A 72,089-nucleotide genomic window follows, 5' to 3' on the forward strand; every position below is an offset into this window, starting at 1 on the left:
TATTTAATACAAAGCGATAAACGAGATAGGTCAAAAGTAATCTAAAAGTACTCTGATTAGCTATATTAACTAAAATGTGTAATGTAATGGATGACGTTACTAACTACTTTTCTTTCTTTGAGGGAGAAAACCTGTGATTTTGAAGGGAAAAAATCGAGATATCATTTATATCAGAGAAAAAACTCATCAATGTGAATTTGATCTGGAAATACCTGTTTTGCACATGCAAGACCATCAAAACTGTTGAAATATTAATAATAATAATAATAATAAAGAAAAACACTTTTATTTTCTCCTTGGTTGTGTGCTATCATAGTGTTCTTTCTCGGATTTTTTAATCGGTGTTAATGATTCTCCAGAACACAAATCTTCATCTAAGCAGTTATGAGCATCGACTGGCTTCCAGTTTATGAATACATTCCGCCTCAGCCCTCCCCAGAAATAATGCATGAATATGGATGGGCTGTTGTGCCTGAGTCTATTCAGTGCATTGGACTACCTCCAACGTTGGCATAAAACCACCAACGGCAGAGGAGACCACACCGTCCAGTCCAGAAGGATAATGATGGAGAGCAGTGACTCAAAAGGGCTTCTGATCGCCGAGAAGGGTCTGTCTGGCACGTCTGCAGTGAGTGACATGTTGCGCTCGTCCTAAACGCTTGTGCGTCTCTACTGACTGGCCAATATGTTGAGCCGACTGATGAGTGGCAGCGACCGGAGTCTTGACAGGGAATTCAACTGCACGGTGCGACTGCTGGACGACTCGGAATACACTTGTACGGTTCAGGTCAGTATTAACATGTTTTTATCAGCACAAGCGGGTGATCCCCGTCAGCGACACACGTGTCTTAAGGCTCGGGCTGCTGATGCTGCGCATTCAAGCGGGAATATCCGCGAGCATCTGTACGATTCTGGACACTGCACAAGGGCTGCAATGCGTAATGGCTAATTAACGTGTTACGAAATTTCCTTTGGCTTACGTGATGAGTGAATCAGCGCTAGTTTTGGTGACCCGTCTGATGCCTTTAGAGAGCAGCGGGTCACCTGTCACGTAGTGCCTGCCGCCAGCCCGAGAGACCTGAGTCACATTCAGTGGGGACAGACACTGGAGTGTGAAGGTTTCATACATTAAATTGCCTCTCGGGGCGAACCGTTCACGATCACAACTGCTGAAAGATTGTAGTAGCCTACGTGTAATACTGTAATAGTGATACAGTAGCTGTTGTGCTTCATATTTGTCCACACATACAGTAGATACTACTACAAAGCACATCACTGTGCAATTCAAAAGCTACGTTCCATCTTTATGCATTCAGTGACGATTTGTTTCTACTATTTGCCTAGTGCAGCCCAAAAGCATGGGGGAAAAATGAATTAATTTGTTGAATTGTTCATTTGAAAGTCATAAATGACTTGTATTGAGTTTATTATGCCTCATTATATTAGATGAACAATTAAAAGGAAGGTTTGGGACATACCCAAGAAGAACAGTGGTTCTGTTTTTTGTCCACACAGTGGAGCTTGAACAGCAAGAGCAATGAAAATGTCTCAGGTGCTATATCAGTGTTAGGCATGTTTTTATTAATGAGTTCCCTCTTGGGCCAAATATTCACAGATGTTCAGGATCAACAATAGTTGTTGAAATATTGCAGTAGCCTGTGTGCAATATAGTGTGGTGTTGAAGCATTAGCTGCTCTGGCTATAAAAGTCAAAATCTATCAGATCTGCAGTTAATGTGGATATAAAAATGACATGCATTTTGGGCTAAATATTGAAAAAATTAAGTTGCTTATTACTAGTAAATAACAGTATCAGCCTTTCTAGCATTACTGTCTAGTATCTCTACTACATACATACAACACAAGGGTATGCTGTAGCAGTCAATATCTGTGTATTGCAAAAAAAGAAAAAAAAATATGGACAGTTCCTTTAACCCCAAACCGTAACATATTGTGTAATTCGAACTAGTGTTAAAACACCTGTGAATAATCAATAATCAATACAGAAGATTCCATCATATTACCACAGTATATTAGGCCATATATTTATGGACTGAAGAATACACTAAAATGTGACCCTGGACCACAAAATCAGTCATAAGGGTCAATTTTTTAAATTGAAGCATGAATAAATAAGCTTTCAATTGATGTATAGTTTGTTAGGAGAGGACAATATTTGGCCGAGATATAACTATTTGAAAATCTGGAATCTGAGGGTGCAATAAAAAAAAAAAAAATATATATATATTGAGAAAATCACCTTTAAAGTTGTCCAAATGAAGTTCTTAGCAATGCATATTACTAATCAAAAATTAGGTTTTGATATATTTACGGTAGGAAATTTGCAATCATATCTTCATGGAACATGATCTTTACTTAATATCCTAATGAATTTTGGCATAAAAGAAAAATTGGTATTTTTGGCTATTGCGACAAATGTACCTGTGCTACTTATGACTGGTTTAGTTGTCCAGGGTAACATATATATAATATAGGGAAAAATCAGTAGAGTCACTGGTCTGAAACAGCATTTTGATGTGACAGTTTATCATGGTTATATCAGCGAGTGACTGTATTTTGTGAGGATATTCAGAGCTTAGTTCAGACAGAATTCTTGGCAGCTAGAACAAAATATACAATCTTTTTCCAAGACAAGAAGTTCACTGGTTTGAAATTTCGTAAGTGTTCTGTGTAAAAGTTATTTACACATGGAGTTTCACAGCATGAAACATTAACTCTTGGAACAATGCGTTTGCAGATGCTCTTCATTCATGGCACTGGTTGTGTGAGGTCACGTCTGTCTGGGAATATCATCAAGATTGTGACATTCCATTGTCCTTGGAATTCTGTGTGATGCTGTGGTCTCCATGGCAACAGGCTGATTCCATCATCGGTTCCCAGCTGCTCCTGCTCTCGTCAGACAGGATATGAGCACACGTGTGCACACGCACATACCCCTGTCTCTAACACAGGATTCATTCAAACATGGCGGGTGTATATTGCAAATAGAGATAGCGTTCTCCTGTCCTTTCCTTCCTATGTCCCGCTTGGGATCGTCCTCTGTGATTGATTGATCAGGACAGTGGAGTTTGGTTAGTGATGAAATGCTTATTAGTGAAATATGGCCTCTCTGTTTTGAGAGACTGCTGACGGTGTTTGGCTCCTGGCAGTCACACATCTAGAGACCAGATATCTGAGACACTCACACATATACCTTCATTACAGAGCTCACCTTTGTGTAGGTCAGCGATTGCCTCTCAGGTAGATTTCACTGCTTATTGTTTGGCCACATGCCTGTCATGCCAACTATTCAGATAATATAATATATATTCCTCGTCAATTTGTCCACTGTAGCACTGTTGACTTATCCAGTCTGGGCAGCATTGTTCTAATTAGCATTTCAGAATCATAATTAACTTGATATGAAAGTAGCAATTGTTGAGGGCATATCCTCAAGCAAGGCACATCTTCTTCGGTTTGCACTGTCTAATTGCTTTCTTCCCCTTCATATCTTACAGCTGCATGCATGATGATTTGGAGTTGTTCTCAAGGGACTGGCTTTTGTTTTTTCTATCAACACATATTATCGATAACTTATATCAAGTCCTTTGTAGAATGAAAACAATTGTATTATATTTTTCTCTTCTTTTTTTCCCAGATGGTATTGTTTTTCATGGGGGAAAAGAGAAAAGCTGTGATGTAATGAGGCTTGTGGCACAAAGATTGTGCTGTATACAATCTGTGCATTTATGATTGATTGGAGGAAGGGTTATTTATTGCAGAGTGTGTTTAATTTTTATCTCTCACTTTTGATTTGAAAAGAATCCTCAACTCTCGCCTATCAAGGACAAACCAGACATCAACAGACCCTCATTCTTATTCACAACACAAAAGCAGACAGTTATCAGTGAAGTGCACAACTCCTCTTAGAGCCTGGATATGTTTTCCACATGCATATACAAATTTTCGGCAAGGCCAGGTAATTTTACGATGCACTGATAATGAAAAGCTGATCTATTTCAGTCCAATATATATACAGTTGAAGTCAAAAGTTTACATACAAAATGTTAATTGTTTTACCAAAATAAGCTGGATCATACAAAATGCATGTTATTTTTTATTTAGTACTGACCTGAATAAGATATTTAAGATATAAGACATATAGTCCACAAGAGAAAATAATAGTTACATTTATAAACACTTTTTTGATTCTTAATACCGTGTTGTTACCAGAATGACCCACAGCTGTGTTTTTTTGTTTTGTGATAGTTGTTCATGAGTCCCTTGTTTGTCCTGAACAGTTAAACTGTCCACTGTTCTTCAGAAATATCTTTTAGGTCCCACAAATTCTTTGTTTTGTATTCTTTGTTCATTTTTGTGTATTTGAACCCTTTCCATCAATGACTGTATGATTTTGAGATCCATTTTTCACACTGAGGACAACTGAGGGACTCATATGCAACTATTAAAAAAGATTCAAATGTTCACTGATGCTTCAGAAGGAAAAACTATGCAATAAGAGCCAGGGGTGTAAACTTTTGAACAGAATAAAGACGTGTACATTATTCTTATTTTGCTTAAATATAATTTTTTTATTTAGTACTGCCTTTTAGAAGCTACAGAAGATACTTACATGTTTCCCAGAAGACAAAATAAGTTAAATTTACCCTGATCTTCAAATTCAAAAAGCTTTCACCCTCTGGCTCTTCATGCATTGTGTTTCCTTTTGGAGCATCAGTGAGCGTTTGAACCTTTTGTAATAATTGCATATGAGTCCCTCAGTTGTCCTCAGTGTGAAAAGATGGATCTCAAAATCATACAGTCATTGTTGGAAAGGGTTAAAATACACTAAAATGCTTTAAAAAAAGAGTTTTTGTGGGACCTGAAGGATTTTTCTGAAGAACAGTAGGCAGTTTAACTGTTCAGAACAAACAAGGGACTTATGAACAACTATCACTTAAAAAAAACAACACAGCTGTAGTTACTTCGGCTAACAACACAGTATTAAGAATCAAGCGTATGTAAATTTTTGAACAGGGTCAACTATTATTTTCTCTTGTGGACTACATGTAAACAACTTGTATGTGAAATATCTTATTCAGGTCAGTACTAAATAAAAAATAACATGCATTTTGTATGATCCCTCTTATTTTGCTAAAATAAAATAAAATTTTGCAGAATCTGCAAGGTGTATGTAAACTTTTGACTTCAACTGAATGTAATCATGTAATCCATAAAAAAGTAACTGTAATCTGATTGTGAGCATTATATAGTGTAATATACTCTAATTACAAGTACTTGATTTTTGGAATCTGATTATGTAATCCAGATTACATGTAATCAGTTACTACACAGCTCTCTAAATATATTTATATTATTCCACAATACTCCAGCAGTTATTGTGCTGAAGAGTACTAATTTAAATGGAAGGCTATTATAAACTCAACCTACTGTGTAATTTGTAAAATGACCGTGGGGTATGGCTGGTTCCTCTGCCTCACTGAATCAAACTCCTCAGTCAGTCATTCTTAATCAACAAATGACCAAAAACAATAGAGAGAATGAGGGAAAAGGTATGACAAAATTCATTCTGTTCATGATAAATTATCTAAAATAATTGCACGCATGTCATAGAGGCATGATATCATTATGTCCAGAATATATCAAAAGATTAAAAAAGACTCTTCTCCTTCACCTTCTCCTGTTCAATTCCCAGGAAATACTTTGAACTGATAAAATGTATAACTAAATCTATCAAACACATAAATGTGGAATAAATCCAGCTACTTATTATATACATGTCTTGTGTGGTTACAATATAAAGACACGCGTGTATGAAGTCATGCAAATGTAAATCTCTTCGACTGTCAGACATTGTAAAGGTATTGTTCGCGTGCCTGCTTTCATTTTCCAAGTCCTCTTCTCACACTCCCTGCAGCAGTGACAGTGCATGTCTTTCTGACTTTGTTCCTGTCTTGAGCTAATGTTACAAGACAAACAACAAACCAAGAATTAGATAATCTGGGTCTCTTGTCCCCCACAATTTAGTGTGCTTGCTAGTACGTTGAATTGTGAAAGAATGACTTTATAGCTCACTCTTTTTTTGATAAAAGACCTTGCTGGTTTGCTCAGATCCTCAGCTGAATATCAAATTGTTGGCACTGTTTTGCTCCTGCTCAAATGCTGCCTGTAAGATGATCTTCAAGCAATGCAACTAACAGATTAGATAAAATGATTAGATGAACCAGGTCAGGGTGAATTTACACTTTGATGGAAAATTTGATTAAATAAAACAGGATAGAAGTCATTCTTTGAAAACATGCTTTATATAGAAGTTGCTTACAGCCTAATCAAAGAATTTTCATGGGATTTTACTTCAAAGCAATGAAATCTTTGTTTGTATGAATAATTTAATAAGTTCTTGTGGTGCACTGGCCAACATGACAGTCGCATTGGACTGTTACTAGTGCCATTGTAAAAATACTTGGCCCACCTGAGGTGTCCTGCTTCCTGTAACATAAAATATTTTATTCAATCTACTGAATAATAAACTACTGAATGTGTGAATTCAGCTCATATCCACCTTATTTCTCAGTGTGGAAGAAAGCTGTTTTCTGGTAATGTGTTAGACGTCCGGTTCATAATCCGCCATAGGGAAATAACGAGAAGAATATCGAAGTGCAGTAAACGGTAAAACAGTTTGCACTACAAACCAGTGTGTTCATAATTAAGATATTACATTAATAATAATATGGTAACACACACCAGTTTGCAATATCAAGCAGCAAAACAAGCTTTTTGTGCAGTTAAAAATAGCTGGAATTGGATGAGACCGGAAGCCAGACACAACATATTTATAAATGGCTGCACCCACTCTTATGGGAAAAATAAGGTGGATACAGTTGAGGTCAAAAGTTTACATACACCTTGCAGAATTTGCAAAATGTTAATTATTTTACCAAAATAAGAGGGATCATACAAAATGCCTGTTATTTTTTATTTAGTACTGACCTAAATAAGATATTTCACATAAAAGACATTTACATATAGTCCACAAGAGAAAATAATAGTTGAATGTATAAAAATGACCCTGTTCAAAAGTGTTCAAAACATTTTGAAATTAAAGTTCAGGGTAAATTCAACTTATTTTGTCTTCTGGGATATGTAAGTATTTTCTGTAGCTTCTGAAGGGCAGTACTAAATGACAAAAATATGATATTTATGTAAAATAAGAAAAATGTACACATCTTCATTTTGTTTAAAAGTTCTTAAAAGTAGTCTTAATGCATTTTTTTTTCCTTCTGAAGCATCAGTGAGTGTTTGAACCTTCTGTAATAGTTGCATATGAGTCCCTCAGTTGTCCTCAGTGTGAAAAGATGGATCTCAAAATAATACATATCATAATACAATAATTGTTGGAAAGGGTTCAAATATACAAAAATGCTGAAAAACCAAAGAATTTGTGGGTCCTGAAGGACTTTTACGAAGAACAGAAGGCAGTTTAACTGTTCAGGACAAACAAGGGACTCATGAACAACTATCACTAAACAAGAAAAAAAAAACAGCTGTGGATCATTCAGGTAACAACACAGTATTAAAAATCATGTGTGTGCATGTGTGTCATTTTTATAAATTTAACTATTATTTTCTCTTGTGGACTATGTGTAAGCATCTTCTATGTTAAGTATCTTATTCAGGTCAGTACTAAATGGAAAAATAACATGTATTATGTATATTGGCAAAATAATTAACATTTTGCAGATTTTGCATCTTTACCCTCAAGTTGTTACCACTTTATTTTAAGGTGTCCTTGTTACACGTTACATGTACTTACTATTATAATAACAATAAATTATGCATAATTACACGCAAGTAATGCTAAGCCAAACCCTAACCATACAGTACATGTAGTTATTTAATATTACTCAGTACTTAAATGTATAATTACACTGTAACAAGGACACCTTAAAATAAAATGTAACCTGAAAATACACAGCAAGGAATAAGACCTGTAGCAGCACCTACATTTTAGGACTAAACAGACTTCTGTTTAAGGTTACTATGTGAGAGAATTGAAACTGATCTTTCCATGTATACTAACTTGCTGCATCCTGAGAAATTAGGGGAATGTGTTGCTGGGTAAATCTTGGCCATATGGCATAATTGCAAGATTTTGATGCATGCTCCAGTGCAGCTGTCTAAATCATGATGTGGAAGGCTTGGGGTTTTGCGTATAAAGTATTTAACATGCCAAGTGCGTATGAGAGGAAGAGAGAAGGAAAGTTTTCATTAAGAACATAGTCATCTCCTTACACTACTATATTTAGTTGTCATGCAGAGGCAAGCAAGCAATAACCAGACACTGCTTTTTACCAAGGGAACCATATGAACCATTTATATCCCTCTCGTTCTCTCTCACACACGCACACACACACACACACACACACACACACGTAAACAGACACACAAATCACACCTTTACATCTAACTAGACTTCCCTTCTAATGACTTCAAAGGCATAATTTATTAATATTGTTTATGATGCTGATATGGAGCTGATCTGAATATTTAAAAAGAGTGAATAGAGATCTGAGAACAAACTGAGATGACTAGTGTCAGACATTGCTTGTAGTTTCTGACATGAACTCTGCCTCCCTTTCAATGAGCGCACTTATAAAAAATAAACAATACATACTTGTCTGATTTTCCTGTTGCTGTGTATAAAATCTCCAGGTGTTTTTCACACCACGCATGAGTCATACTTGTGTGTGCTGAACTAGGAAAATACTCTATATTAGTGCTTATGAGGTCTGATAAGCCAGTCTGCTAGTTCACATCTATCTGTTTGGAATTGTGAAAGCTGCTGTTGTGACCCTGATCCTTCACTCACCTGAACTGCTTTTTGCAGATAATAATTATTTTAAAATCTGACTTTCCTCTATTACACAGCTCTAACGCTTTCTAAGATGCCTTCAAAGTGCAGTGTGAATGTTAATATTTGATTGAGCTCTGATGTCTCCAGAGAGATTCTGAAATATTAAGCTCTCTCTGGAGCAAGAGACATAATGCAGGAACTTAAACAGACATCAGATCACATGCTCACAATGTCTCTCCTTAATTGTACTCTGACTGTCACTGTAATTATTGCCACCACCTGAGCTTATGTATAAAACTCTTCACCACCACCACTGTACCGATATATCTTATTCAGCAATATTTAGAGAGATGCATGTCACTAACACCAAGATTGCAATCGCAGTGGCGATCCATCAGAGACAAATTAACCTTAATATAAAAAATCTATAAATATATATAAAATCTAAAAAGTATATTTAAATATAAATACAGGTGCATCTCAATAAATTTGAATGTCGTGGAAAAGTTCATTTATTTCAGTAATTCAACTCAAATTGTGAAACTTGTGTATTAAATAAATTCAGTGCATACAGACTGAAGTAGTTTAAGTCTTTGGTTCTTTTAACTGTGACGATGTTGCCTCACATTTAACAAAAACCCACCAATTCACTATCTCAACAAATTAGAATATGGTGACATGCCACTCAGCTAATCAATTCAAAACACCTGCAAAGATTTCCTGAGCCTTCAAAATGGTCTCTCAGTTTGGTTCACTAGGCTACACAATCATGGGGAAGACTGCTGATCTGACAGTTGTCCTGAAGACAATCATTGACACCCTTCACAAGGAGGGTAAGCCACAAACATTCATTGCCAAAGAAGCTGGCTGTTCACAGAGTGCTGTATCCAAGCATGTTAACAGAAAGTTGAGTGGAAGGAAAAAGTGTGGAAGAAAAGATGCACAACCAACCGAGAGAACCGCAGCCTTGAGAGGCTTGTCAAGCAAAATCGATTCAAGAATTAGGGTGAACTTCACAAGGAATGGACTGAGGCTGGGGTCAAGGCATCAAGAGCCACCACACACAGACGTGTCAAGGAATTTGGCTACAGTTGTCATATTCCTCTTGTTAAGCCACTCCTGAACCACAACGTGGAGGCGTGTTACCTGGGCTAAGAAGAAAAAGAACTGGACTGTTGACAAAGTCACTGCACCCATTTACCAAGAAATTTTTAGAGCACTTCATGCTTCCTTCTACTGACCAGCTTTTTAAAGATGCTGATTTCATTTTCCAGCAGGATTTGGCACCTGCCCACACTGCCAAATGCACCAAAAGCGGTTAAATGACCATGGTGTTGGTGTGCTTGACTGGCCAGCAAACTCACCAGACCTGAACCCCATAGAGAATCTTTGAGAAACAAGGGACCAAAAAATGCAGATGAGCTGAAGGCCACTGTCAAAGAAACCTGGGCTTCCATACCACCTCAGCAGCACCACAGACAGATCACCTCCATACCATGCCGAATTGAGGCAGTAATTAAAGCAAAAGGAGCCCCTACCAAGTTTTGAGTACATATACAGTAAATGAACACACTTTCCAGAAGGCCAACAATTCACTAAAAATGTTTTTTTTAAATTGGTCTTATGAAGTATTCTAATTTCTTTTTGTGAGCCAAAATCATCACAATTAAAAGAACCAAAGACTTAAACTACTTCAGTCTGTGTGCATTGAATTTATTTAATACACGAGTTTCACAATTTGAGTTGAATTACTGAAATAAATGAACTTTTCCACAACATTCTAATTTATTGAGATGCACCTGTATATAAATACAAACATAAACAATGCCCAACTGGTACTGAGGTGCCCAAAGTGGGCCAAGAAAAATGTGGCAAACACTGCATAAGTATGCACCTTTTGCACATACCAGCAATTATGATCATAGGTATCTGTTCCATCCAATCAGCTTTCATTATCACAATACTGCATCATCCTGTTTGGGGTTAAGACCAGGGGTTTTCAAACTTTAGGGGAACTAAAGAGGGTGCTAGAGGATCAATGAAAAACATTCTGAAAAAAAAAAGTAAAAAATCTTAATAAATATGAATATAAATAAAAATAGTTAATAAATACAATCAGATACTTAAAGATATAATAAAATTTAAGAATCTGACATTTCTGTTTTATTCTGCGTAGTCTGTAATCATTTGATTCATGAGTAACTTTATTATATTTTATATTTCTCTTTATATACATCTTATGGAAGACAAAAAAAGATACAGCTGTCAATGTACACATTTCTAATATCACTTTTACTGTATAAATTGGTCTTGAATATATAGGGTCATATATGCAATGAATTTGCAATGATGAAGCAGTGGATATATCAAACCAGTATTTTGATTTCCTGAATTTTGATTTACATATATAGCACACTGATAAATTCCTCATGGACTGCCACTAATCCTAGTGACTGGAGAACATTGCTGTGTTGCGTCAAACTCTGTCCCCCTTAGGTTTCTGTTAGGCAGTTAGTGCTGGACAGTTCATAAAAAACAAGGAGGAAACTACTTGACACAACACCAGATTATAATGAATGGATTCATTATAAGCGAGCGAGCGTGTAGTGGACCAAAAAAAAGCAGCTTTCGTTTGAGCACCCTCTAGCATCCTCGTAAAACCAGGCCTGGTTTACTAAGTATGCATAATGTAAATAGGCTTTTATGTAGATAATTTATCTAAATGTTCTAGGTTGAACTATCTTGTATTAGATAGTGATCTGTTTTAATATAGAACTTTGTCTATGTCAGTTATAATACGGTTTGTTATTGTTTCTGTGAATGTCTGTTTCTCAGATTATAAAAAGTGTACCCCTCACGAAAACGAAATGCTCCCCCACACAATTCTATATGTTTGGGAAGGGGCCGGCTTCACGTGTTTGCCTGGGGGTCTTCAGCGCCAGCCTTACACCCAGTCTAAGCGTGCGCTCGCGCTTCACCCCAGGGTGTGCACGAGTTAACCGGGTGCCAGTCCGTGCCGGTAACCGGATGCTGCTTCGCGGCACAACTGAAGCAGCAGACACGTCAAGTCCTTCGCGGAAATTGCGTTTAGCGTACGCAACCCGCGAAGTCCTAAGCACAGACTCGCCGAATGAAGCCTCAAGAAGAAACTTCACTCGACCGTCGGTATTGAACTTACCTTTCCGTCCTGCAGTTTCAGACACACTGAGCTCGAGACAGAATTCCACTAACATATGAGAACGCGAGAATGTTTAGAACGCGTGTCATTGTGATGTCACTGAGACTGGCTGTGTGTTTTTAATGACAAAGGCTATCCACCTATTTCTTCCCATAAGAGTGGGCACAGCCATCTGTAAATCTGATGGGTCCGGCTTCCGGTCTCATACGCATCCAGCTATTTTTTGCTTGACAAAACAGCTCATTTGATTTGCTGCTTGATATTGCAAATTGGTGTTTTACTATATATTTTTTAATGTATTGCCTTAATTATGAGCACAAACTGGTTTGTAGTGCAAATAGGGTGACCACCTGGCTATATATCTGTTGGGGGACAGTAGGTTTTGCGGGACAATACGGGACACATGTAAGACAGATACATTTACTACTGTTATGCTGTAAATACTGATTTACATCCGTTGTCATATGGGATTATTTAAGTTTCTGAGAGCGTGCATGTAAGCGTTAGAAAGCGCATTCATTTTGTATGAGGGTGAAGAGAATCCACCTGCAAGAGAAGAGATTCGTGCTCGTGCATTTTGATAAGTACTGATAATTTTGAATCACTTTGATGCGCTCTGGACATTTGTCATTAACATAACGCCACAGAAAGCGCCTCAAACGACCTATTAAAATAAGAAGAAAGTCGTGCCTGAAAGCTGCATCAATTTTTTAATTGGTTAAAATGAATGGAGAATGTTGTGTTTTTCCATGTGCACTCGACCATTTCTGTCAGTGGTGCTAGATCACTTGATGATGTTAAAAAATTAGGTGGATGCTTTTCCTGTTCCACTCGGAGCGGGTGCACAAAAAGCATCCTGTCAGTAGGGGATTCAGTTTAGATCATGGTTTTTGCACTTCATTCTTTTAATACCAAGCACATCCTGCTTTTTACTTTTTTATTCATCCATGTTTCTTTAGTAATAATTTTCTAACTATCATACATAAATATGACACATTTATATGACATAAAAGGTCTGTGCGGCAAAAGTTTGCACTGAAATGTTTCAAAATGTCTCATGGAACAGCTGAGCACCAGTTTCAATAAAAGGATATGGTTTAGTCCAGTCACTTATACATTTTCGCTGCTGTTCTAAAAATCTTTCTTTTCTTCATTACTGAAAAAAGCTACGTAGCTGCTTTAATCTGAGTGCAAGAGCTTACAATAGAAACGTAAATTGGTTTGCAGTTGATTGTTGTCATGACACTCACAAACAGCACTGAACACAACACTGAACTGCACAGTAAAGGAGTTGTAATTGGCTGTTTTTATGCAGAAAGCTGAACTCTAGTGATGTGTCAGATATTTTATCAATAATTTCTTGGTAAAGGTAAGAGGCCTGGCGAGCCGGATGATTTCTGTCAAAAAGCCAGGTGTGGCTCACCAGTCATAATTACCCAACCACTGCCGTAACCTCTGTGTTGTTGGATTCGGTGACCTTATTATTTATGTAAAGCTGTTCACAACAGACTAAAATGCTTTCTAGGAGTATAGACATCAGCAGAGTGAATTTAAACTTAACAGCCATTGTGTATAAAATAAAGTGGGGGTTACAGAATTCAGTAACTTCTGTTGTGTTATCCGATTTAGTGCTGTCTATCTGTATCCATCTATCTGTAGTTGTTCACATCATATAAAATGCTTTCTAGGATATAATATACAGGGGATTACACATCACCAGAAAGAATCTGGGTAGCATTAAAGCCATTATATGGTCATTGATTTTAGTACCTCTAATACTGTGTTGTCAGACTTGGTGACCCTGCTGTGTATCTTAAGCTTTTCACATGAGACCAAAATGCTTTCTAGGATATGAAATAGAGAAGATTGGACATCACCAGAAAGAATTTTGGTAACATTAAAGCAATTATGTGTCAAATAGAGGGTGCTAACAGATTTTGGTGACATCTAATTTGGCATTGGCAGATTTAGTGACACTGCTGTATATATTTGAAGCTGTTCACATCACGCAAAAATGCTTTCTAGGATAAATACAGGATGTTATACATCATCAGAAAGAATGTAGGTAACATTAAAGCAATTGTGCATGAAATAAAAGGGAGTAAAAGATTTTGGTATCTTATTATGCTGTGTTATCAGATTCAGTGACCCTGCTATATATCTGGAGCTGTTCACATCAGGCAAAAATTCTTTCTAAAACATAAAATACAGGAGGTTAGACATCACTAGAGTGAGTTTGGGTAATATTAAAGCCATTAAGTGTAAAATAAAGAAGGGTAATGGATTTTGGTAACCTCTAATGCTATTTCTTTTCCGTATTTGGTGACCCATATGTGAACATGTTCACTTAAGAGGAAAATGCCTTCTAGGATATAAAACACAGGAGGTTAGACATCACCAGAAAGATTTTTTGTAACATTAAAGCTATTATGTGTGAAATGGAGAGGGGTAACAGGTTTTGGTAACCTCTATCATTTATTGTAAGATTCAGTGACCCTGCTGTATATCTTAAGCTGTTCACATTAAGCAAAAATGCTTTCTAGGGTACAATATACAGTACGTTATACATCAACAGAGTGAATTTGGGCAACATTAAAGCCATTATGTTTGAATTTTGGTAACTCATTATGACTTTTTATGCTGTGTTGTCATATTTGGTGCTGTGAATCCGCTGTATACCCTGCTTTTTGCCTACAATATAAAATATAGAAGATTAGACATCAACCGAATGCATTTGGGTAACATTAAAGCCATCCTGTGTAAAAGAAAGGGTAGTATTGGATTTTTGTTCAAGAGCTAAAATTTTTAAAAGTTTTCCTGTTTCCAAAGCATTACACAGTTTAAAAATAGTACACCGTAGAGCTAAACTTGAATTAAATGGGATGCCAGCAAAGAAAGTTAAGTGATATTAAATACTGTATATTATACTGATGTGAACAGAAATGATCTAATATGATCTCAAGGACTGTGTACAAGCATTGTCACATTGATTCCCATGTCTCTCTGTTTCAGAGGGATGCAAAAGGTCAATGGCTGTTTGAGCAGGTCTGTCAGCATCTAAACCTGCTGGAGAAAGACTACTTTGGCATCAGATTTGTGGATCCAGAGAAGCAACGGGTGAGTTCCTATAGTATACAGCTGAGGTCAAAAGTGTACATCCCCCTTTCAGAATTTGCAAACATTTTACCAAAATTAAAGGGATTATACAAAATGCATGTTATTGTTTATTAGTACTGACCTGAAAAAGATCTCATATATTCTACTACATATATTACATATATTTATATATAAACATATTCTACAAGAGAAAATAATAGTTGAATTTATAAAAATGACCCCGTTCAAAAGTTTACATCCCCTTGACTCTTAATACTGTGTTGTTACCTGAATGATCCACAGCTGTGTTTTTTTTTGTTTAGTGATAGTTGTTCATGAGTCCCTTGTTTGTCCTGAACAGTTATAAAAAAAATCCTTCAGGACTCACAGCATTTTTGTGTATTTGAACCCTTTGCAACAATGACTGTATGATTTTGAGATCCATCTTTTCACACTGAGGACAACTGAGGGACTCATATGCAACTATTACAGAAGGTTTAAACGCTCACCGATGCTCCAGAAGGAAAACAATGCATTAGGAGCCGGGGGTGAAACTTTTGAACAGAACACATTATAAATGTCTTATTAAGGTCAGTACTAAATAAACAACAACATGCATTTTGTATAATCCCTCTTATTTTGGTAAAATAATTAACATTTTGCAGATTCCGCAGAATAAACTTTTGACCTCAACTGTAAATATATTATGAGTTGTTAGTAGTGTACAAAACTTGTGGATTATTCAGCAACATAAAATAATTTTTAGAAAAACAAAAAAATCCTGTCAACAAATCTGCAACTGTGAAAACATAGACCTTCAGACAATACAATCAACTGATCACGTATATTCATGGTACCTATTTACCCTGATACATTTGATGCTAATACATATTCCAACTCTCACCTATAATTAAACATGCCTGATGACTGTATCAATGTTAATATTTGTGTACGAGCTTGAAGCAGGACACGCAATGATCACATGCTTATTCAGATGAAGAGCTGCAAGGTGTGATGCAATAGATGTGTAATGTGGTGAACAGTCATCAGTTGACAATACTGCTCATAACAATGTGTTAAACTGGAATCCCCATCTGCATTATAGACATAATATCTTTTTGACTTTGTTGTTTCAGCATTGGCTGGAGTTCAGCAAGACAATTGCCAAACAAATGAGATGTAAGTCACACTGTATGTGGAAAATCCCACCTACATCCTTCTTATACATGTTGTAAACAGAAAAATCTTTGCATTCATATCCTTCGTAATTCCCAAAAGATTATACTGACTGCTTAATTATACCTACGTGAATGTTTTATGTCCCAGCCCAGCCACCCTACACTATGTGTTTGCGTGTTAAATTCTATCCTCCGGACCCTGCCGCTCTAAAAGAAGAGATCACTAGGTACAGCTCATTACTATGTAGTCCATTTTTCAAATTGATATATTTAGTAAAGCAACATATACAAAGAAAGAACTACATGGAATTATATTACACAAGTTACAGAGAGTTGTACAATTCTCTGATGTATTTGTGAATAGCACAGTTTATTACATTCTCTGTGTTGTTTTCAGATACCTGGTCTTCCTACAGATTAAAAGAGACTTGTATCATGGCCGACTCCTGTGCAAAAGTTCAGACGCTGCTACATTGGCTGCATTCATTCTGCAGGGTAACAACAGTCACAGCAGCCATTTTTTTTTTACAGTATTTCTTGCATTATGGCTTCTCAAGAGCTTTGTTATATATAAATGGCGTTACTGTAAGACAAGACTCTCAAGATGACACTGGTTTTGTTTCATTCTCTCTCATATTTTTTAGCTGAGATTGGAGATTATGACCCGGGGGAAGCATCCGGAAGGTTACAGCTCTAAGTTTCAGTTTTTTCCCAAGCATTCTGAGCGCCTGGAGCGCCGCATTGCTGAGATTCACAAATCCGAGCTGACGTAAGCTTACATTTAATTAGCCTATCATGTGCCACTCTTTTTAAAGGGATGCTGGGTTTGTAATAGAGAGATTAAATGGAATGTATGAAATTTATCTCCCAGAACAAATGCAGCCAATTAACTAGTCTGTTCTTTTCCTACAGAGGCCAGAGTCCTGAGACAGCTGAGCTGAATTTCTTAAGGAAAGCGCAGACTCTCGAAACATATGGAGTAGATCCACACCCATGCAAGGTAACAAAACTTATCAGCTCCCCATATCCAGGAAATCAAGTCCAACAGAGTTTTCCGAACTGAAAGTCTTTTAAAATGAATTTTTACACTGATAAAGAAATTACAGTACAGTAATTGTTATTTATTTCTTTATTTTTTAATCACAGGATGTATCCGGCAATGCAGCATTTCTTGCATTTACCCCATTTGGCTTTGTGGTACTACAGGGGAACAGGAGGATTCATTTCCTCAAATGGTAAGAGAGGGGAAATTAATCTCTCATATCATTTTCATTTGCTTAGACGTCAAGGTCAAATGACTGTGTGTTTATGACAGTGTTTTGTCATATTTTACAGGAATGAGGTGACCAAATTAAAGTTCGAAGGAAAGACATTTCATATATATGCAACTCATCAAGAGGTGGGTGAAATCAAGGCAGAACCAGGTAATGCGGAGGAACAAATAGTCAAAAATGAAATGTTAACACTTACTGACCTCTTGTGACCTTTACTAAGGATCAAAAGATCATCTTGACTTACTTTGCTCCAACACCTGAGGCCTGCAAACATTTATGGAAGTGCGGGGTGGAAAACCAAGCTTTCTACCAGTAAGTTCACATAACCTTCTTGACCTATCAGGCTGAAATGAAACTCAAACATGGACATAAACTTCTTACCTATGTGTATTAGTTAAGACTAGTGGTTCTCAGCCAGCTGCATAAACAAAGTCTTACTTTACGGATTTAAATTAGACCAATCAACTTTTTTTTTTTTTTTTTTTTTTTTAACTGACTTTTGTAACTGGACTCCGCAAACTTCAAAGGGGGCTACAGTATTACCTAAAGTTCCGAATATTAAAAACTTTTAACTTAATTCAAATGTTCAAAACCTATGGAAGCCCGTTTCCACCACTGAATAGGAAATATAAAAAGGTAATTGGGACTTTTCATCTCAAAATTCTATTTTTTTCAAAAATGCGTGATGTAAAGTCAGAATTGCGACATATAAACTCACAATTCTGAGAAATACAGTCGCAATTCTGTGATTCAGAATTACTATTATAGATAAAAATCACAAGAATCACAATTGTGATTTTTTCTCAGAATTGTGAGTTTATATCTTGCAATTCTGACTTTACAACACGCAATTTTATTAAGTTAGAATTGTGAGATATAAACTCACAATTCTGAGAACATATCAGTTTTTTCCCCTCAAAATTGGACTTACAATTATATCTCAGAATTGTGAGAAAAAAGTCAGAGTTGCAAGTTTGTATCCTCTAGTTTTTATCTTGCAAATTTAACCTTATTTGAATTTATATCACACAATTCTGAGAAAAAAGTCAGAATTGTCACTTTATATCTCGCAAATCTGACTTTATAACTCGCAACTGCAAGTTTATATCTCACAATTCTGAGAAAAAAGTCACTCAGAGGTTGTAAAAAAAATGTCAGAATTGTGAGGAAAAAAAAAACAAATCGCAAATACCCTCTTTTTATTCATCACAAAAAAATCAAGATATAAATTGAAATCATATTGTTTTACCTCAAATTACTTTTATTGAAGAACATTACAAATCAGAATCTTGAATATTATAAATTACAGACTGAATTGTGGATAATTATTTTAATAATTTGTATTAATAAAAATAATCATTTATATAGACTCAAATATGTATGTATTTATTTATTTAAATCTATCTGTCTTATTTACTTTATTTCTTACAGGTTTGAGAAATCAAGTCAAGTTCGCACCGTATCCAGTAGTAATCTTTTCTTCAAAGGGAGCCGCTTTAGATATAGGTGAGTATTATGTGCTTTGGTGGTTATTAAGTGAACCCCATGGGTTTGTCAGCTCTGCTTAATTAGGTCTGTGTTTTGAATATATGCTAATTAATGGATTAGCTGTAAGCGTCGCTCATATTTTGGTTACATAATTTATCTTAAAGTGGAAAAGTGGCCAAGGAAGTGATGGAACAGAGTGCCAAAATCAGACGAGAGCCTCCAGAGATTCACAGGTGAGTCTTCACAATGCTGTCTAGTTTCCTTGAAAGTTTTAATATACCTGACAGTGTGCCAATTGATATATCTCATCTTTTTGTGTTTTCAGGGCTGGGCTGGTCCCCAGCAGGAGTTGTCCCTCTATCACTCACGGCCCACGACAGAGTAGCGTTCCCCGAACACGAAGGAGAGCAGTCCACATTTCCATCATGGAGGGTAAGCCCATGTACCTATAAGCACAGACACACAAATGTTTCACTGTCTTAGTCAGGACATCTCATAGACTTCCATTGGTTTTATATCAGGGAATGATATTTTCTATTCTCAAACTCACCCCCTAAACACATCTCTCATAGAAACATGCTCTAAACAACATTTTTAAATATAAACATGATTTGGCTGATTGATATATCTTTTTTTCTAGTCTTTACTAGTCTGTGTTCAACTATATTAGTGACAACATTTTTGAATAGTGAGGGCTGTTGGATCTCACATGTATAGTCAAGCCTGTGCACACACAAACATATCAACTTATATAAGATATATTGCCACTTTCTAACAAGTGTCTACACCGGATGTGAGCGTTGCGGTGCAATGTGACGAAATACTATAGAACCCATTATAATCAGTTATGCTGTCTACACTGGATGACACAACAAATTACTGACAGTAAACTGATGATTTGTTCTATTTGTGACGTACTGATGATGATTTGCAATGGTTGCTTTGTCGCGTCCAGTGTAAACAGCCTGAAGCTGTTGAGAAGCGGAGCGGCGTCACAATTGCTGTGTCCAGAGTAGACACGGTGTAAGAACAAATACTGAATTGACTTCAAATTGAGGTAGCAAGCAGCACTGTGACTAGAAAAACAAAGTTAGTGCATTCTGTGTCTTCAGAATTCAATGCAACCCAAGGCCAGGTATGTTGGTCCGTAAGCTCTGAAATGCTGCCATCTTGTGGTATAACATTGTTTTTCGTCTCATGGGGTGACTATATAATAAAAGCACCCTGGAGATATTTGGTTTGGTTTATCATTCCACTTGGGTTCATTATTGTGTCCTTACTGAATCTTAATGTGCAGTAGGTTTTTAATGCCGGACAATATTTTAAATATAGTTTTTTTTGTTTTTTTACAATTCACAAATGAGTTGTAAAATTCCAATTCAGGGTGCAGTGTTTTTTTTAAACATTTTATTCAACTTAAAGGAGTAGCTTCCAGAACAAAAATTTACAGATAGTGTACTCACCCTGTTGTCATCTAAGATGTTCATGCGTTTCTTTCTTCAGTCACTGCAGAAGTACTGACCCAGTGTTTACATTGAATATGCATAAATGATCAAACGCCCTTTACAAAAAAAAAAAAAAAAAAAGGGTAAAACAGGTAGGACGATTTTGAAGTTGAAGGAGAAAATGACCTACTCTAACTGTATTGACCCGGATTACACAGATTACGCATGTGCATAGCAGAGTTAAACAAGACAAGCATTTGAGGTTAAAAAGTATATTAATTTTTTTTGTTTGTTTTTTTTTAGAAAAGACTGCTTATTTCAATAGATAAGACCCTTATTCCTTGGCTGAGATCATTTAGAGCCCTTCGAAGCTGAATTAAAACTGCATTTTGGATGTTCAGACTCACAGGCACCACTGAAGTCTACTACGGAGATAATTCCTGAAATGTTTTATTATTTCTTTATGACTGAAGAAATAAAGGCATAAACATCTTGGATGACAACAGGGTGAGTACATTATCTGTAAATTGAACTGCTCCTTTAAAACACACAATTAGATAAAAACCCACATACGACACTCTTAAAAATAAAGGTGCTTTAAAAGGTTATTTTCAGCAATGCCATAGAAGATCCATTTTTGGTTTCATAAAGAACCTTTCAATCAAAGGTTCTTTAAAGAACCATCTGGTTCTTACTTTTTACAATCTGAAGAACCTTCATTCGCCACAAAGAACCATTAGTGAAAGAGAAAGGTTTTTCAGATGCTAAAGGTTCTTTATGGAACCATTTAGATAAAAAAGGCCTTTTTTTATGGAATTGTGAAGCACCTTTATTTTTACATGTGTTCAACATTTTGGAGTTGGTTAGATTTAATATTGTTTTTGCAAGAAGTTTCTTATGTTTACCAAGACTGCATTTCTTTTGTTAAAAATACAGTAAAACAGTAATATTTGTGAAATTTTATTATTAGTACAATTTAGTGTTTATTTAATATTATTAGAATATTGCTAAAAAACTTGTTAAAAAAAATAACTTAATTTCAAATGTAATTTATTCTTGTGATGGCAAAGCTGAATTTTAAGCAGTCATTACTTCAGTCTTCAGTGTCACATTATCCTTCAGAAAGAAGTCTAATATGCTGATTTTGTGATCAAGATTTTTTTAAATAAACGTTGAAAACAGTGCTGTTTAATATTTTAGTAGAACTCTTTTTTATTTAATGTGTCCTTGCTGAACAAAAATATTAATTTCTTAAAAAAAAAAGAGAAATCTTACTGACCCCATTACACTTAACAAAAGAGTGCTCTTGACTGGGGTAGGAATACACTACACCACATCTCTCTCCATTGCTCTGTGTAACATGAGAGCTGCTTTCATTGTGCACAATGTGACCAGACATTCACCTGTTCCAGTCACTTTACTGACACTGCCAAATGTCACCATGGTTGTGTTTGTCTGTTTGTGAGGGTACTGTGTAAGTGTGTTTTATATTTTGAGTTTAAGGTTAGTTTTATTCTAGTAACTGCTCTGTACAGAAAGTCCAATTCTAAAATACATTAGACAATGTGCTTGCAAAAACATGTACCAGTATATTTAAAATCACTTACTAGATTAAAGTACTAAGTAAATGCTACCGGAAACTCAAAGCTTTAAATAACCTACATGTGGCCTGACAATTTGTCATACACAAGAAAATACAGAGACAATGAGGACTGACAAACTTGTTCAACTACAAGAATCAACAGTGCTATTATTACACAGTCTATAAATAGAGAGCCTGTCCATGTATGTCATGTGGTTTGTGTTAGAATGAGTGTGTGCTGTGTATGTGCTCTTTTGTTACAGCCCATAATGGGTTTGAGGGGGCTGGAGCATGCATGGTGACTTAGGGAGCTTTAGGGCTTTAGGGTGTTCTCGCTTTCTCACACTCGCTTTTACAAACACACACACAACATTGTGTTATGTCGTTTTTGTTCAGGAGGATAGAGGGAGGAAAGGGGTCTAGTGGTGATACACTTACGCAGGGCTGAGAACATCACACACGTTAGCGACAACATTCTGAAACCATGGTGAAGTGTCTCATACGGATTAAGACAAAGGTGAACGTTCACCTGCGGATGATCAACCACTGTTACCGGGATGTGAAGGTACGGGTGTTGACGATGGGACCTAGGCTGTTAGGGAAAGCTCTAGGGGCTCTGCCTCTGTTCCCGTCCTTGCCTAGCTCCTCAACTTCCTCTGGAGCTTCATCTAGACTTGGTGTTCAGCCCAGCAGCAGTGCAGGTAAAGCTCCTGGTTGTTTCGAACAGCTGGAAGCTCAACTTATTTTAGTATGACTGTATTTGAATGTGCAAATATATAGCGCATTAGAGTGTGACCATTGTTAACATGGTGTGTAGCTTTTATGGATTGTGGGAGGAGCTATATTTACCTATGCTGTCTTGTGTTTAAGATCTATATGTGCACTTATCATAATTTATTTTTTATCAATACACGTAAATTTGTACCAGTTGAATAAATGTAAATTATGCATGTGTGAATATGGAATATCACTTAAAAGTAAATTAGCGTGAAATTATTTACATTAAACACAGAAATTTGCTTCTGAATAAGTATTAATATACAATGTGTCAGTCACAAGGCTTGCTATTGTTAAATACACAAGGACTCACTGCAACAATGTTTAACCAATTTGTTAGAATTTGTACGTTTTGCATTTTTCAAGCTATATTTGGTTGGGGATTTTAATTCAGACTAATATTAAGCACTTTTCTTGTGTTTAGCTCAGCAACCTTTCTGAAACTTTTTGCAAATTGGGCATATCAATTATATGGGGACAACTGGGATACTAATGTGCTGAAGTAGCGCACATTTATTTTGCCATACCAGTATACAACCTTTATTTATAATGAGCCATTTCATACTTTTAAACATTGTATAGACCAGTGGTGCAGTACGTTTATTAGATCAGTATAATACATCAGAGTTGGGCAAAATTCTGAATTTAATAACTGGCTCCCTTTTAATTTATCATTTGGAATTAAGGCTTTTTCATGCCGCGAATGATCGTGGCTGGTGTAAATATCCCTAGAGGGATCTATTGTTTTGATTCAAAAGCGTCATCATGCTGAACATTCGCGCCAAATTTTCGTGTTCAGTGTGAAAAGGCCATTGAAACACTGAACGTGAAAATTCAGTGCGATGACGCTTTAGAATCAAAACAATAAATCCCTAAGGGTCTATTCACACCAGGCTGTGAATTTTTGTCATGTTTTTATCATGAATTTTTGTCATGTTTTGGGCTGTACTAATCGGTCAGACCAGAAAAAATTGGAGTACTATAGACTGCCAAAAGTTATGACAAATCAAGTAGAAGAGTGCAAAAAACTGAGGAACAAAAGGCATTTGTGGTTGGCCAAACTGAACCAGGATTTGCAGGGCAAGAATCTTGACAACATTTATGTTTGTCCTTATCATTTCTGGTCAGGAAGGTGAAATATTAGGCTAATCTCTTAATTAAAGGATTAGTTCACTTCCAAAACAAAAATTTATAGCTAATTTACTCACCCCTTTGTCTTCCAAGATGTCATGTCTTTCTTTCTTTAGTCAATAAGAAATTGTTTCTTGCGGAAAACATTTCAGGAATTATGGTGTCCCCAAGTTTGAAATTCCAAAATGTAGTTTAAATGCAGCTTCAAATGACTCTAAATGATCCCAGCTAAGGAAGAAGGGTCTTTTTAACCTCAAATGCTTGTCTCATCTCTGCGATGCGCATACATACTCTGCGTAATCCAGGTCAATACAGTTAGGGTGTGTCGAAAAACTCCCATCTCATTTTCTTCTTCAACTTCAAAATCATCCTACATCACTGCTTTACCTTTTGTTTGTAAAGGGCATTTGATCTCCTTTGCGTGTTCACTTTGTAAACACTGGGTCGGTACTTCTGCAGCGATGTAGGATGATTTTAAAGTTGGGGAAGAAAATTAAATGGGAGTTTTTCGACATACCCTAACTGTCTTAAACTGGAAAAAACAGAGTTCATGCAGACATGCAGACATTTAAGGTTAAAAAGCATATAAATTGTCAATTTATTTAGAAAACGAACAGCTGTTTTGCTAGATAAGACACTTCTTTCTCGACTGGGATCATTTAGATCCCTTTGAAGCTGCATTTAAACTGCAGTTTGGAAGTAAAACTTTTGTTCTGGAAGTGAACTTCTCCTTTAATACTGTTGGTTCTTATCCTTACCACCTATTAACTTTAGTTTGTCAAAATATTGCACCTTTTCCTGCTTACTAAGTGTTTTTTCCAATGGTTAGACAGCGTAAATTAGCAATGTATTCAGTAGTACATACACTGTGCAATCAATGCTGTTGATTACATCCGAGTATCTCCAATATGGCTGTGCGTCTGCGTGACTGACCAAACGGTCACGTAAGTGCAAACCCTCTATTAGATTTAAAGATCACTTACCCTGAGAGGCTGCTGTTGCACAAAAGGGCAAGATTGGTGACACTGTTTTGAAAACCAACACAAATACAAAGAGTTTTCTGAGAGATTAGAGCGGATGCTGAGTTCTTGTTATCTTTGGTATCACACCATTCTTTAGAAATAATTGTAATATGCTGACTTGTTGCTCAAAAAAAGTTTCATATTTTTGTTGAAACCATTATATATTTTCAAGATTTGTAAGATTACAATTCTCAACATTTTTTCAAAAAAAATGTAACTTTTAGACAATACTTTGTCAAGCCTTCATTCCTTTCAAACCCTCCTTTTCTAGACAATTATTTAATGAATACGTCCTTAAATTCAAATGTATGATTGCAATTCTGCATCCTGTTAGCTGCCTCGTTTGGAATTCTGAAAGGCACGTAAACCTGAGAGTGCATTAACATAATTCATGAAACACAATCACTGAACATCCTCACTCTATTTCAGGTCTGGAGTCCTTGCGTGACAGTGGCCATTCCACGCCAGTGCGATCGGTGTCCAATGGGAACTCATTCCTACGCTCCCACAGAAATGGCGCTGAGGGAGGAACAGCTGAATTTTCCGAGGACTCTTACAGTCCTTCTGACAGCGTGCTTCCCACACCGGTGTCCAGTGACCCCTCAGACCAGGCTCAGGTTCGCCACACAAATGGCCCCCGCAGCATTCAAGAGGAAGGAGGAACGGAACTGTGTACTCAAAGCCAGGCAAGGCCACAGGGCGTTAGGCCCAAAGGAAAACGTTCTCAACTGGAGAAGACTCGGCCGTCCCAACAAGGCCCAGAGGAAGGGGTGAATGAGTTCATCTGCAGTTTGGCACGTCTTTTCTTAGTGACCCTGGCTCTGCTCTTTGCCCTCCTTCTACTTCTTATTGTGCTAACAGAGTCTGAGCTGGACTTGGCCTTTCTTAGGGACATCCGGAGGACACCCGAATTCCAGCAGTTCCACTACGAATACTTTTGCCCCCTTAGGCGCTGGCTGGCCTGCAAGCTGCGCTGGATGGGTGGGCATCTCATTAATAAATGAGTGTGTAAGCACTCCTCTCTGTCTCCTGAGATTGTAGTCTGTAGTCTACGAGTGGGACATTCTAAGCATTAATATCATGGTACCATGAAATCAAAATCAAATTACTATTATCTACATAGCCAAAGCCTTGGACTTCCAAATACCATGCCAAGATGAGAAAACTGTGTATGTTTCAAGTCTAGTTATTGTGCAATTGTTCTCTGCAGCACTACTTTATAGTCTGGTAAAAAAAAAAAAAAAAAAAAAGGTATGTATAGCTCTTCAAATGCTGCCGTCACCCACTCGTAATTTATCTATCATTTAAATATAATACCTACACTCAAAGAATGTTCACCCAGACTGTGACGAGTAAGACCTCATACTGCAATCAGACAAAGATGCCTTTATTGGTCAGACGATAGACAGGGGCCGGGAGCCAATAAAGGGATGGTTCGCCCAAAAATGAAAATTCTGTCATCATTTTCTCACCCTTACGTAGTTCAACAATCTGCAGAACTCATTTTTAATGAAACATGAGAGATTTCTGTCCCTACATTGTATGTCCAGCTAACCAAAATTAAAAGATACAAAAAGGTCTTCAAGGTGAATCTTAATGAATCAAGCGATTTAATCTAAGTCTTGTGAAGAGATTCGATCAGAGCACACATCACATATGGTAAACATGGAAGCGTATCTCATGTGATCATATCTTTTCACAAGACTCGGATCAAACTGCTCAATTCACATTTTACAACTACTAACCTTTTTGTATCTTCAGTGTTTTGATTACCTGCATATTCAATGAAGGAACTGAAACCTGTCATGTTTCATTAAAAACATCTTAAAGAGATGCAAATTCGGTCATTGGTTACTCATCCTCATGTCGTTCCAAACAAAGAAAACAAGAATGATGACTTTATTTATCAATTTCCTTTCTTCCATGTCTTCGATGTGTATTCACAACAGGACACATACGTGTGCATTTCTCTGCTTGCAAACAAGGCGCAGTGCATGTGGGTTCTTCTTATTGTTGAATAAAGTCATTATTTTTTTCTTTTTGCACAAAAGTATTCTCGTAGCTTCATAAAATTACAGTTGAACCACTGATGTCACATGGACTATTTTTACAAAGTCCTTACTACTTTTCTGGGCCTTAAACGTGTCAGTTGTGTTGCTGTCTATGCAGGGTCAGAAAGCTCTCGGATTTCATCAAAAATACCTTAATTTGTGTTCTAAAGATGAACAAAAGTCTTGGTTTTGAACGACATGAGGGTGAGTAATTCATGACAAAATGTTCAGTTTTGAGTGAACTAACCCTTCAATTTGTGCTTTGAAGAGTAAATAATGACAGATTTTTCATCTGAATTTTCTTAAAGGGGTCCTATTATGCTCTTTTACAAAGTCTTGATTTTATTTTTGGGGTGTACTAGAACATGCTTTCATGCTTGGTGGTTCAAAAAACGCATTATTTTAAACATAATTTACATTATTACAATGGACCGCGTTGGGACATTGTATGTGAAAAACAAACGCTGCAGTCCAAAGGAGCCGTTCGCTGTAGTTCTTGAAAAGGGATTTTTTTAAAAAACGAAATATCTCCTTTTGGAGTGGACTTTGAGATTTGTAATTTGTAGATCTTTTTTATGCCCAAAGATACACACCACACACTTACTAAAGTTCAAAAAGTGAAAAGCATAATAGCACCCCTTTAAATGACCTTGACTTTTTTAGGTGAACTATCCCTGTAATGTCAGATATAAGCTTGAGAATGAGTTAGGGAGTTTGAATGATATTTTGTAAGTGTAAAATGATGGTACAGGTTGTATATTTGATCCAAATCATACTATAAACAGGACTGCGGGTCACTAGTATGGATCAAAACCACTGACAGAGTTATCTTGTTTAATTGAGCTTCAGTAATGTTTTGATGAAAATTTATTAACACTTTATAATAAGGTTCAATTTGTTAACATTAGGTATCATAATCTAACGATGAATCATTTTTAAAGCATTCATTCATCTTGGCTAATGTTAATTTAACATCTCATGTCTCAAGATACATACAGTATGGATAATTAAGATTAATGAACGAACATGACAATACATAAATTAGCTTGCATTAGTAAATGCTGTAGAAATGGTTGCTCATTTTTAGTCCATGATATGTAATGCATTAATGAATTGAACCTCAGCGTAAAGTATTACAGAGGATACATTTGTGTGGACTTAACACTAAGGTATGGGTCATCACGAATTTCCCAATGAAAAAATGCCTACCATTGCCTATAATTTTTGTTGCTATCCTGAACACTGATATTTAGTGGAAGATGGTGGTCTTGAGATTCAAAAGTTGTGAAGAGGGTAAAGAAAGTGCTCTGGAAAGACAAAGTAATGTGAAATGTTTGAAAGTCTAAACTATTTCTGAAAAGATATTGAATTAGCTATAATTTGTTAAATTCTTTTTTCAATCATGCATCAATAATTTTAGAGACCTCATTCTTCCGCTTGCACAAACTTAAATTTCAAAATTACAGTGTGACAAACGTCTTCTGTAAGTGATGATGAAATGTTGGTTATTCAGTTGTGAGATTACGAAATTATTTTATCTAAAGGCATAGACTTAGAATGGTTGAATTGGTAAAAGCATTAAACCAAAATATATTAAATATCTATTACTTTTCTGTGGCCTTCATGAGACACATTCAATAGTAAAGAGTTGTATAGCTAAGGCCGTAAGACTAGTGACAGAGTAATTTAATTAAAATGACAAACTGATGGCAGATATAACACAGAAAGGTCTGTGGACATAATCAAACACAGCTATATGCACATTTAAATATTTTTGGTAAAACTTAAAATCAAAATAAACCTAACTGGAACTCATTGGTGCTCTCGAAATGTCAGGCCTGCAGCAAATGCAAATGTCCTGAAAAGCTTTGAATCATATTTGGGGGTTAAAGAACCTAGAAAAACCTAGAAAGGAACATAGTGATATGTAACTTTTTTATATACTGTGTGTAGCTTCATAAGGTAGCCTAGTACAACTAACAGTATGCAGCAATACCATGATGGCACAGATGTGAACAAAAGGAAATGAAGCAATACAAATGACACTGATAAGCCAGCAGAAAAGTGTTTTGTTAACCTAGAGCAATGTAGTGGTTCAGAACTGCATTACAAATTCAGCAACGTTGGAATTAGCTGATTGCTTGTCTGGCATTGCGCCGGTTGCAAGCTGCAGGTTGTGCTATAAATTAACCCCCATATACTGTGACTGATTAATTCTTCAGATCTGTTACTGATGGTGATGGACACTGTTTCGGCCATTTCAGATTGTAAGTTTCATTCAAAGCAATAGCCGACTGAACTGAATAAATGTTGTAGCTCAGAAGACAATCTGAATGGATAATGAATCAGACACTGTTATACAATGACTCGGCTGTGCCTGAACCCAGTGATCTTCCTGCTCACTGTATAGCATCAGATTATTATTTTCTGTAAATTTCATCACTTTTATTTTTATTGTTTCATACCATTACTCTGTGTTGTACCAATAATACATTAAAGCAGTTTATTTTTATGTTTTTCTAAAAAACAAATAAACCTTCTCCAAACCAAATTTAAATTAATTTTCTGTAGTTTTTTGTGAGGTTCACTGACAAGCCCATTAAAAAATTCAATAAGAAATGCCAAGGTCTGCAGTAAGTATTTAAAAAATTGCCTTGAGACCACTTTCTCAACATTGTTACTGAACTATGTTTGAATAATTACATCATTTATCAGTAACCTTGCTGAGATCCACTGAAACACTGTAGCTCCAGAAGTGTAACCTACTGATGTAAAAGTGCCTGGTAAAAGACTTTTAACTAATATCTTAATGGATTTAAGTCCTATTGGAGTCTACAGACTAGTGATCACAGAAATCGTTGCAGTGTTAAGCCATTGCCACTAGTCGGCAGAAACACTCCTTTAATCAGAAATCTCCCCACAGATTTTCACATATTGCTCACGTTCTGGTAAACCTAACAGGAGAGGAGTGCGCTCATATAACGAAATGTCAAAATAATATGTCACAAAATATGCCACAGATGCCTTATTATCTATGTAAAGACTCACACTGGATAATTCTACCTCAGACGTTTTAGATATTACTTAACTGAAACCACAAGGTTTTTTCCTCAGACAAGAGATTAGACATTAAACGGACTATAATAAAAGTTAAAAAGTAGAGGTGAGGGGAAAAGACAACTGAACGCACCACTGTCAACACAAAATGATCCAGTCTTGGTTCAAATATGCATTGCAATGTCAGTGCCACCGTGAATGTTTATGTGTCTTAGTCATAGAATTTTAAGAACTCCCTTTGCGCACACCTCAGAGCAACACAGATGCAAAGTTACTCTCAGTGCTACAAAACAAATGAGTTATATACTACATGTTATTATCATACCTATGGGCTTTAATAATATTCACATTATTCTTCAATGCGAAAGTAAGCCTATGGGCGAGACTTCCGGTTCATTAGTCACTTTAACGAGAATGACAACGTGCAGTAAACGGTAAAACTGTTTGAGCCAGTGTTGCCAGGTCTTCCCATGGAATTGGGGTACTTTAACATTGTTGCCGCGGGTTGTTTTTTTATGTCTGTGGGGTTTTTTTTTTATGTCTGATGCGACCCCAAAAACATCCTATTTAGCCCCTGAAGTGCAAATTTACCAGGGGAACCCCGACAAAAAACATGTATTTTATCCCCCAGAATGCAATTTTTTTTAATGGGGGACTGCCCTCGAAATGCAATTGGGCTAGTTTTGGGCTAGTCTGAGTAGCAACTGGGCGGGTTTTGTTTTGAAAACCTGGCAACCCTGGTTTGCACTACCAACCAGTGTTCATAATTAAGGTAATACATTAAAATAACATAGTAAGACACACCAATTTGCAATATCAAGCAAGCTAAAAACAGCTGGACGCGGATGAGACCGGAAGCCAGGGTTGGCAGGTTTTCATAACAAAACCCACACAATTACTACTCAAAACTAGTCCAATCCTGTCCCCAGTACCCTAGTAAAACTCGCGTTCTGGGGGTAAAATACATGTTTTTTTTGGAGGGGTTCCTCTGGTACAGTTTGCATTCCAGGGGCTAAATATAACGTTGGGGTTGCTTTAACCCGCAGGCATGAAAACAACCTTAGGCAACAGTGTTAATAGAGCCCAGTTCTGTGGGAAAACCACAGACTTGGCAACACTGGCTGGAAGCCAGACCCATTAAATTGACAAATGGCTGTGCCTGCTCTTACCGGAAAAATAAGGTGAATACATGCTTATTTTATTTAAGGTTTGGGTTTAAGCTGACATTTTCTTTCATTGTACAGTACATAAAGACACCACATATTTTATTATAATTTCATCATGACAGAATTCAGATTATAATAATTATTTCAAATACATTGTTTTTTGAACTCCATTCACCAAAGAATGCTGAAAAAGTGTACTTCTGATTTCTGAAGGACCGTGTATCACTGAAAACTGGAATAATGGCTGCTGTAAATTAAACTTTGCGATCACAGTAATAAATTATATTGTAAAATATATTAAAAGAGACAACAGTTATTTTAAAATGTAATGATATTTTGGATCAGATAAACACAGCCTTGGTGAGAATAAGAGACTTCTTTCAAAACTATTAAAAATCTTACTGACCCTAAACTTGTGAATGGTGGTGGCTATATACAGACTGAGCCCATGCCATAAAAATCTATTCAAGGGATCCTGGTGTGACCTGCTGTTTACCTGTGGCACCACAGGTCCAAATCCTTGACAAGCTTATCATATTTCCACTAATGCACATGGGATGAAAACTAGCAGGATCCCATCATGAGATGTCCGTGTAACTACAGCTTCATGGTGCTTGGACAGGAACCCCATGTCCTCAGATGCCTCACTTTATAGTCCGCATTAATGGAGCTCAGAGAAATACCATCAGGCAGACAGGCAGGTTTACTTGAATATGCAGTCCATTTAAGGGTTATGCTGGGTTACTACAGGACTAACAAACACCATATATCCTCTTAACGTCCACTTGGAAGCATATTAACGTGGTTCCACGCATGCTTACCTTCTTACGTTAGTGTACTGGGGCTTAAAAAACTTCCATTGTGGATTTCATTGAGAGAGGGATAATTTAGTTAACACAAAAAAACAAAAAGCTAGAGAGTCGGTTTTGGAAAATGCGATGTGCTTGAGTGCCTATTTGTGGCCCTGCTATAATTAGCCTTCATGGCCACGCAAGCTGCAGACTGATTGGAAACAGTAGAGTCTTATGCCCCGGTGCACCACCCCAGGAGTCCAAAGCACAGAAAGAAAACACTGAGCTTAGAGCGCACCCCTGAGTGTCCAAGAAAAGACAAAAACACATGAGGAATCTACTGCTGGGATGCTGACTGTGATGATAGAAGATTTTTGCTGGTCTCCTTAACTTTCCAAGCTTGGGAAAACAAACTCTTTGCAGTTTCTCGTTCACAGGCTTTAACATTATATGGATCTAAACAGCTGAGAGCAGCTTTGAGTGAATGCGTGTGTGGACACTTATAGACTAAGAAGATGAGTTCCAGAAGACTGATGAACCGTTCGCTCTCGAGTGATGGAAGGTTCTACCATGGTGGCAATGATATCGGCTCTCAGAATAGAAGGGCTGGCAGTATGAGCTACCTGAGCAGTGTTCGCTCTGAAAGCAGGTACAGGTTTCTGATTCCTGATATAAAATACATTAAATGCATAACTGAAAGTTGCATTAAATGCTTAAATATTATGACTTTCTGTTCTAACAAAGCATCAAGTTAAGGGCTGGTAACTAGAAGGTTGCTTGTTTGATGCCTGCAAGGAGTGAGTCATGAACCATCACTATTGTGCCCTTGTATAAAGAACTTAAAGGGATAGTTCACCAAATATGAAAATTTTGTTATTTATTACTCACCCTCATGTCGTTTCAAACCTGAAAGACCTTCGTTCACCTTCAGAATACAAGATATTTGTGATGAAATCTGAGAGTAACTACCACTTTCAAGGCCCAGAAAGATAGCAAGGACATTGTTAAAATAGTCCATGTGACATCAGTGGTTCAACCTTCATTTTTTGAAGCTACGAGAATACTTTTTGTGAGCAAAGACTCCACTGCCACGAGACATGCATGTGGTGCTGCTGATGCAGGAGCCAGTGTTCTGATGTAGAACCCAGCGTCTTGTTTACAAGCAAAAGAAAGATGCATGCTGTCCATAAAATAGTAATATGTCTGAAGATTTCGACAGAGAGGACGACTTGCAATTTTTTGCCCAGCCTTACTCATTTCAGCTAAAAAATAAAGACAATGACTAAGAGAGATGGATGTTTTACATCAGAACTCCAGCTCCTGCGCATGCGTCATGGTACTCTCGTGAACACACATCAAAGACTGACACAGAAGAGAAGAAATTTTCACGGACTTCAACCCGGACTATCCCTGCAATATGTGGATAAAAGCATCTGTTAAATGACTATAAATATACATGTTTATAATTATCATTATAAATAATGCAGTAGTGCTTATACAACAATATAAATAGATTGGCTATACAAACAGAGCATAAATAATGCATACTAAAACCCATAAGCTTCCTCAGACTATGAATGAATTCAACCTTACAAGAGGTTTAATTTCGAACAAGCAAACAGTCATTCAGAGATTCTGTTTCCTCACTGAAGGAAGATAAGTGATTTTCTTACTTTACTGGCAATAGTTCAGAGTGCCACCACTGATCTGCCTGACTCTTGAAAGGCTTGCGTGAAGGTCATAATGTTATAAATAAGTAGTCTGCAATGTCAGCCTCAATAAACCAACTTACCGCAGCAGTAACAGTTTGGATTAAATAACGTGCATTATAAGTTACTGTAAAGATTTCACTTGTTTGCATTTATGGGAATTACAGAATGTACTTAAATACAAAGAGACCTGAGTGCTGGAGTTTCTGTGTCATTTCGGTCATCACTAAAGCAAACAGTGTGCATGGCTGATGGATTCTTGTGCTTGCTTCATCTCTGCTTAGCTATGCTGGCCATAGATTCTCTCAGTTCAAGCCATCCAGGTAAAAAGAAAACTGTTAACCAGGACTAACTAACTTATCAGGTTGACGTACTTACAGCCTTGCAGTAAAGTTATACAGTAGCAGAAACAGACACCTACTTCGAGTACTAAAACACTAGACTTGTTTTTTTGTTTTGTTTTTTTTGAACTGACAGGGATAATTTTGGGGTGTTTCTTCAATATATACTCTCAATATTTTATTTGAATAGTCTGCTAACATTGACTAACAAATACATACCAGATACCAGAGATATTTGTTTTGATTAGTGATTTTTCATGAAAATGATTACTAATGTTTAATTTCCAATGTTTCACTTCTTAAATTATACATTGATTAGTAACATGATGTAGTAAAAAATTATGGTACTGCAAATTTTACATTAATGCACACAAATAATTAAAAATGAAAGCTTGATCATAAACGATGCACAATAAAAAAATATTCTGCTTTTTCTTATTCACATATCACATTTCAGTTCTATTTCATTTTGTTTGCTCCTTACTGACATGTTTGTCCAGAATAAAATCTATAAAAACATCATCTATAAAAATATTATCTATACATAAAAGGCATCTCAAAATTAATGATTGATAAATATGAAATGTATGGCTTCATATAACAAAAATGAAAGGTACACAGGAGACATAAAAATGGCAAAGTTCAAGAAACACCCAATTTGTTTATTAGGAAAGAAATTGCTTACGATATGGATGTTAATGATGTAGTAATATCTGAATCACCTACAATTATCCAGAGTCACACAACACCTACTCTAATTTGTACCTAACAAAAAGTTTAATATTTAGAATTTTCTGTTTATTTTAATATAAACACTGTAGATTTTACTCTGCATGAATGCTAACATTAATACAAATTTAACCTCAGATCGATTACAATATTTACCTCCATTTTTAGGAGCACTCTTTGCAGTGTCATGGCTCAATTAACAGAGGAGATACAGCCAACATTTGAGACCACATTAAAATCCAAAGCTGTCTCTGAGGATACTAATGTCAAGTTCAGCTGTGTGGTCTCAGGTATTTCATCAAAGCAAGTTAACGCATTGTACAATAGAATATTACTGAAGTTGTTCGATCTTCCAATTCACCAGTCTTTGATTTTAACCATCACATTTGCAGGCTACCCAGTCCCTGAGGTGACATGGTACAAAGACGACATGCAGCTGGACAGATACTGCGGCCTTCCCAAATATGAAATTTCACGTGATGACAAGACACACACACTCCAAATATACAAGTATGCTCTTTTCTAAAAATTTTTTTTTCTTGTTTTGATTATCGTTTAGTGAACATTTACCTGTGTGTATTTCTATCTTAGCTGTACTCTGGACGATGCTGCAATTTACCAAGCATCAGCACAGAACAGTCGAGGCATCGTGTCATGTTCAGGGGTGTTGGAGGTGGGAACAATGAGTGAGTTCAAGATTCATCAAAATTACTTTGCAAAGCTTAAACTACGAAACGAGAACCGACGTCGTGAGCAAGACGAGCCTCAAAATGCAGGCAAAGAGAATGTCCCAGCAGTCCTCGAAGATGTCAGGATGAGCAGTCCTGAAAGAGCGCAAAGGAAACGTAGGTCCCCCATGGAGACCAGAGGGGCTGGCAGCCCTTCAGAGGACAAAGCCATGGAGGTGGACGCCCCCAGTCAAACACCTCCTGTTCAAGTGACAGCAGCAGCATCTGTTCATGAAATCTCGAACTCTGAAATAATCACAAACAGAGACAAAGACAGCCAGGGACTAATGTATATCCATGATTCTGTGAACAATGTCTCCAGCAAACAGAATAATGAGCATTATGTCAAAAAGAAGATCAAAATCTCAACGGATGCAACAGAGAAAATTAAGGAAAATAGACAGACTGGAAGAAGGGAAGAGATGATGAATGAGAGAGATGGGGCTTCCACTGAGAAGATGGAGGTACAGAACACGGTCGCTAAGATCACCTCCGTGACTGAACATGGAAACAAAATGGACAGTGAAAAACTGTCAGTGAAAGCAAACAAAAGTGCCTCCGAAGAATCAAAGAAAGCTCAGGTTGCTGGGATCACTTCAGCGACTGACTCTAGAAACAAAATGGACATAACAGACAGACAAAAAAGTGAAAAACAACCAGTGAAACTGAATAAAAGTGTCTCAGAAAAACCAAAGGGAGCTCAGGGTGTTCAGATCGCCTCAGTGACTGAATCAAGAATCAAAGTGGACATAACCACAAATAAGAATCAAAAATGGTCAGTGAAGGCTAACAAAAGTCTCTCAGAAGAATCAAAGAGAGCTCAGGGTGCTCAGACTGCCTCAGTGACTGAATCAAAAAACAAAATGTACATAACACACACAAAAACAAATGAAAAACAGTCTGAGAAATTGAACAAAAGTGTCTCAGAAGAATCAAAGAGAGCTCAGGGTACTCAGATCACCTCAGTGACTGAACCAAGAAAGAAAAATTACATAACAGACACAAAAACGAATGAAAAACAGCCAGTGAAAGTAAACAAAAGTGCCTCAGAAGAACTGAAGAGAGCTCACTATGCCTCAGTGACTGAATCAAGTAACAAAATGGATGTAGACATAAAAAGGAGCGAAAAACAGAAAGTGAACAAAAGTGTCTCAGAAGAATCAGAGACAGCCCAGGGTACTCAGATTACCTCAGTGACTGACTCAAGAAACAAAATGGACATAACAGATGCAAAAACTACTGAAAAACAGCCAGTGAAAGTAAACAAAAGAGCCTCAGAAGAATCAAAGAGAGCTCACCATGCCTCAGTGACTGAATCAAGTAACAAAATGGACATAGACACAAAAATGAATGAAAAACAGTCAGAAAAAGTGAACAAAAGTGTCTCAGAAGAATTGAAAAGAGCTCAGGGTACTCAGATCACCTCGGTGACTGAATTAAGTAACAAAATGGACATAACAGACACAAAGACAAATGAAAAACTGTCAGAGAAAGTGAACAAAGGTGTCTCAGCAGAATCAAAGAGAGCTCAGGGTGCTCAGATTGCCTCAGTGACTGAATCAGGAAACAAACTGGACATAACAGATGCAAAAACTAATGAAAAACAGCCAGTAAAAGTAAACAAAAGTGCCTCAGAAGAATCAAAGAGAGTTCACCATACCTCACTAACTGAATCAAGTAACAAAATGGACATAGACACAAAAATGAGTGAAAAACAGTCAGAGAAAGTGAACAAAGGTGCCTCAGAAGAATCAAAGAGAGCTCAGGGTACTCAGATCACCTCAGTGACTGAATCAAGTAACAAAATGGACACGAAAATGACTGAAAAACAGTCAGAGAAAGCAAAAGAAAGTTTCTCAGAGTCAAAGAGGGTTCAAAAGCCCATTACAGCACAGAAACAACTGCCACCGAAGTTTTCCATGATGACCCAGATGAACAAGGTGGTTGAAAGCACAAAGCTAACTGAATCTGACAAAGGGACATCAAACCTCCAACCTCAAGTTCTAGATTCTAACCAGAGCTGTAATCGAGGAGTTAAAGATAACAAGCTCACGGATTTTGATGATCGCGGAAATAATACTCCAGTAGGTACATGTGTGAGGATCTTTCCTCATTCCTGTGGTGGGAATGACGTCAATGTGGACACAGGGGAGAGGAATGCGTCTGCACGCTCTCTTAGGAGCTTGGTGAGTGTTTCCTCATGCTCTGGCCGTGACCTCATGCAAGTGTAATGTTCCCAGTGGTAGTGAGACCAGTAACCGCCCCCCGCCCAGTCACAATCATAAACTATAAATAGAGCCGCAAGTATGACTTTGATGATGTGACAAGACCCATCTTATATGACACACAAGTAGGGAAACAGACAATGATAATATTCCCATTACGCACATTGTGGCTCCAGGGCACATGGAATTATAGAGATCTTGATATCCATCAAATATGTTTGCTCTGGTCAGCTGTTGCTACATGACGTCTTAAAAGCAGATACAAAGTAGGACTTTACTATGTAAGCCGTAAGTGCTGTGGACAGACCAGCTGCTCTGCTTTTAATATCTCACATTCCCCTCTGATCTCATAAAGCCTTAAAATACTCTCTAAATATGGGCAGTGCAATAGCTTCCCCAAGGCAATAGATGCTAAATAAGAAACAAAGATAGACCTAGTCAGCTGAAAACAGGTGGCTCCTCATTCTAACTTGTAATCAAATAATTAGGGAATTCACTTTATCTAATATGGGGCCTATCAAATAAACTAATGTTGAATCCACTTATTTTCCCTCGTTTTTTCTCTTATCCTAGCTAAATGAGAGATAATCAAGTGATAATATTACAGAGGTTCAGCTAACGCAATGATCTGTTGATTTTAGATTAATGACTGAAGTGCTAAGTGGCAGAATCTCCCTGCAGATTTACAGTGGTTAGGGATCTGGCATTAGGACAATGCAGCTGAACTAGTATATCTGTTTTATATGTGTGTATAAGTGAATCTTCCCATAAAGAAAATGTGTGAATCTCTTGTATTTCAATATATATATATATATATATATATATATATAAGATATTACACATAAAAGATGTTTACATACAGTCCACAAAAGAAAATACTAGCTGAATTTATAAAAATGACACTGTTCAAAAGTTTACATACACTTGATTCTTAATACTGTGTTGTTACCTGTCATGAGTCCTGTCCTGTCTGCCCACCACCAGAGGTCGCCTGTGCTCCATATTGACACTCACACTACACAGACTGTTACACATCACCTTGGACTACACTTCCCATGTTCCATTGCACAGACTGCACATTCACCTGCAGCCAATCAGACACACTACAAATATGAGGCCCTCACCATGGTTCTGGGCCGAGTATTGGCTCCTTGTGATAGCAACATCACGGAGCCATTTCCAGTTTCACAGTCAACCGTTGTTTTAAACTGTAAACATATTTCACATTTTATTTTTTGGTTGAAATATCCCTTTAAAGCTTCTGAAAATGTATATATTTTTTTTATTTCAGGCTGCAGGTGATACTCCCATTCAACCCACAGAGCCAATTTGTGAAGACGTTCTTTCTTTTCAGAAGGAAGCGCCCGTGGATTTAAAGCAGCAACCCTCATTGATGCGTGAGGTCACTGAGAGTGTTACGGAAACACTCAGTTCCTGCCACCTTGCATCACAGGGAAAGAAGCTGAGAACAGGTGATCAGTCTGTCGCATCAACAAAGAGCAATACACTTGTCACTAAGCCTCAAAACACTCAGCCAAGTGAGAAAATCTCCTCAGGTCATGTTTCACACATGCTTCAAGATGGCCAAGTTACAACAGCCATGAGCTCCTCGTTAGGAGATGACACATCAACTACCATGTGTGAGAAGGATAGCAAAGCTGAAAACCAACTCATTAAAAAGTCTGATGAACTTAAAGGTGAAACAAAACTTGCATCCATGGCGTTGAATAGTATGGAAGACTCAAATCATTCCACAAATCAAATCATCGTCACAGAATTTGTACAGCTTCGCAAAACAAAATCAGATGTGGTGCAACCACAGACAATGAACAACTCCTCAATCTCTAATGTTAAAATAAAAGATAATGAGGCCCAAGAGTGTCAGAGCGCTTCTTTTGAAGCTATAGACAATGTTGCTAAAATGGACATACAGCAACAATCTAATGTAACCACATCTGAACTACCAAAATCAACTCAGAGCTACTCTTCAAAAAAAGGCAAAGATCATTCTGGCCCCTCTACATTCCTCCCCCAACATTTAAAGGTTTTACCCACAGAATTTACCATTCCTGCAATATATATTACAGATATGGACAGCATATCTCAAAATGGTACAGAAACAAAACACGCTGTAGATGCTGTTGAAACCACTGAAACTGAAGAGAATACAGTGACCTCTGAAGTGACAAACAGCAAGATTGTCAGTCAAATAAGTAATATATCTGAATGCACAGACACTATGAACAAAACAACAACTGTTTCGGAATCAGAAGGTCTGCGTAATGACCACATGAAAACCTGTGACGCTGACTTAGCTGAAATTAGTCATCGTACAGAAACAGATCTTGATTTGGAAACTAATTCTGACTACTTCATAAAACAATTAAAGTTGGCTGCACTGGACCTTGATAAGTCAACTCAAAGCTCCACCACAGCCAAGATAAATGCTGCACCACATATAGATGTGAGTGACAATGTTAAATGTGGTGAGGAAGTAAATTCTGCAGTGACAGAGCTCACTGCCTGTAAGGTAACAATTCCATCCGAGACTACAGACCAGGTCTTCAACTCTACTACTGCCACCAAGACAGATCAAAAGTCTACATTCCCCAGGACTAAAACGGAAAAGAGTGAAACAGGAATAGCCGTATGTCTTGAAGAAGCAAACAGAGATTCATATCAGGGGGACAAATTATCATTGAAGACACAACCTGAATCTCCATTAGAATCAGCCAGTAACTCACCAGCGAAGACATCATTGGAAACATACTCCCCTCGTCTCACCCGGAGGACTGTCCAGGCTGACCTCCCCAAACCTGCAGGAAATGATAATGTTAAACCCCAATCAATGGATAAAGACAAAGAAAACCAATTTAAAGGTAAATACAGCAAGGAATGGACACTGAACACACAATTACAGCAGTTACTTTTAAATTAATAATTTAGAGAATAGGTTCACAATTCACAGAAAAAAAGCTGCTTTTCTAGCAACTATTAATAATGTTTGTAATGTGTGTTAAACAATAGAACAATAACATGTGTGACATCAATAAGCATTCATACATTTGGACACTTTTATGCGAAGCCATTGCGTAATGCATTTCCTTAGGAATCAAATTCATGGCCTTGGTGTTGCTAGTACAAGCTGTTCTCTTTGCCTGTGGAAACTGTGTATCTCACCATCTTGGCTGTTTGTTTCCCCCTTTATCTCCTTTTCTGTCTTTCCCTCCCTTTGAACTATTTGCAGTCCCACAGGTTATCCGTAAAATCCGACCGGAGGTGTTTGATGCCTCTGGACATCTGAAACTCTGGTGTCAGTTTTTCAACATATTAAGTGATTCAACAATAAAATGGTACAAAGATGAAGTGGAAATTGCTGAGATAAAGAGAAGGTATGCACTCCTTTGAGTTTTACTGACTTCTAATTCAGTGCCCAATATATTATATACAATGTCACTGTCAATGTTAATGTCTGTACTGTCTGTTGGAATTGCTGTTCTGTCCACCTTATTTTTTAACATGGACGTAAGCCGTTTTATGTGAATATGCAAGACTTCCAGTTTGTTAGTCTTGGTAGGGAGAAGATTAACAAAGTGCAGTAAACAGTAAAACTGTACTACAAACCAGTGTGTTCATAATTAAGATAAAACATTAAAATAATATGGTAAGACAGACCAGTTTGCAATACCAAGCATTAAAACGAGCTGTTTTGTACAGCTAAAAATAGCTGAAGGCAAATGACACCAGAAGCCAGACACATTCAATTTACAAATGGTCGCGCCCACTCTCATGGGAAAAATAAGTGCAGTGTTTTCTGCACCGTATCAGCTGGAATCCACCACGGTAAAATAAATATTAAATTAAAATATATATTTACCCGGGTTGTGAGTATCCCTGGTGAAAAAAACAGCATATGCTGGTATTATGATGTTGCTGGTCAAGGACCAGCAAAGGACCAGCATAAACCAGCTAAGAACCAGCATAGACCAGCAAAGGACCAGCTTAAACCAGCGCCAAAACATACCTAACCAGCATCCCAGCATCAAAACATAGCTACCAGCATATGCTGTTTTTTTCACCAGGGATGTAGTCTGAAATTAATATGACTACATCCGTGTACGGCGAAATTATACAAAAACACGTCCAAGCACACATAAACAACCACGTCTGTTGTGATTCAAGAACACAACTCCTATGCTCCGGTTCAGTGGATCAAAAATATTCAAACTAATGACTCTTAGGAGGCGGTTCTTTGCAGTAAATCAAACACACATACAGCGCACTTTGCAGTCCAATTCACGAACAAACAGAGTTAAAACTCGGTTCTTTCAATTAATTTTTCAGAAGCGCAAAGAAATTTTTATTCGTGCGTCGTCCCGTCTCAGCTCCTCCCCATTAGGATGCGAAAGAAGAAAGAAGGATGAAAAGAAAGAAAGGCGCCCATATAACTCTGACCAGTCCCTCGCTGAATAAATCACTGAATCAGTCAGAGCGATTACTCAGTAAATATGACTCCCATACTGAACTGTATCAGTACATTTAGTCTCGAAATTAATAAGTGAGAAAAGAAATGATGAAGAAGAAATTAAAGAAAATTTTATAAGATTCTTGAACCTTTGAAGTATCATCACTGACTGGTCGTTATGTCATGTGGCAAGCGTGTATGTGGCAAGTAACATAAGCAGAGTGTACCTGCTGATAGTATTTTGTTTTGTTGTCTGTTCTAGTGCAGGAGACGAGACTCAAGTGTGCTTGGCTATTATACGGATGTCCAAAAGAGACTGTGGTGTTTACAGATGCACCATTACCAATGAATATGGCAAAGATTCCACAGAGTATCTTCTCAGTGCAGAATGTAAATCTTTTTTTTTTCCCTCTGTTTCTCATGTTATCTTTCTGATGTTCCTTTGTGTGAATTACCCAATCTTAGAATTCTCAGTTCTAGAGAATTTGTTCTATTTGTGACAGCATTTTGTGTTGTCTGCTCCATCTGTTGACAGTTCTGTCCAGTATGTTTCTGCGTGAGGAGCTCCAGGAAGGTAGAGAAATAGCAGCTGTATAGTGCTTTCGGTCTTTTGTTTACCCCTAAATACCTACATGTAAATCTCTGTGCCTTTTACAATTTCTCTCTTTCTCTCTTATATGTAGTTGGGGAGGAGATTGAGATGACTCCTCTAATCTTCAGTAAAGGTCTTGCTGATGCAGGCTGCTGGGGCACAAAGTTTTACGGCCGTGTCACAACAGAAGAAGCTCAGGTTGGACTGGGATGTGAGCACAAAACCAGACGGCTGAAAGTGATCTACGGATTAGATCCTGTGTTTGAGTCGGGCAGCTCATGTTTTATGAAAGTGCGAAGCCCAATTGCATATGAGAGCAGAGAGGAGACTGTTTTAGCTGAAAGGAATCTCCAAATCACAAAACAGGTGACATGTTTGAAGTTCTTTAAATATCCGGGTAAATATACAACATTTCTTAAATATAAGATGCCATATTTTATCACTCACAATTTCTAATTTACAGGACTGTAGAATTCAGAACATGGCCAGAGAATACTTCAAGATCTTTGCTACAGAGACGAGAGTGATAGAGAGCTTTGGTGCAGCACTGGAGTAAGTGAGACTTTTTCCCCTACTAAGCCTTGTGCAAAGCACATGATTTTATTGTAGTTTTATTATAGTATATCAAGGTCAAAGAGTGTATGAGGATGCTAGTTGATCCCACATGTGTTGTCACTGTGACTATGTATATTTTCAGGGTAATCCCTCTATACTTCATGTACCTGCCAGCGAGCAGTATTCCTTATGCAACAGTGGAGGCAGAGCTTAAGGGTGTCTATTTGCGGTATTGTGGACTGGATCGCTCAGGGTCACTGGTGTTTAACGAGAAATTAGAAGTGGCACAAAAATGTTCTTGTCTCCAGCACTGGATTCACCAGTGGACGAATGGAAATGTGCTGTTCTCCAGACTTGAGGGTAAATTTAAAAAAAGTATTCACATCAAATTATTCTGCTTGTATTTGCACTATTATTAGTTTAAATGATGACTCTGATTCTGTTGTTTCTCTTTCATGTTGCAGGAGTTGATACAATACTGACAAATATCGGAATAGCAGTCAGGTCAAAAGGGTGGGTACTTTTAAAGTTAAGGCTTTTTAATACTGACATTCATTCTACTGCATCTCACACTTTCACATGGAAATTACACTACAGTGTAAAAAAAACAAAAAAGTAAAAATTCTATTTCACATAAAAAATTCTTTTGAATGTTCTATTAAGAATCTAATAAGCAGCACAACTGCTGTCATCTGCAATAATAATATGAAATGTTACTTGAACACCTAGTCAGTTCATTAGAATGATTTTTGAAGGATTATGTGACACTGAAGACTTTAGTAATGGCTGCTGAAAATTCAGCTTTGCCATCAAATGAATAAATGACATTTTAAATATATTTAAAATGTTATTTTAAATGTTAATACTATTTTACAGTATTGCTGTTTTTATGGTAATTTTGATAAATGCAATTTTACAAGAGACTGAACCCAAACTGAATGGTATTGTATGTTATTGTATGTTAAACATTAAAGAATATTTCAAAAAAATGTATTTTTATGCTGTAAATTCATGATGCATTCATGATTTTGTTTCCCTGATGTAGGTACCAGGGGTTTCCTTGTGAGGCTAATCCAAAAGTTTTCGAGCAGTTTTATATTCAGCATCAGTGTAATTACTTCTGTGGCCTCTTAAATCTCAAACCTCTCAAAGTCCCTGAAACACTTCAGACTTCACCCAGACCCAAGGACTCGAGCAGCCCGCTACTACAACGAAAAATAGCACCCAGCTCCTCCAGTCCCCAGACCCCACGTAAGAGCCCCAAAGTATCCCGCAAGCTGAACCCACAAACCTAACTTAAATTAAAGTAGGCCATATACATAGAAAAGCTAAAGGAGAAAGAGAAGTCTGTTTTTTGTTGAATCGGAAGGTTGCTGCACTTACTACCCCAATGTAAGTAAAAAAAACATTCTTTTGATAAATGCAGCATTTTAAATGTCATATGTAAATCTAGAATCATTACCTAATCTTCTGTTGCAGTGCTTCTTACAGAAAATGTTCTGTCCTCAGAGGTTTTTGAAAGGGTGTTGTATAACTGTGTGTGAAAATGTCAAGTGGAGCTGTAGCACTACCTCTTTGTTTATTTTAAAGGAAGAACAGTGCTGTTGGCTGATTAGCTGTTTGTAAATAGTAATTAAAAATGAATTTAGTTTGTTATAAATGACCTTTTATTGTATGAGAGCATATTATTTATATTTGGTTGTGGATTAACGTGCATAATGCACATCCTAAAAATGGAAAAAGTAATTTAAATTATAATCTTTAACTTTAAGAACCACTGTAAGCTTATTGAATGTTGTCCATTAAAATGCTTCATATTCTCATGTTGTTTAAATGGGTTTTGTGCAACAAGAGGGGGAAAAATGAGAGACTGATGATAACGTTATTAAAATGGCATGACTTAAATGTTGAGTTGACATTTGAAATTGTAATTATGTCTGTTGTGTCGTCCGATCTTATCTCAGATATCTTATCTCACATTGCATCACTGGATCATTTAATCTAACACGCATGTGATCAGTCTGTAAATTTGTCTTTGGTTTAAGATGAAAAGAAAAAGGAAACCATCCAAACAGTACATAGAGAGTCTAATTACTTAAAGGAAAATGTGCTAATTTAATGTCATATGTTACATCTCATGGTGGATTTTGACTTTAGGTCACAGAATGGAATTAAGACAATTAAATAGTCATGCCAGATTAATGAAATTAATCCGCTGTATTTCACCTTATTTATGAGACAAGTTTGTTTACAGTTATAGAAAAGCAGTTTTTTTAACACATTATTGTTCGACCGTGACAGTCATGACGCACATCACAACGGGCTCCAGAACTGATTTTATTGGCCTTAACCCTCTGGTTTTGTTCAGTGATATATATATATATATATATATATATTAAAAGATAAATATTCTATTTACATTTTTTTTTACACAAGTTCAGCTTTAATTGAAAAATAGTATAAAATGTGTGTGTTTTTTTACATAGAAATAATTTAGGTACAAATGTTGTTTAGTAACATGAAATAAAATCTGTTTGTATGTGTGTATATGTATGTATGTATATTATATGCATCAGTCTGTCTTCCAAGTGTCTCTTGGTGTGGCCAAATACTGACACATATGAAGAAAACATTATGAATACAAAATGAAACATTCCAAAACCTAGACAGGATCTGAAAAGAGTGTGCAGGGTAATGAATGCATTAACATAGTCTCACATATTGGTGATAGGACATTGCCATATCCTTTGATTGTGATAAATTAGTCGAATGAATGAATATATATTCTAGCCTGGGGTTCTGCAAATGCCTCTGAGGGAGCCTAATTATAGCACCCTGGCATGTACTTATGCATAATTGCCTGCTCACGTCATGATGAAGTACATTAATGGGATAAGCCACAAAGTGGAGGGTTAGTTCAGGATGGATCCAGACTGAGTGTGAACGGGCAAACTCGTTAATTAAAATTCAAATGCAGAGTGAGAAGGATGGATGTGTTCTGTGGTTCTGTTTGAATGTGTGAACTAAAAAATCCGAGCAAAATACACCTTCAACCATATAATATTATTAAAATGTCAGGTTGAAATATTCGAGGAAAACCCATATGCTAGTCTATTATACTGTCATCGTTTTCATGGCGATAATCATGATGACTCGCGGGATGTAATTTTTGCACTAAATAGGGAATTGTATTAGAAGCACCCGAAGCTTCTGAAATGTCACAATAGCGCTGGCATTTTGACAACTTTTATCTCTTTTCCACAAAAAGTTGGAGGCAGCCAGTGTGTCTATGCCGTCACTGTGGTAACTGTCACTGGTACGCTATAATCTGCCACTGCAGACCGTGTGTGAACTGTGTGTTGCTCTGACATTCAGATACCAATCTCGCAGCCTTCGCGCTGTGCATCTTAACAAGAGAAAAGGCTAAACATTCTTGAATTATATCACGACTGGCTAATTATATGATAATGCTTTTTGAAAGATTACTGGTTAGATCAAAGGTTCTGTGCTCAGTGTTTAATAATTTAGAACATTATGCACGACTAGTTAATTGTAACCTACTGTATATTCTCAATTAGCAGCTCAAGCAACACAAATGGCAGCTGCTTTCATTTTGCATACAAACGCAAACTGGCGCCATCTTATGTCTCATTATCGACTATAGAGAAAATGCAATCAAAACAGTTTTGAAAGCCTATCATTATTACCGTAATATTACTGCAGTGTTCGTCTAGTTGCTAGGCCGCCTGTTTAATATGGCAATGGACTTTTTTCTTACAGGAAAAATTATAATTTACCTTCCATTATGATAATAATTTCAATATTTCATGCAGCCGTGTAATAAGCAGGATAATGTACAGTCAGGAGGTCATTATCATAAAATAAACCCATTCAGGGTGAGTATTCAATGTTTTTTTTGCGATAAAGACCTGCTGGCTGCACATTATCACTTACATAATCAATACACAATCAATACAACCAACACACACTTCTCAAATCAGTTTCTGTTGTTGTTTTTCTACCATCTGCTGTCAGTTATAACATATCACACATCAGTAGGCTACATCCACACAGAGGAAAAACTCATTTTTCCTGACAATGAAATGCATATTTGATCTCATGAATTTAACATTTCAAATGTTCATTTGTGTGAGGGAGTAATTTAAAATGTAAAGAAATGAAATGAGGGTCATCACATTTGATCTGCTTCTGCTCTTTTTTTAAGCATATAGATATAAACATTTTTTGATTTGTGCAACCTTTTAACACAGGTTGTAAATATACCCAGTAGGCACTGGACGTCAATATGTCACGTTGACGTTGGACCCCACTGCATTTTGGTTGAGAATGAAAATCGGGCTGACGTCAGTATTTGACGTCAATTTTTACGTTGACTTAGCGTTGGATTTTGGTTACACAATCTAAAAACAACAAAATATCAACGTCAGCTGACGTCCGTATTGGACATCAAATTAACGTTGACATTAGTCATTGAATTGACATTGAATTTTGGTCACCCAAACAAATATCAATGTCTTATGACGTGTGCCTGCTGGGTAGTCTATAGTGTATTCATTTATTAGTCAGAGCTTATAGTGTGCATCCCTGTCGTTAATAACTGACCATCAATATCTCATCAACTGACATTCAGTGAATGACACTATCAGTGAATGACTCAAAGTTGTCCTTCTGTCTGAATGTGAGTCACAATGCCCCAGAGCAGGTGTTTGTTGTCAAAGGGTTTAATGAGGTGGTAAAAGATGCAAAGAGTGCAATAGAGGTGTACATTCTCCATGGTGTGAGGTGGAAACTCCTACTAAGACTCACCTGGGTGTAGGTAATAGATCCACCTGCAAATTATGCAGTCAGCTATACATAAACAATAAAAAGACTGATATGCTTCACCAAGTCTTCATAACGGAAAAAAGAAACAAAGTTCTCCATGCATGAGGCCGACCTCAGTCATTAAAAGAACTGATTCAGTCCTTAGGAGCAGGCAGCATGTCATCATATTTCTTTGAAGTCTAACTGATTCAGAAGGAGATATAAAAAACTGTTTTGCTCCCTTCCTGTCAGGAAGCGTGTTCTTTTCCTTGTGTTTCTCAAAAGTTGATTCTCTTTTGTGACAATGCAAGTGGCAGCATAATTGCTAGTTAACCAATATACACTGGCCCTCATGTTTTTTATCTATTAGTGTAACATATGGAGTGTCAAATATTATTATGATAAGATTAGCCAGCCTCTTAGATGTACCCATACCGTCATGGGAGCCAGCCAAGTAATTAAAGTGATAAATATTTGTCAAACGTCTATTCAGTTGTTTCTTTAATGTAAACCTACACTATGCAGTGTCTTGTTAGATCATTTAATGTTGTTGTGAAACTGAAACTGCTGAAAGTATTTCTGTAAAGCCAATAAAGTAACCAATAAACACTAGTAAACGATGACAGATGTTTAAAAACTGGCCAGGACCTGTTGTTCCAGAGATTACTCAAACTACTCACTAAGACTAATTACCTACTAATAATTTACTTAGTCAGTCTCACCTGACTGTTTGTGCTTGACAGTCATAATAATTTCCTTCATAGTATAACATCCCTACAGGAAATTAAACAGCATTTCATGATAATAAAGAGAAATATTTTGAGTATGGCAATATTTACTCAGCATTGTCAGGGTGAGCGCAGAATGATAAAGATGGAAATATTGGATTAATTGCTGTTTTCGTCATTCAGAATTCATTATTCATTATATTGCATCATTACATAAAAAGCCTTTTACAACAGCTTTCTTGCTTCACTGAGTGTAAGTAGAGATGCTATTGTGTACCTGTCTAAATGTCTAAAAATGGGACTTTTTCTCTGAATAAAAAGCTAAATGGCTGTGTGTATCTATTTTTGTGCACTTTTGAGATGTCGCTTAAAAACCTTTTAACACATATTAAATGGAAGAGCTATGTTATGTTTTCACAGGTGGTATTTAGGTGGGATTAACATGATATAAAGAGATACTGATTTAAAGTGACTTTTCCATCAATTACTTGCCCTCACATTTCACATTTTGGTCTTTCATGGACAACCTGTGAAAACACTCTTTATTAACCCACTGTAATGTGTGAAACACAAAAAAACAGGGTCAGCATTTATGCAACCATGATGAACAGTAAAATGATTAATCACACAAAACAATAAATATAAATCAACACTGATTACTTCTGAAACCACAGCAATACATGTTTGCATTTCTACAAAATCATTAAATTAATTTCAACTTCTGTCTCTCTCTCTAACACAATTCAAATCCAAATTTTAAACCTATATTCTCACAATGAAAAGGTGAGAAAATGTCAGCACAATTAAGAATCTATTAATAAAGTGTGAAGTACATCTCCTGCTTCACTGGGGAATGTCATTATCTATATAAATCATGCTCACAGAGAGTAATCCAGTGTAGAAGCTCTTTTGTTTTATTTCACGTTATCTATGGCTGAATGGGTTGAAAGACTCACCTAATGACAATTAAATCATAAAGCAGAAGATGCACTTTTTTAAGTCAATGGTAGCAAAAGACAGGTTTCTAAACGATGATCACATAAAAAATGTGATTTCCCTGTAGAAACAACACATTTTCATGCAGATAAGTATGCTATTGTCAAAAGCATAGTCCATTATTTGATTCAAGCTCATTATTTCATGTAATGTAAATGAATGAATGTACACTCTTAAACATAAAGGTTCCAAAATAAAGGTGTTTTTGCAGTGATGCCATAAAGGAAGCATTTTTGGTTTCCCCAAAGAACCTTTCAGTAAACAGAACCAGTTTAAAGAACATTTTAAAAACCAAAATAACCTTTTTTGAAAATACAGAAACCTTTTTCTTCATGAAGGTTCTTCATGAAACTATTGATGCCAATAAAGAGCCTTTATTTTTAAGAGTGTAGGGGTATTTTAAATATTGTACTGTGACAAATATTGTAAAGCAGTTGGTGAACACTAATAGCTATTCCCATCGCTTTTCCTATGTATGGTCACAGGGACCCATGAGCCTGTCCCAATGCATGTCTGGGGATTTTGGGGGAAACCAAAACCGAAACCATGCTGGCACAGGGAAAACATGCAGGTTACACTAAAAGGCCTCCTGGATTATCCAGGACTGGACCAGGGGACCTTCTTGCTGTGAGGTGACAGTGCTACTCACTGTGCTACCATGCCACCCATTAATGGCTATTATTCCACTGTAGTGAACTAATACAAGATGATTGATGTGATAAAAATAGCTTCTCTCTTAAAAGGTTGAGTAATCAATTACATTTTAATGATGCAGTTTCAGAGGTGACAAGTGTATTGTATGATATGTCTTTCTACTTTGTAGTAACCTTTCATGTTATTAGTCTCACATTTTTCTTAACAACATTTTTTGCCATTTAGCTGTCTAAAAACGCTGAAAATGATTTGATCTGTCTCTGTTGCTTTCATTTATCCTGTCAAAACACAAGATACATATTCTCTCCTGGCATCTTATTTAAAAAAAAGTTCAAACACTAATGCAAAGTGATAATTAGTTTGTGTTTATCACATTCAGCGTTACAAAACATGAATCATTCTGCATTCTGCTTTCACACATTAAAAGGTGTGTAAATGTTAAAATGACAGGGGTGACAGTCAGGACAGGTTGAGGTTTATGCTCTCTCTGCACTTTACTTACTACAGCTTAGCTCTTCTGTGGGTTATCATAAAGAAAGGTGTGAGGCAGGGGAAGGTTAGCACCTTTAAATTCTCAGCATTAATCAGCCATCATCTGTTTCCACACATCTGAGTTTTATGGCATGCCATGTCCCTTGTGAGTCACTGGCCCATTTGTTTCAGACTGCAGAGTCAAGTCAAATGTGTGTTCACTGGAGTCACACCATTAGGATCCCAGGATGTCGGGCCATGGGGAAAAGAGGTGTCAGTAGTGGTAATGGATTGCATTTTCACCTTCAGCCCTTCGTAAGTTCATCACATGTTCTCATACCCTCCTACTCCTACTGGAAAGTGTAAAGGAAACACCCCCCCACAGGGAAACCCATTGATTTCCATGAGAGGAAAAAAATAGATGAGGAGACAATGATACAAATCTTCCTTTTCTAAAAGTTGATTTCCTTACTTAAATAATGTTGCTCTGAGAGTAAGGCATGCCACTGACTCTAAATGAACATGCAAAGCAAAATGTGTTTTATAGCATTAGGGTATTTAGTCAGTCAATTTCACATAATGTCATAAATGGTATTGGTAGTTTACAACATTGTGTGATTTGATTCATCAAACACGACCTTTGAACCTGACCATTTTGTATTTACCAAACATATCAATACACTGTAAATGATTAAAAAAAAAAAACAACGACCGAAGTTGTAAATAAAAAAAAGATTATTAGAGAAAGCTTTAAAAGAAACACTTTATTTTAAGGTCTCTGTTACATTGTAATTACACTTTTTTTTTTAGACTAATGAGTACATTAATTAACAACATGTAGTTAATAGGGTCAGGGCTTGGTTTTGGGTTAGTTGCATGTAATTATGTATGATTTACTTTTATTTCTATAGCAAATGTAACATGTAACAAAGATGCTGTAAAATTGTCATCCTGTCTTTAAATGTCATAGCTAATTCAATGTGTTATTTGCTGTTTCTTTATACACTACCAAAAGATTTTTAATCTCTTTTTAATAGATTAATAGATTTAATAGATTAATAAGTCTCTTCTGCTCACCAAGCCTGCATTTATTTGATTCAAAGTACAGCAAAAACAGTACAATTTTGAAATATTTTTACTATTAAAAATAACTGTTTTTATTTGAATATATTTTAAAATGTATTTTTTTCCCCTGTGATTTCAAAGCAGAATTTTTAGCATTGTGATACTTCAGAAATCTTTCTAATATTCTGGTTTGCTGCTCAAAAAACATTTACTATTATTATTATGTTGAAAACAGCTGAATAAAATTTGCTTTAGGTTTCTTTGTTGAATAGAAACTTCAGAAGAACAGCATTTATCTGAAATAGAAATCTTGTGTAACATTATAACATGACTCTAAGCTTATGAATGGTATATTGTATAATATAGAAAGCAGTTATTTTAAATAGTAAAAATATTTCACAATATTAATGCTTTTGCTGTACTTTGGATCAAATAAATGCAGGGTTGGTGAGCAGAAAACAATTCTTTAAAAAACATAAAAAATCTTACTGTTTAAAAACTTTTGACTGGTAGTGTAATTATTCATTTAAAATGTTTCTACACCAAATGTTTCTCAGTGTGGATCATGTGGATAATGTAAAAACAACAACAACAACAACAACAGAATATCTATATTGATTACAAACAGCAACTAAATAATTTGTATTGGATGTATCACATGAACCCAACCAAAAATAGCATGTACCACATGACTATTGATTGACTGGTTGAGTGTTTTCTCTGTGGCATTGTTTTGGACATTACATAGACTGGGGATAAGGAGTTAAGACGCAATTATTAAATAATAATAATAATAACAATCGATGCTATTAAAGCATGTGAAAGCCTTTGGGAAGCCAAATCTAACAACATTTCCTCCCCTTTAAGTAGCATGTGATGTGAGTGTTGTCCATGGTGCTGAACTGAACACTGCAGTTCAGGGAAATTTGACTCTGCAAAATGTTGGCACGTGTTGGCAAGTGATAATTACTGTTCCATAGGCTTCTTTCATATTCTCAACACGCGCCTTATTTGCAGTGATTGACAACGTCGCACATGACTGTTACTGCTCGCTGGACCTGAATGGAACGCTACTACACGACACCCCATCCTGCCCTCCCATCCGCGCGATATAAAACCAACATCTGACGCCTCCAGTCGTAATAGATGTACGCGCGTTTAGAGAGAGAGACACCAACAGCGTTTAGAAATGTCCAGTTTAAGTGTAGCCAGTTTTTGTCACTGTGGATTCCTCACATACCTGGTGTTGTTTTCTTTTTACGTTTCAATAGCGTCCTCAGTGAGTCTTGACTTGACTGAACTCAGAAACAAAGTTGCAAAGATCAAAGTTAACCCGAGGGGAAATTTATGGGCAACAGGTGAGATGCATACACGACTTATTATTGTGCTACATAAAACGTGACTTACACCTTGAACAGAAATGTGATTTGGCACTTTAAGGTCATTTTATGGGGAAGAAAAGTGTGGACAGCGAACGCTTGCCGACCGAGGATGACTCCACGATGAAAGCCATCGAGGCTGCACTGAATCCCCAGCAGGTCGAGCCCGCGGACCTCTACCAGGAGATGCTGAGGATCGCGCTTCAAACACACCTCGATTCTCAGGAGATGCACCCTAAAGTTCCGGTGAGAACCGAGTCTGGATTTTCCGTTCTTTCTGAAGCAGTTTGTACTCTGGTCTGAAATGAATGAGAGAGAGAATATTATTTTGTTGTAAAAATTATCAAATCAATGTGTTTGCCTAGCTTAAAATGTAATTGTAGCGTAGTTCTGCATTATTATCAACTATATATAACCAGTATATAATCAATTGATTTGTATGAACTGTTTCTGGTCGTTCTAGGAGACTGCAATATTAATGAAGATATTAGACAGCTACATCCAAGACAATAAAAAATGATGACTTCCATCGGCTGAGAACTTCAAAGTGTTTAATTCACCTGGAATTTGTAATTGCTTTTTCCTCAACTGTAATTTGTTTCTTAACTAAACCTATTAACCACCTCCATGTCACAAGAAATGCAACAAGTTATACTTGTATATTTATTTTTAGAGGATGTTCAGAAATGTATTATTTTTTTCAATAATTTGTATTAAATAAAGACCTAATTAGTGAAGTCAGTTGCTCCTGCATGCAACTACAATGTTAATGGTGTCGTAATTTTTTATCTAAATTTCTATACTCAGTGAAAGTTGTGTTTATTTATTTATTTTAACCTCAGTAGCAGGTGAGTGTGTGGTTAGGATTTAGAAATGTAGAGAATGGTTACTCTTGGTGCTTTTAGTGACTGATCGGATTTCATTGTGGAATTAGATATTATTCAGATGGTAACCAAAGGTGTTTTATGAAACTCAAAACTTTACATAGTATAATGTATTGTGTTGTTGAAAACATCAGAAGGAGATTCAAGATACAGGTGGGGAAAATCAAGACAACATACACTAAGAAACTGATCAATCAAACAGTATAATCTCAGAAAAAAATGCAGTTTTGACCAAATGTACATTTTTTAAAAACATCATACACAGAACAGCAAACAAATGCAAATCTAAGACACAACTCCTCTGGGTGGGAGATCATTTAACCTTCATTTCAAACAAATCTCAACAAGATCTTAGAGTTATAATGACAAACTATTAAAATGCTAAATTTCCAAGAACTAAAATAAACGACAAAATAAATGTTAAGTTATAAATGTACTGAAAGACTGTACATAGCTAATATGAACAACGCAAGGTGAAAACTGATATATTGTTTGTTAGAATATTCCTGTCTTGCCCTGTGAACTGAATAGAATTCTTGTGCAAACATAGTGTGCAAAGACTTGTTCCTTTACCAAATTTTTTGCCAACGTAAAAATCAGTTGACTATAATTTTCTCTGACATAAAAAAACAAAAAGCTTATTATATTGTAGACAAAACAAATGACAAAAACTTTGTTTGACCTGGCCTTGCTCTCCATTTAGTCAACACAACACTACATCATAACATACTTGTCTTTTATAATATGTGATCATGTAACCTAAGAAATATTAATGCCATAACAACAGTTCTATTTTTCTGTTTCTCTTTGACATTTGAACTGAGGAGAGGTTATAATTGTACATTTTGTAAAGGCTGGATTAATTATTTATTGAATTTGAGATCTATACATAATCTGAAAGCTGAATAAATAAGCTTTTCATGATGTATGGTTTGTTAGAATGGAGTCTATTTGCTGGAATCTGAGGGTGCAAAATAAATAAATAAATAAAATAAAAATGATAAAATTGTCCAAAAGTTCTTAGCAGTGAATGCATCAAAATTTAAGTGACATATTTACGGTAGGAAAATTACAAAATATCTTCATGGAACATGATCTTTACTTAATAACAATATTTAATTTCATTAATAATAATATTACTAATAATATTAACTCAATAACCTTTTGGCATACAAGAAAAATCGATAATTTTGACCCATACAATGTATTTTTGGCTATTGCTACAAATATACCTGTGCTACCTAAAACTGGTTTTGTGGTCCAGGGTAAAAATATAAAGAATATCAGCCGTTTTAATGACTAGTACATCACTTTTATCAGCCCATACTACCACAACAATGTTTTGCATAAAAGGGGAGAAATTGTTGAGATATATATTTTCCTTAGGTCTTTAGATTTGTTCGTGATTTCATGCATTTCTAATAGTTTTCAAGGTGGATCAAATTTGAATTAAGGAACACAGGCTGCTGCAGTTTTGAATGCCAGGAGAGTTAAGGACGTCTAAAATACGCATTGGGAACGAACAGCGCAGTTCGTGATATTGAGGTCAGTGGGACACGTGACTGGCGCTGTCCAGTTGGATGCTCTGTTGTCTACCGGAGCCTGACAATCGCACGATATGCATCTGCTATTAACGTGAATTTCTCTCTTTGGATTAAAATATATAGCCTAACCTCGGCGTTATCATGGGACAATGTGGTGTTATTTCTTCGAAGACGGTTTTGGTCTTCCTAAATCTGATTTTTTGGGTAAGTTGCCTACAGTATAATAGCTTGAATGGGTGCAGTGGTTAGCGGGCACTATGGCATAGCTCTGCAGGGATAGACGTGCCAGAGCGATTGAGCTGTTGTTTACATGCATAACCGACAGGCTTTTAATAGACAGAAATGTATTGTGGTTTTGACCGAAAGCATCATTAAATGAATCCAAGCGCAGTATTGCACATTAGTTATGTGCGTTTTGTCCGTATGTGTCATGTCTGAATGACTAGCAATAGCTAGTAAAGAATGTCAAATCACATAATACACCAATTATATAATGAAAACGTTTTTAGCGTTGCATAGATTTAGCCTAAATGTAATATAAAATCCATATATAATCAACTCTATCCATAAAATAAGAATTAGCCTACAATATCAAGCAAAGAAAATCAAGACTACACCTTTCAATATCGTTGTATAGGGATTTTTGTAGAGCAGGGATAAATGTAACACTTCTTGGTTTTTGTTATTCTGAAACTTTACGTCAAACAAGATATTTTAAGATATTAGTCTTAACTTATGTCAGTTAAATTGATATCTATATCGAGTTAAATAATGAAACTGTAAGTATATGATTGTTACAGCCATAATAGGCCTTCCATAAATAATTATATATAAAAAAATGTCAGGCCTACTACACAATGTAAAACACTATTTATTGTAAAATCATAATATACAGGCTTTAACTGTGATAATTTTGATAAAACTGTAGAGATACACTTGGAAAATATGTCAATGAAATGCATTATAAAATCTAACTTATTCTACATTTGTGACCCTGGACCACAAAACCAGTCATAAGGGTCATTTTTTTTTAAACTGAGATTTATACATCATCTGAAAGCTGAACAAATAAACTTTCCATTGATGTATGGTATGTACAATATCATAGGACAATATCTGACTGAGATACAACTATTTGAAAATCTGGAATCTGAGGGTGCAAAAAAAATCTAAATATTGAGAAAATCGCCTTTAAAGTTGTACAGAGTTCTTAGCAATGCATCTTACTAATCAAAAATAAAGTTTTGATATATTTATGGTAGGAAATTTACAAAATATCTTCATGGAACATGATCTTTACTTAATATCCTAATGATTTTTGGCGTTTAAAAAATAATAATAATTTTGACCCATACAATGTATTGTTGGCAACTGCTACAAATACACCCATGCTACTTATGACTGGTTTTGTGGTCCAGGTTCACATTTTAATTTTGTCTGATTTGACATATTGAATAAAATTACAATCATAAAACAACAACAACAACAACAAAAAAAATTAAATCTACAGGTATCTATGAAAGATTCCATGTTGATGGATATTAATATTAATACGTTATACAACAACTAACAATATTTCTGTTGCACCTTTTACAGGCTGCCGCAGGTATACTGTGCTACACTGGGGCCTACGTTTTCATCACATATGATGATTATGATCATTTTTTTGAGGATATCTATACATTCATCCCTGCCATGGTAATAATTGCTGTGGGCACACTTCTTTTTGTCATTGGTTTCCTTGGATGCTGCGCCACTATTCGAGAAAGCCGCTGTGGCCTGGTCACGGTAAACCCCTAATTTTCATTAGCTTTGATGATTTTTCATTCAGAATCTGTTCTGATTGTTCTTGTCTGATTTTTCTGCAGTTCTCAGCAGTGCTACTACTGGTGTTTGCCACAGAGGTGGTTGTAGTGGTCCTAGGCTATATTTACAGAGCCAAGGTTGGTAATAATTAAATGAAATGTACACGTTTAAAAGTGTTATTGTTAAAATTAAAACATCTTTTTTCTCTAAAAGGTCGAGGCTGTGGTAAATCACTCTATTCAGAAAGTATATAATGAATATAAAGGCACCAACACAGATGCTCCCAGTAGGGCCATCGACTATGTCCAGAGACAGGTAGGTCCATCGGTTCTTTTGCCTCTTTTTTTACCATTTTTCCATTTCTCTCTAAACTTCTCTTCTTACAATCTTTCATTATTAGCTCCACTGTTGTGGCATTCATAACTACTCTGACTGGATGAACACTCACTGGTTTATTGAGTCCAAAAATAACAGTGTTCCAGTGAGCTGCTGCAAGCCCACCATTAGTAATTGCACTGGGACGTTAATGCGACCAGGAGACCTCTACCCAGAGGTAACACCCCTCACACACACACAGACCTGCAGTCCAAAACTATTAAATAATAACTCATTTAGTCTAACTGAACTTCTTGTTACAGGGCTGTGAAGTTCTTGTAGTAAAGAAACTTAAGGACATTATGCTGTACGTCATACTGGCTGCATTAACATTCGCTGCCATACAGGTAAAAAGTCATTTGCGCTGAGGTCAACCACAATCATACACTCAATGAAATAGTCATTTGTCACTTAAGTAGTGGTCTGTATGATTTTAACAGTAAATACAGGAAATACAATAATGAAAACACCACATAAAATGTTTTATTTCAAAATAACCAAATTATAGTAATTACTTGCCTACTCAACAAATAAATAAATACGTGGACATGAAAGATTAATTAGAGTTTAAATTATTTTCTAATAGTACCTGGATATTAGATTAAAGTTTCTTCTGAGACTTAAATAGTCTATTATAATGTACAAAACAATCGGCCTAACAACAAATAGCTAACAGACGCTAGATGGTGCAAGGTTTGCATGAGTTTTGTATGAGACCCATAAATTGTGAGACATGAAAGTAGAAAACATTTGAAAACAGAGAACTGAAAACCGTCAAATCCAACTTTTTATGGTACCAGAAGAGTAGTCTGACATACAGCAGAGCCTTCGATCGTACAACAGTTAATGTTAGGAAACATCATGCTGTGTTCCAGACAAACTAGGTGTGAATACTTTTGAATTTCCCACTCTGTATCTTGCATTTAATTAGAGAAGGTGCTCATTGCAGAGCCAAAAGATGGAGTTTGACATCCATCTTCCCCTCTCTGGATGTTATTGGTGGTGCCCGAAGGTCCAACCATACCCTAACCCTAACCATAACCCTATTCCCAAACATAACTAGGTCAAGCTTCACCCATTAGGTCTGCAGAGGCCCACCCATTTGGATCTACTTGTCTAATTTGTTCATTTACAGATAAGCCACACAAGATGGCGCTATTTCTCAATGTATCTCGGTGTGTTGCTTTTTTTTTTTTTTTTTAAATGAACAGTAGGGGAATATACTGTAGTCATGAAAACATAGAACACAAAAAGTTTTAATCAAAAATCAGTCTTACATCTAATAGATCAATTACATTTTTCAACAGCAGAGATAATTTAGCTTATGATTGTTCTGTATTGAGATGAAAGAATAATAAAAAATCTTTAAAATAGTAGAAAACAGTCTAGTTCGGTACAGATGACATGTATTTTGCTTTTTGTATACGATATTTCCCAAATTTAAAGACTTTTGATTATGCTGTGCATCTCCAGTAAACCGGTATTACATTCCATAAACAAGATCTTATCATTTATTACAACAGAACTTGTGAAACAGATAAAAAATAAACAATGAAACTTAACAATATAAATAATAAATAAAATAATAAATAATTTTATATAAGTGCAACCGAAAAATAAATGTAAGATTGTTTCTGACTCCTGGTCATAATGGTAAAAACCCTTCTTTAAACTTTCTACTAAAGTTATTACATGGATAATATTGATTTATTATTTTAAAGTGAGTTTCTTGACTCTTAATTAGGAATCACATGTATTTATATCCGACCAAAGTTTCTGGGAAAAGGGGAAGGATAATCATGATTACACGTCATGACATCATTAGAAAAATGCTTTTTTTTTTTTTAGTTAAAATCTTTCTTATATAAAAGTTAATATTTATTATTATTTTTTTGTATTAAATGAGATTTTAAAATATTCCTTTGAAGATACATTTATCAAATACATTTGTCAAAGGACCATTCTCATCCATTCAGTAATTATTTTTAATTACTGGAGCAGAGAAAATAGAGGATGGGTCTCAATCAGCTCCCTAGTTCACTGTCTTAATCTCAAAATTCTTCCAGTGCACTGGAATGTTCACTCCCTTAAAAATCCCACAATGCAATAACCAAGGAGAATCTATGCTCACTATGGTCCTTTATTAAAAAAATATATTTACATTATGTACATTTTCAAAAGCATAAAACATACATTGAAAGGATGCAACTCAATATACATCATGACAAGGAATACAAGTTTTGAAAAGACAAACAGTTATTTAATTATATTTCAACATAAACACGTTAGACAGAAGTGAACATACTTTATCTAACATATGGGATATGTAAGTAAGTATTTTTATTAATGCATTTTAAACAGCATTAAAAAGTGACATCCTGCTGTTATTGATAAATAATATGACCTATATTGCCGACTTGATGTTAACAGATTTAATTCCTATCATCATCCTCACTGTAATTGTATGTTTTGACCATTGTTTCATGTTCTCTGTACAGATGCTTGGGCTGCTGTGTGCGTGTGTGGTCCTTTGCCGCAGAGGTCATGACCCTGCCTATGAACTGCTTGTCAGCACGGGTATAGATGCCTGAGTGGTACCGCATGGCATCATGGGAACGGCTGGTCCTCCCAGCCAGTGTACTGTACATATTTAAACCGAATCAGGCTACCACTTTTCTACACTAGTATTAAAACCAGTTTCAATATTTTAGTTTGACATAAAATGAAAGCTTTGGCAGCTTGAGTAGCCTCACACTGCTTTAGTTGTAAAGAAAATGTTCCTAAAAATGTTCCTTAAAGAAGTATTGAGTTGTTTCTTAATTTACAGCACTACTGATATTTGCTAGTCTGATGAGCAGAAAATCATCATTCAGTTGTTTATTATATTGTAAATATTTTACACTAATTGATTCCATGTGTCATGGTAATGTGATATTATGTGATATTATAAGTGGTTGTTAGGCCAAAGACTAAAGTCACTGGTTGACATAGTTCAGATATTTTCCCTTATTTACAGTATGTGTTGTAGAAGTAATCGCTTTATAGAACAAAGATTGTTTTAAAGTTGTGTTTATTTAAATTATTTTCTGACAACTTTCCTTTCTTCTCATTTTGATCTAATCTTATTTATAGAGAAGTTTAAATGAAATCATTACTTTTAAATCTAGCAGCAGCATTAAATTTGCAACTAAAAACAAGATTACACTAAGCACGAATTACACTATCAGTCGAGGATTTGGCAGTAAAACAATCAAAAGCGCAAGTCTAACAAAATCATTTAGTGTAGTTCAAATATATAACTGAGCATTTGAAAACTGACTAAAATGTCTGTATTTCAGTTTCTTATTTTCCTGGAAACGTTTATATCCTAATATGGTTGTGCAATGCCTGGGACCAGGAAAAAATATTTGCTTTAAAACAATTTACCTAAGAACAGCACATTTACTTTTCAAATGATCCTTTTAAGTGACTTTGTCATATGGTTGACACTCTAATGGAAGTATCGCTTTTAAAAGGTCTGACATGAATGCTCGTATAATGCTCACAATGTGCACTGTAGCATGAAAACACTCATGTTTTCACACATATTTATACATTATTTGATACATTCATGCTTTTCATTTTTTCCCAGCAGAAGTTTAACAATGACTAATGCAAAGTACCTACTGTAATATATGTTGATCTGGATCAGTTCAATAAATCACTGAAATTAAAACGATCCATTAAGTGATTCCTTTTTTATATTTTTTATTGCACAAGACTTGGTCCCACTTTATATTAAGTGGCTTTAACTACTATGTACTTACATTTAAATTAATCATTTGGTTCAATGCAATTATTGTGTACATACATGTTTTTACATTGTACTTATATTTTGAAAAAACCTACATGTAATTACATTCATAATTACACTGTTGACCCATCCTCTACACCTTATCCCACCCCTAAACCTGCCCATACCACCAAACCTGTCCCTAATCTTACTCATATCCCACCTCAATAGCAGCTAAAGTGTTTTTCATCACAATATGAATGCAATAAGTACATTATTTTTTGATGCAAGTACATAGTAGTTAGGCCACTTAATATAAAGTGGGACCCAAGACTCTGTTTTATTTATTCAAACATTTTTACTCAAAAAATCTAAAAATAAATAAGAATATAAAATCAAAAAATATAATTTAAATGTTAATTTATTACACATATTAGCACATAGTTCCAGAAAAAACACATGCTGTTTAAAAACACTTTTAAGCATGACTTAAGAACGTTGTTTTTAAACATTTAATTTAAACTAATAGCAGTGCATAAGGTGTGCACAAGGTGTTAAAGGGGAAAACAAGAATAGCATTAACTGTTTAAATGAAACAAACCTTTTATTGTATTTTTCAGTGATTCCATTTATTAAGTATATTTCCAAAACAATTTGATGATCTTCAAATGATCTTGGTTACAGATGCTGAACTAGTATATTGTTTTTTTCAAATCTCACAGACAGCATAAAAACCATTGTTTTCAAATCAATATAGTTTCTAAAAGTACTGTAAATCTTGTAATCTATCAGTACAAGCTAACTAAATATTGAGTTTCTAAGTGCAAAGTAATGCATGCATTTTTCAAGCAGCATGTTCACATACACGTTGACACTTTTTCATAATTTAAACAACTTATAGCATATAGAGATAAATGCATAAACAGGAAACCTTATTTGACATTATGCTAATTTACTGTTTTTAAGTGAAATAAAGGGCTACTTTGACATATCTTAGAATTCTTCATTCATTTTTATCTGGTGCTCTTCTCAACACCTCTGAAAAAAACACACACACACAAAATACTACATTATTATGACAGTTTCAGTATTCTACTGCATTATATGAATGTTAACTTTATATATATTTATAACAATATATGTCTGAAAAAATATAGTCATTTAATTTTATTAACAAAATTTGAAAATGCATGATGTGAACACATATACCTGTTCTTTAATAACATACAAAGTTCAGTTTCTCTGTACAGTCTCTGCTCTCCCAACTTTTAGCTGCCAGGTTTCGAGATCCACAGTACTGGGGACTGGCAGGGCATACTGGCAGCTGGACCAAACTTCCCAGAGACTCCCCACTGACCCAGAACCAGGAGCCTGCCAGAAAGCGCAGACCTGTCCACACGCTGGGGGTTTGTGTGTCTGCAGTCTTGTTATTGGCTTGGAAGAGATGTAAACTGGTTGGGAGACACGCCAAACCAGAGTGTTGAGTCCTGCAGTGCTCGAACGCCTCCTCCCAGCTCTTCCTCTCCGTTACCAGGATCAGTTCAGGCACCCACTTGTAGCAGAAAAAAGGGTACTCTTTGTCACAAAGGTAGTCATGCAATTCACCACCTATACTCTTACCGCAAAAGGACACTGATGGGTGGTCCGGTTGACCAGAACTCCACGGCATAGACATTATTACACTTCCATCACTCCACACCCATTGGCTGTCAGCAGAGAATTTGTTCAGTCCAATCCAGCTTTCTATGCTGTCAGCTGCCTGCTGTTGAGAATCACTTCTGAACCTTGTAAGTTCCTCTTGGCTGTCTATGGTGGACAGGTCGGCATAATTCTCTCTGCAAAACTTCTGAGCATCGATCCAGGTCATAGGGTTATTAATAAAAATGTGTTTCCTGATCAAAGTTAAAGTCAGCTCACAATGAGCAGACATGAAAAGAGCAACCCAGACAATCTTCATCTCTTCCGTGTGAAGTAAGCCAGTAAATGCAGTTGTAAGGCAGACTCCATTAATATATATATAAATGCAAATTTGCAGTTTGTTAGTCAGAAGCCTATGCAAATATTCACTTTGAGGCCAGATGTCACAAATGAAGAACAAAAATTGTAATGACTAGTCCAGAGATGGGGACTCGAGTTTGAGACTCGGACTCGAGTGCGACTTAAGTCGCACACACAGTGACTTCAGACTCGACTTGAGACTCGTCCTCGAAAGACTTCAGACTCGACTCGGACTCGAGCTGCGGGACTCGTGAACAATGTTTGTTTTTAGGAAACAACTGATGAGCTCGCTGTTATTCCCCTCCCTCCATTACCTATAACCTGCCCATGTAACACGCGACGTGTATCTGCTGCGCGCGGGCGCGGCCACACATTTTTTATTTTTTTATTTTAGGCGCGGCCGCCACACATGAGAGGACAACGAACAAACATGTCGACTGCTGTGCCATTCATCGTTAGCTTTGGATTTTAAAACTTCAAACAAGACGGCCCAAACAGAAGAAGTGCTCAATGCAAAATATGTGATATGAGGATAAAAGATTCAGTATAGACAGCGTCATTGATTATAATAGAGCTTTGTGATATCGCGAACTAAGCTTTAACTAATTTTAAGGGAGTTTGTAAATGAGATACTGATTTAATACAGCAGTTAAATAAACAAGATGTTATTATTACGTGACTTTCATTGTCTGGCTATAACACTATTGCCTGATTTTGCTCTATTTCGTCGTCAAAAGTAGTCTGAAACAAGTCACAACTGAGCCGCTGCGCATCTCCATTCAAACACAGCGGTGTTTCGTTTATGAATGAACTCGTTTTTAAAACGAATCTAGTGAAATTATTCAATTTCCCATTCATAAAGACAGTCACTCTTTATTCCTAAATGAAGCAGCAGTTCGAACGAATCAAATGAATGATATGATTCAGTAATTAAATCAGTCTCTTGCCGCCACCTGCTGGCAGTTATTTAAATCATTTAACATTTCTGTATTAAAACAATTTGATTTAAAACATTAATCTCAACAATGAATTTAGGAATATGATTGCACTTCTGCCACCTCTGAGCCTCATTAAACATATGAAAAGGTAAAAACAAAAGTTAAATTCCCTTGTAAATCACTTTAAGGAGTCAAATATCACCTCATAATGGGAAGGCAATTTTTTTTTATCAGATTTTTGGATTATTGTTTAGAATGTGCTCCTAAAATTTTGATTGTGCTACTAATTTTTTTAAAAATTAGGAGCACAATGTGATGTTTGACCATATTTGGTCTTTCTTAATTTTTGGTCTGTACTGTACTGTGTGTTCATGCTACAAGGCAAAATACAGATATTAACTTAAAAGTAAAGCATTCTTGGTGTTTTTGTCATGTTGCAATAGCCTGTTTACACTGATTATATACCAAAATCAAAGCTGATACTGTATGCTAATAGATAAAGGAGTCATTATAACATATTACATGCTTTGAGTTCCTTATATATAGCTATGCAGTGTTGTATGGGTCGCTGTACGTGATGCAACACTTATTATAACCAGAGACTTAATATAATAAAGAGACTTGAGACTTGACTTGGACTCTAGCTCAGAGACTTGAGACTTGACTTGGACTCTAGCTCAAAGACTTGAGACTTGACTTGGACTCTAGCTCAGAGACTTGAGACTTGACTTGGACTCTAGCTCAGAGACTTGAGACTTGACTTGGACGCTAGCTCAAAGACTTGAGACTTGACTTGGACTCTAGCTCAGAGACTTGAGACTTGACTTGGACGCTAGCTCAAAGACTTGAGACTTGACTTGGACTCTAGCTCAAAGACTTGAGACTTGACTTGGACTCTAGCTCAAAGACTTGAGACTTGACTTGGACGCTAGCTCAAAGACTTGAGACTTGACTTGGACTCTAGCTCAAAGACTTGAGACTTGACTTGGACTCTAGCTCAAAGACTTGAGACTTGACTTGGACTCCAGCTCAAAGACTTGAGACTTGACTTGGACTCTAGCTCAGAGACTTGAGACTTGACTTGGACTCTAGCTCAAAGACTTGAGACTTGACTTGGACTCTAGCTCAGAGACTTGAGACTTGACTTGGACTCTAGCTCAGAGACTTGAGACTTGACTTGGACTCTAGCTCAAAGACTTGAGACTTGACTTGGACTCTAGCTCAGAGACTTGAGACTTGACTTGGACTCCAGCTCAAAGACTTGAGACTTGACTTGGACTCTAGCTCAGAGACTTGAGACTTGACTTGGACGCTAGCTCAAAGACTTGAGACTTGACTTGGACTCTAGCTCAAAGACTTGAGACTTGACTTGGACTCTAGCTCAGAGACTTGTGAGCATCTCTGGACTAGTCTCACACCAACATCTTTATCATGATAGTATTAAGATGCCTTAATACAGCTCACGCAATTATAAAAAAGAAAATAATAATAATTAATAGCTCACAGCATTCAAAAAGGAAAGAGAGAACGAACGAAAAAGAAAGAAAGAAACAAGCACACAAACACTCTTAATGGACTATACTGTAAACTTTTTTCCAAAATTCACAGCATCTAAATTATTCCATAAAACAAACAGAAAAGAAATATTAAAAATGATAGAAAATTAAGTTTAATGTTATATGATTTAAAGGGTTGCTCCACCCCAAAATTAAAATTTTGTCATTAATCACTTACCCCCATGTAGTTCCAAACCCGTAAAAGCTTCGTTCGTGTGGATGAAACTGGTTTGAAACTGTCCCGTTGGCTGCCAGGTAAATACCACTATCAAGATCCAGAAAAGTATGAAAGACGTCACCAAAATAGTCCATCTGCCATCAGCGGTTCAACCATAATTTTATGAAGCTATGAGAATACTTTTTGAAAACAAAATTAACGACTTTATTCAACAGTTCGTCTCCTCCGCGTCACGTAGCACCATTTTTGATAGTATCCCCTGTACGCAAACGGCCTATTGAAGGATTGAACCAATTATGGCAGATTAACTATTTTGACGATGCCTTTCTTACGCCTTTCTTACTTTTTGGGGTCTTGGCAGTGGTATTTACCTGGAAGTCAATGAGACAGTCAAAACCTCTCGGTCTTTCTTGGCGCCGATAGCCTTGTGGGCAGCGCGCCGACATACAGCGCTGTCATAATCCGGGCGTCCCGTGTTCGAGTTCGACTCGAGGACCTTTCCTGATCACACCCCCTTCTCTCTCCCACTTCACTTCCTGTCAATTCTGATATGTCCTATCACAATAAAGAATAGATCGCAAAAAATAGATCTAAAAAAATCTTGCTGGTTTTCATCCAGAATATCTTAAATTGTGTTCTGAAGACGAACAAAGCTTTTACGGGTTTGGAACGACATGGGGGGTAAGTGATTACCCTGGCGAAAAAAACAGCATATGCTGGTAGGTATGTTTTGATGCTGGGATGCTGGTTTGGTATGTTGCTGGTTTATGCTGGCCCTTTGCTGGTTTATGCTGGTCCTTGAACAACAACATGACCAGCATAAACCAGCTAAAACCAGCAAAGGACCAGCATAAACCAGCATCAAAATATACCTAACCAGCATCAAAACATACCTACCAGCACATGCTGTTTTTTTCACCAGGGTAATGAAAAAATTGTCATTTTGGGGTGAAGTAACCCTTTAAGTAGAATATATAACATCAGTTGTACACTATAAAAAATGCTAGATTAAAAACAACCATTTCTGGGTTATCTGGCAGCCCAGCGCTGGGTAAACATTGGAAATATTATTTTAACCCAGCTTGTTGGGTTTTATACTTTGCTGGGTTGTTTTCTGACATAGTGCTAGGTCAGTCAACCTATTAAAGGTTTTTCATTTCAAATATTAAAAATGCACTCTACAGTCTGTTTTTATAAATATTATAAATAATATACATTTTAATAATATAATAATATACATTTTTAAAATTCAGTTACATAAAAATATAGATTAATCTAAGTTGAATAAAAAAATAAGACCTTTGCTAACTGCTAGTTGGTCAGACTAGTTCTTAAGACACTGCCTTAACATAAAGGCTAAGTTTATGCAGCTGGCTCCTGGTCATGCATTAGTGTGGCAGGAAGGGAAACTTTCATGGTTGCTTAGTGAATACTGAGTTTGTAGAAGGCTAGCGTTCCAAGCAGACCTTAGAGAGAGATGTTTTCCAATTTGGACAGTAATAATTTGATAGGAATACAATGCAATACATACCTTAATTTAATTCAGGAAGTTTCCTGTCAGTCACGTTTTCTCTCAGAACAGAACACAAAATGGCAGCTGACAAATGTATCCAGTTTTAACACAGACTACACAACATTGGGTTACACTGAACCAGCATTGGGTAGGTATGTGAGGGGATTCATCATTTGTATTGACAGTGAAAATGACCCAGCAGCTTTACAGAAAGAGAGCAGAGTTACAGAAAAACCTCCCAGCACCTGGGTAAAAAATATTTAAAATAACCCAACAAGCTGAACCCAGCAGAAAAACTACCCAGCACCTGGGTAAATAAATAGCCCAATAAAATGATCCAACAAGCTGAACCCTTTTTTTAGATCGTAGCAATAACAGGAATTTATATTTTAAAACATGAGAAATGCACATGGGCATAATGTCACAGGATTGTTAAATTCATGTTAAAGAAATACATTTTTAGAGTGGCCATTTGTTCACATTTTACTGTTTTATTACAGCCTGGTTCACTTTTAATGCACATTTAACAACTTTGGATGCTTAAGTTTACAGGTCACATTCAAAGATGATCTTATTATATTAAAACAACAACAACACCCCAAATACAAACCTTATGCAAAATGCATGGAAAAGTACAGGGACAAATGGAAAATGTCTGACTTCATTATCATTAGAAAATGCCTATTTGACTCGAACACATATTGGCTATTAAGCTATTCAAATTTCCCTGAGCAAACTCCTCATTTTCTGCTTATGGAATCTAAAATATTACTAATAAACAGCCAATATGCTAGTAATATGTGCTAATAAGCAACTAGTGAGAATTAATAGTTACAGTCATAGCCAAAAATATCGGCACCCTTGCAATTCTGTCAGAAAATGCAACCCTTCTCTCAGAAAATTGTTGCTGTTGCAAATGCTTTGGTACTCACATGTGTATTTTTTTTTTTTTTTTTTTTTTTTGCATTGGAACAACACAAAAAAAACAAAGAAGAAAAGTCAAATCTGCTATTTGGTAATCATCATATTTCATGATACCATTCACACAGTCAAGGCATCCAGTGCCAGAAACAGCAAAGCAACCCAAAAATCTCTTTCTTTGAAACTCCACCATGTGTGACTGTAGGGACTTTGTTCTTTTCTTTGAAGGCCTCATTTCTTTTTCTGTAAACTGTGCCATGATGTCCTTTACCAAAAAGCTCTACTTTGTCTCATCTGTCCACAGTACGTTCTCCCAGAATGATTGTGGTTTTGTCACCTACATTTTTGGCAAACTCCAGTCTTTCTTTTTTATGCAGTGGTGTTTTCCTGGGTCTCCTACCATAGCGTCCCTGTTCATTCAGATGGTGACGGATAGTGTGACCTGACACTGTTGTACCCTGTGTCTGCAGATTAGCTTGAATTTGTTTGGAAGTTAATCTGTGTTCTTTATCCACCATTCGAACAATCCTTCATTGTAATTCTTTTAATTAATTTTGCTCTTCTGTCCACGTCCAGGGAGGTTAGCTACAGTGTCATGGGCTTTAAACCTCTTGATGATATTGTGCACAATGGACACAGGAACATTAAGATCTCTGGAGATGGACTTGTAGCCTTGAGATTGTCCATGTTTTTCCACAATTTTTTCTCTCAAATCCACAGACAACTCTTTACACTTCTTTTTTTCTCCAAGCTCAGTGTGACACACAACTCAAGAGTCAACTTTTTGAGTCAAATTTTCTCCATTTAAACTGGTTTCAAGTGTGAATACTATATTGCCCACACCTGTTGCTTGTCTAAATACAAATTACAGGAGCATAACATGCTTGAAAAGCAATTATTTTTTACAATTTTGATGTGCCAATAATTTTGTCCAGTCCATTTTTGAGTTCTGTGTGAAATTTGATCAAGTTTTACTTTTCTTCTCTTTTCTTCTTCTTTTGTGTGTGTGTTGTTGCAATAAGCATGTGAGTACCAAAACATTTGCAACTGGAACAATTTTCTGACAGAATTGCAAAGGTGCCGATATTTTTGGCTATGACTGTAACTATTAATTCTCACTAGTTGCTTATTAGCACATATTACTAGCATATTGGCTGTTTATTAGTAATATTTTAGATTCCATAAGCAGAAAATGAGGAGTTTGCTCAGGGAAATTTGAATAGCTTAATAGCCAATATGTGTTCGAGTCAAATAGGCATTTTCTAATGATAATGAAGTCAGACATTTTCCATTTGTCTCTGTACTTTTCCATGCATTTTGCATAAGGTTTGTATTTGGGGTGTTGTTGTTGTTTTAATATAATAAGATCATCTTTGAATGTGACCTGTAAACTTTCAAGCATCCAAAGTTGCTAAATGTGCATTAAAAGTGAACCAGGCTGTAATAAAACAGTAAAATGTGAATGTGCCGATATTTTTGGGCCATGACTGTAGGATAAAGTGTTACCTTTTTTCATTATTATGGGTACTATAAAGACATTTTCGGAAAAGTAAGTATCAAGTATAATTTTCCGTTAAATGTGCAGCAATAAAGCAAACTGAAGATCTGAAAATGGCTTTATTTTACAAGCTGACTATTAAACTATTTTATCTAAAAATAGAAAATGAGCAGAAAATGTGTTATTTGCCATTTCATATAGCTTTGGCTTCAAGGCTGGGCATATTGTTGAAAAACACATTTTTACAGGCAACTAGAATATAAACATCTTAAAAGAAAAAAAAGGCAGGGCTTGCAATTCCATTACATTCATTAAATAACAAATACATGGTTTAAAAATGAATCAACAGCCAGTGAAAGCCATCCGCAAAGAAACAAACATGATTTGCATGCCCTGTATTTTGATATATGCAAAGTTGAAGTAACATTGTATGCACTGTATAAAAAAGTAAATGTGTCTTGTGTCCAGACATTCAATATTAAGATATGGCCACATTTAAAGCTTAGGTCAGATGTAAGGTATAGAAATCAAAGGGTTAAACATTTAGGACAATGACATGTCTGACATTTTACTGTTAAATGAACTGCACCCATGTTTGCATGTATATTACACTCTTGTGTTACTCATCATATGTAAATGTTTTGCATGAATATGTCTTCTCAGTATGGAGCAAACCTGAACAAATAAACATGCATAATAGGCCTACATATCTATATACAGAGATCAAACTGGGTGCTTTTTACGTAATTTGGTTGTAGCATGCATCCATACATTTATTTTCCAAACCACTTATCCTAGGCGGGATGCTGCATATCCCAGCCTCATGGGCCACAAGCAGAGAATCACATTGGATGGATGCCCAGTTCACCACAGGGCTTAGTTTTTTCTTTTCTTTTCTTTTCTTTTTTTTTTTTAATTATTTACTTGGATATTTTGTGTTAACTTATTACATTTATGGTGTCTATAGTACATTAATTTATTCTTTCTTGACTTATTTTTGTATTGTTTATTAATTTATTTATTTTTGCATTTATTTCTTCTTGTGATAATGGGTCATGACTTTCATATTCAGACATATAAAATTGGGATAAAAAGAATGAAAGAAAGGAACAAACAAACAAAGAGAAAGACAGGAGTCAGGTTTATGTTCTCTTTTACAATCTGACAATAGGGCTGCAACGATTAATCGTGAGGCGCGTTTAGTCAATGAAGCCGGTACTTTGATTAGTATTAAAGCTCCATCACGTGCGTTCAGTACACAGAGCAAGTAATACACAGAGCCGTAAAGCACTGACAAGCTACGCCAAAATCGGGCTCAAAATCGAATTCGATTTTGCGCGCGATTTGGCGTAGCTTGTCAGTGCTTTACGGCTCTGTGTATTACTTGCCGCTCCAGCTGAACGCACGTGATGAAGCTTTACTACTAATCAAAGTACCGGCTTCATTGACTAAACGCGCCTCACGACATCGTTCGATTAATCGTTGCAGCCCTATCTGACATTGTATCACATTTGTTTCCCTGTTCTCTCCCCTTA

The 72,089-nt window shown here is 36.3% G+C and overlaps 5 protein-coding genes across 6 annotated transcripts; 4 read left to right on the forward strand and 1 right to left on the reverse strand.

The window, feature by feature from the left end:
• Window positions 1–440: 440 nt before the first annotated feature.
• frmd5b (FERM domain containing 5b) lies at window positions 441–29,653 on the forward strand. Its single transcript, XM_051115644.1, is given in 15 exon segments — window positions 441–787; window positions 15,065–15,169; window positions 16,285–16,327; window positions 16,475–16,553; window positions 16,724–16,821; window positions 16,971–16,993; window positions 16,995–17,095; window positions 17,239–17,326; window positions 17,473–17,561; window positions 17,662–17,725; window positions 17,821–17,912; window positions 19,032–19,106; window positions 19,253–19,321; window positions 19,414–19,520; window positions 25,475–29,653. Coding segments are annotated over 15 exon segments (1,710 nt in total). The 5' UTR covers window positions 441–685; the 3' UTR covers window positions 26,050–29,653.
• Window positions 29,654–32,355: 2,702 nt separating this feature from the next.
• On the forward strand, window positions 32,356–45,853 carry alpk3b (alpha-kinase 3b). 2 transcript variants are annotated; one of them, XM_051115642.1, is made up of 14 exons: window positions 32,356–32,759; window positions 34,104–34,142; window positions 35,058–35,179; window positions 35,282–35,399; window positions 35,481–37,803; window positions 39,134–40,721; window positions 41,090–41,234; window positions 42,570–42,697; window positions 42,843–42,881; window positions 42,991–43,265; window positions 43,363–43,451; window positions 43,597–43,814; window positions 43,919–43,967; window positions 44,500–45,853. In XM_051115642.1, the coding sequence occupies exons 1-14, from the start codon at window positions 32,626–32,628 to the stop codon at window positions 44,747–44,749; spliced, it is 5,517 nt and encodes a 1,838-aa protein (XP_050971599.1). In that variant the 5' UTR covers window positions 32,356–32,625; the 3' UTR covers window positions 44,750–45,853. The 2 variants fall into 2 exon arrangements, with proteins under 2 accessions (XP_050971599.1, XP_050971600.1); XM_051115643.1 differs by lacking the exon at window positions 34,104–34,142.
• Window positions 45,854–53,351: 7,498 nt separating this feature from the next.
• On the forward strand, window positions 53,352–54,294 carry nmbb (neuromedin Bb). The gene is made up of 3 exons (XM_051115652.1): window positions 53,352–53,550; window positions 53,633–53,817; window positions 54,035–54,294. The coding sequence occupies exons 1-3, from the start codon at window positions 53,382–53,384 to the stop codon at window positions 54,089–54,091; spliced, it is 411 nt and encodes a 136-aa protein (XP_050971609.1). The 5' UTR covers window positions 53,352–53,381; the 3' UTR covers window positions 54,092–54,294.
• Window positions 54,295–56,006: 1,712 nt separating this feature from the next.
• tspan3b (tetraspanin 3b) lies at window positions 56,007–61,898 on the forward strand. Its single transcript, XM_051115650.1, has 7 exons — window positions 56,007–56,203; window positions 57,596–57,787; window positions 57,868–57,942; window positions 58,019–58,120; window positions 58,206–58,358; window positions 58,444–58,527; window positions 60,679–61,898. The coding sequence occupies exons 1-7, from the start codon at window positions 56,141–56,143 to the stop codon at window positions 60,769–60,771; spliced, it is 762 nt and encodes a 253-aa protein (XP_050971607.1). The 5' UTR covers window positions 56,007–56,140; the 3' UTR covers window positions 60,772–61,898.
• A 470-nt stretch (window positions 61,899–62,368) lies between these two features.
• On the reverse strand, window positions 62,369–63,918 carry LOC127168636 (C-type mannose receptor 2-like). The gene is made up of 2 exons (XM_051115651.1): window positions 63,162–63,918; window positions 62,369–62,990 (listed from the first exon to the last, which is right to left on the reverse strand). The coding sequence occupies exon 1, from the start codon at window positions 63,907–63,909 to the stop codon at window positions 63,169–63,171; it is 741 nt and encodes a 246-aa protein (XP_050971608.1). The 5' UTR covers window positions 63,910–63,918; the 3' UTR covers window positions 62,369–62,990; window positions 63,162–63,168.
• Between the last annotated feature and the right edge of the window lie 8,171 nt (window positions 63,919–72,089).

The sequence above is a fragment of the Labeo rohita genome, chromosome 7 (genome assembly GCF_022985175.1).
Source record: "Labeo rohita strain BAU-BD-2019 chromosome 7, IGBB_LRoh.1.0, whole genome shotgun sequence".
Lineage (NCBI taxonomy): Eukaryota > Metazoa > Chordata > Actinopteri > Cypriniformes > Cyprinidae > Labeo > Labeo rohita.

Excerpts from the sequence above, each read along its gene's own strand:
- alpk3b (XM_051115642.1), top strand. The coding sequence starts at position 32,626 with ATGAGTTCCAGAAGACTGATGAACCGTTCGCTCTCGAGTGATGGAAGG. Across the intron at positions 35,180-35,281 it reads GTTCAGCTGTGTGGTCTCAG|GCTACCCAGTCCCTGAGGTG; the intron begins GTATTTCATCAA and ends TCACATTTGCAG. Across the intron at positions 35,400-35,480 it reads CACACACTCCAAATATACAA|CTGTACTCTGGACGATGCTG; the intron begins GTATGCTCTTTT and ends TTTCTATCTTAG.
- nmbb (XM_051115652.1), top strand. The coding sequence starts at position 53,382 with ATGTCCAGTTTAAGTGTAGCCAGTTTTTGTCACTGTGGATTCCTCACA. Across the intron at positions 53,551-53,632 it reads GGGAAATTTATGGGCAACAG|GTCATTTTATGGGGAAGAAA; the intron begins GTGAGATGCATA and ends TGGCACTTTAAG. Across the intron at positions 53,818-54,034 it reads AGATGCACCCTAAAGTTCCG|GAGACTGCAATATTAATGAA; the intron begins GTGAGAACCGAG and ends TGGTCGTTCTAG.
- tspan3b (XM_051115650.1), top strand. The coding sequence starts at position 56,141 with ATGGGACAATGTGGTGTTATTTCTTCGAAGACGGTTTTGGTCTTCCTA. Across the intron at positions 56,204-57,595 it reads TCCTAAATCTGATTTTTTGG|GCTGCCGCAGGTATACTGTG; the intron begins GTAAGTTGCCTA and ends CACCTTTTACAG. Across the intron at positions 58,359-58,443 it reads CAGGAGACCTCTACCCAGAG|GGCTGTGAAGTTCTTGTAGT; the intron begins GTAACACCCCTC and ends TTCTTGTTACAG.
- LOC127168636 (XM_051115651.1), bottom strand. The coding sequence starts at position 63,909 with ATGAAGATTGTCTGGGTTGCTCTTTTCATGTCTGCTCATTGTGAGCTG.